General features: G+C 33.5%; 1 protein-coding gene and 1 long non-coding RNA gene across 3 annotated transcripts; one reads left to right on the plus strand and one right to left on the minus strand.

The window, feature by feature from the left end:
- The first annotated feature begins 25,734 nt into the window (after positions 1-25,734).
- On the plus strand, positions 25,735-34,153 carry LOC112291152 (PH, RCC1 and FYVE domains-containing protein 1). Of its 2 annotated transcripts, XM_024538219.3 has the most exons (11): positions 25,735-26,024; positions 26,419-26,765; positions 27,616-27,702; positions 27,955-28,044; positions 28,285-28,371; positions 28,579-28,770; positions 28,924-31,125; positions 31,645-31,791; positions 32,333-32,886; positions 33,086-33,339; positions 33,541-34,153. In XM_024538219.3, the coding sequence occupies exons 2-10, from the start codon at positions 26,691-26,693 to the stop codon at positions 33,210-33,212; spliced, it is 3,561 nt and encodes a 1,186-aa protein (XP_024393987.1). In that variant the 5' UTR covers positions 25,735-26,024; positions 26,419-26,690; the 3' UTR covers positions 33,213-33,339; positions 33,541-34,153. The 2 variants fall into 2 exon arrangements, with proteins under 2 accessions (XP_024393987.1, XP_024393986.1); XM_024538218.3 differs by having other exon boundaries at positions 25,735-26,765.
- A 4,489-nt stretch (positions 34,154-38,642) lies between these two features.
- Positions 38,643-42,093, minus strand: LOC112291156 (uncharacterized). Its single transcript, XR_002972360.3, has 2 exons — positions 39,974-42,093; positions 38,643-39,701 (listed from the first exon to the last, which is right to left on the minus strand). It is a non-coding gene; the product is annotated as an uncharacterized LOC112291156 (long non-coding RNA).
- Positions 42,094-58,122: the final 16,029 nt, after the last annotated feature.

Raw genomic sequence — 58,122 nt, forward strand, 5'->3', positions numbered from 1 at the left:
CACTGATTTTGAGAGCTTTAGAACTATTTTTCTTGATCTTTTTTGATACATCTCTTTTTAAAACATGGCTTCAAGTGAGGGTGAAGGCTTGAGAGTAATTAAAAAATTTAGAGGTAAGAAATTCTACCATTAGAAGAACAAAATGGAGCTTTTGTTGGCTTCTTTGGATCTATGATATATTATAGATGAGAATGAAGAGCCTCAAATCATGCATGCTGATACAAAAAAAAAAAATAACTATAAATATTGTGAAAAGAAGGCCTTTGGATTGATTGCATGTAATATACATGAAACTAATTTCTCCCACATTATCTCTTACAAATGTTCAGCAGAAGCATAGAAGACTCTTTACAACATCTATAGCAGGAAGATCTTATTCAAAATCATTTATACAAGAGGAAGTTCTTCACATGTAAGATCGAAGAAGGTAAAGACCTCATGGCACACATCAACAAGATGAAGGCACTTGCAAATCGGCTTACAATTATTGACAAGTCGTTAGAAGAAGCGAATGTTGTCATGACTTTATTCATGAATTTACAAGAATCCTACAACTATTTTATTGTGGCTTTAGAATCCATCAAGATGAAAGAACTCACAATAAACTATGTGATAGGAAGACTTAGCCATGAAGTAATCAAGAAGGAAGAAAAAGAGTCTCGAAGTGAAGATTCAATACTCTATTCAAGATAAGACAAGAATAATTATTCAAACCAAAAAAATAATATAAAAACTTTATTTGTGGCAAAATAAGATATTTTGCTTAAAATTGCTAAAAAAATAAAAAGATGGAAAAGAAAAATACAAATAGTATATAAGATGAATTTGAACGACAAGATTATGCATTCACAACAAGAAACTGGGCCTTTATGGCTACCATATCAAGATGGATTGTATATTCAGATTGTTCTAAGCATATGATACCTTATAAGTATTTATTTGACACTTATGAGTCTATTTCAGCATCAAATGTGATTTTGGTAGATAGTAGCACATGTGAAGCCATTGAAATTGATTTTATTATGGTAGAGGTTGTTGTGAATGGACAAACCAATAGGATCACATTCAAAAAAATCTTCCATGTATCCAAGATGAAACAAAACCTACTTTTGGTGACTAAAATTATAATGGAAGGTTTTATGGTTTAATTCAACAAGAATGGATGTTTTGTAAAAATATTGTATAGAAACATGGTTGCCAAAGGCTCTAAAGAAGGGAATTTTTACTACTTCAAGTGGAAGAAGGTCAATGGAGTGGAAGTAGCTGCATTTGCTGAATTTACATCAAACTAAGACAAGTTGAATATATAGTATCATTGCTTTAGCTATTTGAATGTGAAGAGTATGGCAAAGCTTAAATCTATGGTAAGTAGCTTAGATCTTAGCAAAAGAAGCCAAAATACAATACAACTTACATATGAAAGATGTATACAAGGCAAATAATAAAAACCCATATTTCTAAGTAGTATAGCAATACATGCTACAAAGTTATTGGAGATTATCCATTTTGATGTATGTGGACCTATGAAGAAAATAAGTATTGGAAGAACAAGATATTTCTTCATTTTTATTGATGATTTTTTAAGAAAAATTTGGATTTATATTCTTAAAGCAAAGAATGATTGTTTTTTGAAGTTTAAGGAGTTTAGAGCACTTGTTGAAAAGCAAAGTGAGTGCAAGATCAAGGTATTGCATACGAACAATAGAGATGAGTACATGTCTAAGTAATTTGATATTTATTTTAAGAATGAAGGAATTGCTAGATAAACAACAATTCCATATATTCTACAATAAAATAATATTGATGAAAGGATAAATCAAACCATTGTGGAGATAGCAAAAAGCATGTTTCTTGCTCAAAATCTTCATTATGAATTTTGGGTGGAAGCTATAGTAAATGCAGTATATACAAGGAATAAGTGTCTAATAAGTGCTCTTATATCAATGATACCACAAGAAGCTTGGAATGAGAGACAATCTTGCATTTCACATATGATGACCTTTGGATGTATTGCATATGTAAAAACATTAGATTGTATGAGGTCCAAACTTGATGCAAAAGGTACAAAGTGTAATTTCTTAGGATATTGTGAAGGTACCAAGGTATATAGGCTAATGTGTTTGGAGACCAAAAAGATCATCAAAAGTCATGATGTTGAATTTTTAGAGCATAAAAGTACTTGTGAATACTTGGAAATGTTTCCAAGTGAGAGTAATGATGTTTTTGTGGATACATCTTTAATTCTAGCAACAAAAGAATAAGATGAAGAAAATGAAGATGATAAAGGTGTGAAAGAAGATGAAGAGGCAAAGACGATGAAAAATAAGGCCTTATAAATTCTAAGGACCAACAATGAAGATATTGAAGATTATGATGATGATGATGAAGAGTATCAACCTTTAAGCAAGAAAAGATAAGTTTTAAGAGAAAAAAAGCTTGAAAGAGAGCTTGAAGTACAACAAGCTAAATCTTCTTCAAATGAAAGAAGATATCTTTTGAGAGAAAAAATACCTTGTTGCAAATAGTAGAAGAACCACATCTTTCTTTAAGTAAGTGAAGAACATACAAATGTTACTCTCTTTCCTGATCTATTGTCTTTGTGTGATGTTATAAAGTTCCAAGATGTAATAAAGTTGGAAAAGGCTATGGAAGAAGAGTACCAATTTCTTATAAACTTTGGTACATGGAAATTGGTACTTCTTCTAGTAAATGGATCTAATGTTAGTTGTAAGTAGGTGTTTAGAACTAAAAGAGAAGCAATGGATAAGGTAATGAGGCACAAGGTAAGATTAATTGCCAAAAAGTATTCATAAGTTGCTAGAATTGACTTCAATGAGACTTATGCATTTATTACCAAATTCACTATCATTAGACCATTGTAGCAATTGGAGCAACAATGGACTTAGAAATGTACCAAATGGATATGAAGATGGCCTTTTTGAATAGAGAATTACAAGAAGACATCTACATGGACCAACTTCAAGGATTTGTACAACAAGGGAAAGAACACCTTGTATGTAAGTTGAAGAAATCCTTATATAGATTGAAACAGCCATCAAGAGCATGGTATCAATGTATTGACACATTTTTTTGTCAATAAAGAATTTGTAAGGAGTGAAGCTGATCATTTACTATATGTGAAGTAATCTAAAGAATTCTTGTTGATTGTAATCCTCTATGTTGATGATTTGATTATCTTGCCTAATAATATGGAAAAGATGGATTGAATAAAGATCATATTAGAAAAGGAGTATGAAATGAATGATTTGGGAGAGCTCTACTATTGCTTAGGAGTGGAATTTATAAGAGATTGTCGCAACAAAACCATTATAATGAGCCAAATCAATTATATTGAAGAAGTATTGAAATGATTCAACATGGAGGAGTGCATGCCCATTGGAACATCTTTGGAAGCCAACTTAAAGTTGATGAAGTTCACAGATGAAGAGTATGCATAAGTTAAAGGTGAGATGTAAAATATTCTATAAAAATTAGTAGTAGACTCATTTATGTATGCAATGGTAATCCCAAAAGTGGATCTTGCATTTAGTATCATTGTTATGAGCCAACATATATCTAACGCAAGACCTTTGCATTGGACAATAATAAAAAAGATATTAAAGTACTTGAAAGTTATAAAGAACTTTAAATTATGCCTTGGAGGTAATAATATTGATTTGCAAGGATATTGTGATATAGATCAGATTAGAGATGAAAATGATAGAAGATCCACAATGCGATATGTATTCTTTATTGGAGTGGGAGCCATTTCATGGAATTGCAAGAGACAACCTACCATTATAAGATCAACCATAGAGGTTGAGTATATGGCAGTAAGTGATTGCGCAATGGAAGCATGTTGATTAACACAACTTTTAGAAGAAATTAGATTACTACAACTGGAAATAGCTCCAATAATGTGTGATAATTCAAGATGTCTTGCATTTACTAAGAATCCAAAGCACCATTCAAGAATGAAGTATATTGATATTCAACATCATTTTATACAAGAAAAAATTGAATATGGAATAATAGGTATGAAATATTGTGCTATAAAAGACATGCTTGCTAATGTGCTAACAAAAGTATTAGTAAAGGATAGATACCACAAGTTGATAGAGGCATTAGGCTTAAAAGGCTTTTGACAATTAACAAAGTGGGAGTATTGAAGATCAATAAGATCTTGCATAGTTGCAACCATATAGAATTAAACCATAATAAGTTGCTAATGGTCAAAAGATAATAAAGGCTTAAAAGATGTTACTATGGTGGCAGTTAGGATTTTTAAGTGGTAGTTAGGATAAGAAAAATCTAGGATTTAGTTAGATATAAGAAAGAAGGATGAAAATGATTAAGTTCATCTACAATCGATATAAATTCTAGCTATAAATGAAGAGTGTTGGAAGTGAGAATCATCTTATCCCATACCTCATTTTGTGTGCAACCTTGCTAATACTAAGTATTATGGCTTCTAACTTTTTTTCTTCAATAAATTCATCTCTCTAATTCTATAGTTTGTCAATATATGAAATAGATTTGAGCTATCCATCTTCACCTTGGATATTAGAGTTAATGGCTCTCAAGCTCTAATATTTCATGTTGCTAAGAAGATATGATAAAAATATCCTTTGATAACTTATCTCTTCTTATCATTGCCGAAGTTTCTAATTGCATAGTAAAGTCAAAGATAAAATCAAGATCAATTAAAAAGATAGTCCTTCCAATAGAAAATAGATAATAAATTATTATATAGTATATAGAAAATACTTCCTTCATTCTTAAAGGAAAAGAGTATCTAATATTTAAGTTGTTTTAAGTTTGAAATAGCTTTTGCTTAAGCTTTAGACTAATTTTGAACCTACAAAAGTCTTATAGATATTAAAAGGATGAAATTCCTATGCCAGCTTAGACAAACACATTTTGAATTATATAGATAGATGATGGAAGAATTACTAAGTTGTTAGGCACTTCTTTTGGATTAAATATTTCTTCTTTAGAAATAGATGAGTTTTTTAAAGCTAAATTTAATAAGAAGCTTTAATTTTGGAACTCAATAAAGGTAAATATCATAAGAAGGTCAATGATTGCTAAATGATTTTATTATCTTCTAACTTCTTTTTTACTGATTTTTGGGGAAGTACTAAAGTAAGCATAGTAAAGGTTAGAATTAAAATACAAAGTTACATGTGATTTGTAACTTTGCAAAGAATTTGCACTAAGGTGTCATGGTTTTAGTACTGCCAACCTAAAGAAAAAAGAAGAATTGAGATGATCAATTCTATGGATACTCTTACAACTCTTATCACTAAGTGGATACTTAAAGCTTGTGAGTTTAGAACTGCTAACTTGCATAAACTGTTAAAATATCAACTTAAAGAATTCTAATTCTATTCACAATAAATGTGATTTTTAAGTGTGAAACATTTCATTGTATTCCATTTTCAAGCTCAATAAGGATCTAAAGTCTAGTTGCATACTGGAATATTTTAGAAGAGTTTAGTCAAAGATCTATAGCCAATATTTTTTAGAATAGTTGAAGAAGTGTATAGTGAATCTCTATGGTGGTTGTCATCTTTTTCATTCATTTTAGAAAGATTCTCAAAGTTTTGAGCTTCTTACCTATTCAAAATAGGTATAAGATTCTTCTGAGATATAAGGTACACAAGTCACTTTATTTTTGTAAAGAAAGCAATGGATTGATATAACATGCAAATAGAAGAGTCTTTTAATTGGATATAACAATTGGTGGCTTAATAAACCATTAGGGTTTTTTGGTGTCCAACTTAGTCTATCTTGCTAAAAAGGAAGAAAGAATGGATTGGTATTTTTTAATCCACTACTCATGCTCTTCTATTTGTAATATAGCAAGTCTAACAAGGCAAATATTTTGCCAACAAAGTTGAAGTATATGCTTCAATACTTATTTTAGCTATTCCATCCTATATGATACATTCTATCTCATATTACTTTTAGTAACTATCTTAGAGTTGAATGACTATAGTTAATAGATTCCATCATTAAATATAAATAATATATAATTTAACATGGTTTAAAATCTATCCATATTAGGTTATATTATGGACAGATGGATTTATTAAAGAGAGATCTAAATAAATTTCAGTGGATAACATTGATGGACTAAGTTATATGCATGGCTTATATCGCTAAGTTAAATAGGGAAATATTATGCAATAAGTATGAGGTATCCAATCCAATAGTGAAAAAAATGATAGATGTACTTTTAAATAATTATTGTCTTTGTTGGAAAATGGTTTGGATAAAAATATAAACTAATAAGAAGTCTAATCTATTATGATTGGTGTGGCATTGAAAAATTGCCATCAATGCCTAGTAGAGCCACATCAATTATGTTGTCCTTTACAATTTGATATATCCATGGTGTTCTAATGAATTGATAGTTGATAAGTTTTAGGAATGTTCTTTGACATAGAGAGGATGGCAATAGAAGATCCATATAATAAACTTACTCACTTATGGACTATATACAAGGGGCCCATGGCAACTACTATCATAGAAATAAAGATTATTTTTGGACTATATTTCTAAGAAATTTGACATGTTAAATCTATTTTGGTTGGAAATAAGAAATATAGTTTTTTCATCGATTTAACAAGAAATAAATGATGTAATCTTTAATGACATTTTGTGGCACTCTAATAAATTACTCCAATGCATTTGGCTTAGACTTATTTTTTTCTATATTGATAAGTGAACTTGAAATCAAATCTTGATAAAGACATGCTATGATGAACTTAATGACAATTCAAAATATATATTGACATGAAGTATTCAAGGTTCTTGTGATTTATATACATGATAATTGGACTCAATAAACCTTCTAAATAATGATGTCATTCTTGAAATAAATCTATAATTACAAGAAGCACATTATTATGGATCTCATAATTAATCTTGGCTGCTAGAAATTCCTTAAAATAAAAAGCTACTAGGTAGAGCTTGTCATCTATTCTTATTTGTGACAAAATGACACCTATAGCAAAATTTGATGTATCTATTTCTATGAAGAATACCTTAAAAATATTGACATGATACAAAATTAGTGCAAAAATAAATGATGTCTTTAAGGCTTTAAAAGATACTTCAACTTCTTTATTCCACTCAAGTTTATTTATACATGTCAAATATATAAGAAGAGTTGTAACTTAAAAAAAGTTCTTGATGAAGATCTTGTAGTAATTAGTAAATTTTAAAAAGCATTGTACATTTCTTATTATTCTTAAAATTTTCTAATCTATAATAATTTGAATCTTCTTTGGATCTATTATTAGATATTTGTTAGAAATGATGAATCCTAAAAAATAAATTTGAGTAATATAAAATACACACTTTTCTATCTTGACTTATAATCTTCCATCTTTAAGTTTTTGTAATACATGACGAATATAAAGTTCATATTTTTTCATGTTTTTAGAATGAATTAGAATATTGTTTAAATAATAGAGAACAAAATCATTAAGCAACTCACAAAAAATATCATTAATAAGATATTGAAAAGTAGCTGATGTATTTGTGAATGTAAAAGGTATTACATTATATTAAAAATATCTATAAATAATTTAAAAAATAATCTTCTATTCATATCTTTTTTTGATGCAGACATAGTTATATGCTTGTCTTAGATCTATTTTTATATAGATCTTTACTTGATTGAATTCATTAAAAAATCTTAAAATTAAAAGTAGAAAATATCTATTCTTGATGGTGATCTTGTTAAGTCTTCCATAGTCTATGTACATCTGTAGAGATCCATTCTTTTTCTTCACAAATAAAATAGGAACTCTTACAAGAGATTTTGAATAGCATATGAAGTTTTTAGCTACGTTTTCATCAATATACTCTTTTAGTGCAACCAACTCATTTTATAATAAGTTGTAGATTGGTCCAAATGGTGGTTGAACTCTTTCATACAAATCAATTGAATAATCATAAGGTCAATGCTTTTGAAGAATATCTTCACTTTTTTTTACAAAAATGTCTTGGAAATCTTGATATTAGCTAGAAATAACACTTGATGTCTTTCTACCATCAAAAATGGATGTGGTATATATAGCAAAAGATGATGTTTTTTTTTTATTATATATAAAATTTCTTGCATATATCAATGAGAATTTGGATATATTAGACTTATATATTTCTACTTAATAAAGGGACTTTGGATTAAATTACCAAAAAAATTAAGGTTACAAAAAAATTAATCTATTTGAAGGTTATATTTTTATAACCATGATATTTCTAAAATAATTGGATTGGAAAGAGATCTTATCATATTAAATATTACTATATTATTATGATCTTTAATTGCTATATCTAAAAGAATAGTCTCATAGGTAAAATTTTTAAAAGATAATAAATGAATATCTATGACTTTTACATATACAGATTTAATTTTCTTAACTAAAAATATTTCTTATTTTTTGACAAAATCTTCATCTATAAAATAAGCTGAGACTCTTGAATCTAATAATATAAAGACTGTATGATTTTTAGGTCTTAAATATATATATATATATATATATATATATATATATATATATATATATTTTAAAACAAGGTGAAGGATCTAAAGAGAAAAATGGACCTTTATTAGATATTACACATGATTCTAGCCGCATATTCCCTATTATAGGTGAAAAAACTTATTTTTCAATATATTACCTTTTTTGGCGATTTTACTCTTCATTTTATAATTTCATTACTTCTTTAGACAATATTGAGTAGTGTATTTAACTTCTCTATAATATAGACATAAATCTTCTTGACAATGCTAAGTTTTTTTCTTTTCCATGAGGAATTTAAAATATACCATATCAATTTGCATTGGTTTTGACCTTGATGAATAAGTTTTTGAAAACATGGAAGCAACCATCATTACTTGATTTTTTTTTTCTAGGCAAGTCTTTGTTCTTCATGTCTTTGAAATTGATTGTTCTATGTAATGGCTTTAGTAATAAATTATTCAAAAGATTCTACTTTTAATATTTTTAATAACAAATCTTTGATATTATCTTTTAATCTATATCAAAATTAATTGATAAAGGCTTTATCATTCTAATCCATGTTGCAAGTAAGGTTTTGGAATTCAATAGCAAATGTAGTGACTAACTGTCATCCTTATTGTAAAGATAAGAGTTTGTTCTCTTCTACTCTTTCTTGATCAATTTTTCTAAATGTGGCCATAAACACTTCTAGAAATGAATTCAAATCATAAAAGAACCGTGAATCCTTTTCCATCAAAGGTGCAACGCAAGAAAGAGCACTTCTAAATAAAAGTATGCCTATGAATCCAACTTGCATAAATCCATAAACATATTAGAAGGAATATAATCTTAGATAGAACTTATCTTATTGCAAAAATCCTTAAAATTTTGATCTTATTTCATCAAACTTCTTGGGTATACTAATTCTTATCTTTATCATACTTATAGAAGCAAAACTTCTTGGATTTGATCATGAGGTTAAATTACATGCTTCTTTTAATTACACAACTTCTTGATATAGATTATAAATTTCTTCTATTATTATAGGATTAGCATTTCTATGGTTGGCATTAGTGATGCATGAAATTTCTATCCTAAGAGTGTTAAGAAGTTTGTGAAGATCTAAAATAGTTACAAATCTATTTTTACTTTTGTAAAGTATATCATCTATGATATTTTTTTTTCTATTTTAAAAAACATAACAAATTCACAAATCAAATTAGAGGAGAGTAATTTGTAACCATTAATATCAAATAAAAATTTCTATAAAGAGAGATAATCTGCTTTCTTTAAAAAAAATATTAGTATTAGAAAATTAAACAATTTGTTTTAAGGTGGATAATCCACAACTTTCAAAATACAACAATATAAGTGAGATAATCCACTTACTTCTTAAATAAGAACAATGAGTTAAGACTCTTATTAAACTATCAAAGACATGAATCTTAAAGAAAGAAAAACTTAACACACTCTTGTATCATTCAAAAAGACTAAAAAATCACTTAATGATGATAATATATTGAACTAAAATAGCTATTGCCAAAGACAAAAAGACTAAAAAGTCTTGAAAAAAGATTAAGGACTAAAAAGACATTGATAAGTTTGAAAAAGACTTTACTCTTGCTTCTATATATATTCTCTAATTAGAAGCTACATAGTGATATTCTATATGACCTCCAACACATAATGACTTAGCTACATATATGACTTAACTTGCCAAGCAAGTTATCTATATGTATGCTATATAGTTAACTTATTCCATAAGCTACTAGCATGTGTGTCACGTAGCTAATTTGTTGACTAAATTTCTAGCCTATTAATTAACTACAAACACATGTAAAATCAAAGTAGCATCTGTAAAACTTCTAAGAAGCTTTTTTAGAAGATAATATAAAATGAATCTACTATTATTTATTTTTATTTAATCTTATAGATAAATATTGGAATAAATATGTATGTCTTTGATATCAAGAGATGAAACTAAAAAAGAAATTGGTAAAAAAGAAGATTTTTCTTAAAGAAGGACTTTTTCTTGTACTAAAAATAGATGATGAAGAGGAGGCCTAAGAAGAATAAGAGCAACAAATAGAGACTTTATAAGAGGCTCTAAATCCTCAAAGTGAAGAGAAAGGGATTAAAAGAGAGGGTAGAAACTTAAGATTAAAAAAACAAACTACTCCCAAATCCTCTAGAGATTCAATAGAAAGATCAACACTAAAAAAACAAAATATTGTTTTTCTTGATGAAGTTGAAAAAATGGTGAAGAGGCTTATGGAAAAAAAAAATAAAGAATTTAAAAAAATATGGAAGTAAATCAAATTCTTATAGGTTCTTTGATAAAGAAGAATGAAAAAAAAAAAACTTTATTTGAATGCCAAAAGAATAAATCAAGCTCTTATAGAGCCAAAATAGAATAATATAAGAAGTAGAGGGATATATAGTACAAGAGAACCACAAGGAGATTTTTTAAGAAGGTTGAGCATTAGTACATTGAAAGTGATATGGATAAGATTAGAACCTTGTTGGTATTATTTGAAGGAAGTACTTTAGATTGATTTCTTGGAAAAAGTAAAGTCAATCATAAATATGCCAAGAAACCACTTGAATTGAAGTACATCATTGGACTCATAGGAAGATTTGAAAGTAAATACAAAACTTCATAGAAAAGTTGCAACTTGTTAAATTAAGATAAAAAAAGAAGAAAAACTTCTTTGCTTAAGTGTATTGAAAAATTTCAAAATCAACTTGCTTATATTCAATTAGATTATGAGAAATGTCTCTTTTTTTTTCTTTATAATAGATTAAGTATAGCAAGAAGAAAAAAATATTGGAAGAGAGAAAAAAATCCAACCAACATCAATGATGCCTTTGCCTTGGCTTTTCAATTGAAATTTAAAGAACAAGGAATTGGTCATAGTAAGTAAAGCACTATGAGTAAAACTTGAGAGGAAAAAAATATCTTTCAAGCAAATCTAAGCCTTTTTATAGCAAAAAAAAGTTTCTATTTCTAATAAGAAGATTTAAAGAAAATATCCCTAAATCTTCTAAATCCAAGAATAAAGAAAGTTAAAGAAGTAATATTAAGAAGGCAAAGACAATCTTATCAAATTTGACTTATTTTAAGTGTTGATAAAAAGAATACTATGCTAATGATTGTAAAAATGAAGAAGTGCCTAAAAAGATAAGTGAAAGTTCTAACACTTCTTTATTAGCTTAGACTCATAAAGTGAAACAACTTCAAGTCATGAGTCTTAGTAAGAAGGTCAAAATTACTACTTCTATGAAGTTTTGTATTCCTCTTATACTTAAAAAGTAGTGATTTTGACTTTGAATGTAAAAATAATTTTTGTTTTAATAAAAATAAATTATTAAAGATAACTCCACATTTTACAAAACTTATTAAAAATCTTATGGTTGAGTTTAGAGATGTATTAATAAAAAAACTTCTAAAAGAATTTTTACCTAATAGATTAGTGGATCATATGATAGAGTTAGTTCTAGGTATATAAATTCTAAATATGGCACCTTATAGATTGAACTAAATATAGTTAAATAAATTTAAAAGACAATTCAATGAATTACATGAAAAAAAGTATATTACATAAAGCAAATTTCCATTTGGTACTTTAGTTCTTTTTGTAAGGAAGAAAGATGGCAAAATAAAGATGTGTATTATCTATAGGACTTTAAATAAGATCACTATTAAAAAAAACTACCTATTTCAAAGAATTGATGCTTTATTAAATAAGATGAGTGGTAGTGAATATTTTAGTAGGATTGATCTTAAGAGTAATTACTATCAAATAAGAATTGTCCAAAAAGTCATAAAAAAGATTGCTTATAGAATCAGCTATAGTTCTTATAAATTTGTAGTAATGCTTTTTGGATTGTGTAATATTCTTATTACCTTTACTACCTTCATGATCTTTATCTTTCATAAAAACATTAATGAGTTTGTAGTGGTTTATATTGATGACATTTTGATCTTTTCTAAGAATGAAAAATAACATAAGTTATATTTGAAAGTAATCTTAAATAAATTAAGAGATAATAAATTTTATACTAAAATAAAAAAAAAATCTAAAAGACGTAGGATTCTTAGGATATATTATTAATAGAAAGGGACTATTGCCAAATCCAATGAAGTTAAAAGCAATCAAAAGGTGAGAGATACCAAAAACTTAAAAAAGAGTAAGGTTCTTCTTGAGACTAGTAAACTATTATAGGAAGTTTATAAGAAACTTCTTAAAGATTGTTAGCTTCCTAACAAATCTTTTGAAGAAAGTTAATAAAATCATTAAGTGGGATTGAGAATATGAAAAAACTTTTTAAGAGATAAATGATGCTTTAATATCAAGTAGCATCTTATTCTATTCTATGTTTGATATAGAATTTGAAGTCTATACAAATATAAGTAACTTTGCAATTGAGGGAGTCTTAATGCAAGAAAGAAGATTCATAGCTTTTAAAAGTAAAAATTTGAGTGGAAGCCAATTGAGGAGGCTAACACATGAGAAAGAATTATTTGCAGTAGTACATTATTTTAAAATATGGAGAAATTACTTAGGAAGTAGAAAATCCAAAATGTATATTGATTACATTTCTCTTAAGTACTTTACTTCAAAAGTCTAAGCCTCTCCTAAAGAATTGAGGAGGTATGATATCATAGTTTCAATGAATATTGAACTTATTCACAAATTAAGTGAAGACAACTTGGTATTAGATGCATTAAGTAGGAAGAAAAAACTCATAGAAAAAAAATTATATGATATAATGATATTAAAGATAATAGTCTATTATAATAAATTTCTATTTATAAAATATATTAAAATAGATTATAAACAAGATGAAGATCCATTTAAATTAAAAAAAAAAATTGCTTAAACCGAGAGTATGAAGGAATATAGAAGACTTATGGACATTATTGTGATATAACACCACTAATAGGTAAAAATGATGAAGAAATTATTATATAATAAAAGATATTACTTTAAATATTATAAAAAATTATTTTAGAAAATAGACAATAGTCCATAGATTGCAAAATTAAAGGTGTAAATGCTATCTTTTTACAAAGTAGACTTCTACTTATTTTGTAAGGCCATAAATAAAGCAAAACAAGGTAGATTAGAAAAATAAAGAATATGAATATATGTAAGAAGAAATTAGGAGTTGATTTTAGTAAAAATTAACTCAAAAGGGAAAACTTTGTTATTCAAAGTAAATTGGTTATAAACTTGGATTAAAATCAGATCCAAAGGCACAAAACCAAGCACCTATGGCAACTCCAAGGTTTTTTTGTAGATTAAAGAGCAAAATTTGAGAGTAAACTTAATAAGGTTTATTTGGACATTAATTTTGAGTCATTTGATTGTATGATGACTTTATTAGAGCTTTGTAAAGTCATGATTATTTTGGGTGATTCTGAAATTTGTGAAATAAAAAAGATATTACATTTTGGAGAATTTCATGAGTTTGGTAGTAGATCTATAGTTCAAATTTTGAGGACTTTTGAGAATAATTGTTTGAAGTATATGCTTTAATTTTGAGCTTGATTAATTGGTTAAATTGAAGGTTATTGAATTTTAAGTAGGTTAAGGTCTCAAAAATTGGACTTTGAAGGATAATTAGGGTTTTTAAGATTTTTAGCAATGTACTAGTTGGATTGAAGTGAAATTTGTATTTAAAGGTAATAGACTTGATTTGTTATATATCTGTGAAATTAAAAAACAATTGAATAGTTTAAAAATGAGATATTGGCATTGGAAGTTCAACATTTAGATTGGAGTAGGAAGTTAGCCAATACTCAAATAGGTTTTAGGATTTTTCTTCCATTTGATAAGTGCGATTATATTCAAATTTGTTGTACTATTTTTTAATTAAGATATTGAGAGGTATATAAATTTTTAAGAAAGAAAAATAATTTAATCAATAGATATTAGGATTTTAATCTACCTTAGGATTTGGATTAGGATTTTAGGATTTATTTAGGATTTGTCTAAGGTTTGGTTTAGAATTTAGGATTTTTCTAGGATTTAGTTGAAGATTTAGGATTTAATTAGGATTTAGTTTAGAGTCTAAAATTTGATTAGGATTTGATTTAGGATTTAAGATTTAGAATTTGTTTAGGGTTTGGTTTAGAATTTAGGATTTCTCTAAGATTTGGATTAAGATTTAGGATTTATCTAAGATTTAAATTAGGATTTAAGATATATTTAGGATTTGATTTAGGATTTAAAATTTATTTAAGGTTTAGGATTTGGCTAAGAATTTGATTGAAGTCCATTAGGATTTCAATTAAGATTAAATTAAGACTTGATTGAGATTTATATAAGATATATTTGTGATTATTTTAATATTTCTTTTAAGTTTCTTAAGGATTATTTTAAGGTTTATTGTGGATTTCTTTTGAATTCCTTTAAGATTTTTTATTGTTTCTTTTGTAATTTCTTTAAAGTTTCTTTTGAATTTATTTAAAGCTTATTTAATATTTTTAATGATTTAATTAGAGTTATTTAATATTCTATTAGAATTAAGATTTTGTTATTGTAATTTCCACTCTACCTTCCACAACTAGGTATTTGGTGCATTTTTGAACAAGACTTCATATAATATAACAACATTTCTTCTTTAAGAAATAGATTTATTTGATTTAAGTAAAGTAGACTCTATGTACCATAAGACAAGTGAAGAAAAAAATAATATGCAAAATATATGATTCTCCATGTGGAGGACATAAAAGTATGAAGACTACACTTCAAGATATGTAAAAAACTTATTATTGGTCTTTTATAAAAGAAGATTTAAATCAATATGTAAGAAGTTGTTTAATGTATCAAAAAAATAAAAACTCTATATAATCAAAAGCAGGACTTTTGAAACCATTATCAATTCTATTTCTACTATATAAAGATGTCTCAATGGATTTCATAACTAGATTATTAATAAGATTGCTAGGTTTACATCAATGACTATGTTTTTAAAGAATTTCAAAAAGAAAATGGAAATTACCCTAGAAATGACAATTGGTCTTTTCTTTGATTGTTGGATTTTTTTGTATGGAGTGCCAACCTTAATTTTGAGTGATAGAAATATAAAGTTCAAAATTCAATTTTGGGAACATGTTATGAAAAAACTAGGTTCTAAAATAATATTAATAACTTCTTGGCTTCTACAAAGGGATGGCCAAATTGAAAGACTTAATAGAATTCTTTCAATGTACTTAAGACACTATGTGTGAAGTGACTATAAATATTGAATCAAATGATTGTCAATAGCAAAGTTTAGCTGTAATACTACTCAAAGTATGTCTTTTAGAAATACACCTTTTTAAACGGTTCATGGTTTTAATGCATTTAAGTCAATTGAATTGATATGAGTAAGGCAAAGTGATGAAATAACTTTTGTTTTCTATTTAATAGGAAGCAAAAAGTAGATGGCTAAAAAAAAATCATAATAAAAATTACCAGAATTAGGCTTGTAGTCTAAAAAAGATATAAGAAACAAATAGATAAGCATAGGAGAGATGTGCATTATATAAGAAAAGATAGAGTATAGTTGAATATAAGTAGCTTCCCTTATCTAATACTCCTCACCTTCAAGTAGATTCAAAAAAGGATAGGTCTTTATAAAGTTGAAAGAGCATTATAAAAAAATGTGTATATTTCAAACATACTAAAGAAATTAAAGTAGCATTTAGTATTTTATGTAAGTATTTTTAAGAAATTTGTAGAAGATGTGAAAGACTTTCACAAAGATAAGACAAGGATTTCACCTCAAGAAGGAATGTGGGATTAAACTATGGATTAAGTAAAAGCAATACTTGATAAAAAATAATATACAAATGTGAGATAAAATTAATATTTATATATATTTAAATATTATCCTCTACATGAATTTCAATGGATAAATGAAAGAAATTAAAAATATGTACTAGAATTAATCATAACTTTCAAAAAGAAAGTGGATGATTATAGAAAATCAAAGACTATAAAGAAATAAACCAAAAATCACTAAAAGTGATTCTTTGATAGAAATTATAGGAAAAAAAATGAAATGATTAAGTATTATTGTATTATGTGAATTCTTGCTTAAGAATGCACAGGCACTTGGATGTGGAAGGTAAAGTTGTATTTTACAAATATCTAGGAAGCCTAATAGGCGTCATAGATATATACATTTACCTCAATAGTTACTTATATGATTAGGTAGAAGTAGATAAATACATATTAATTTCATAAAATCTTCTAGAGTAGCTTCATAGATGCAATTTTGACTTTAGATGTGTTTATAGATTAGAAAATTGGCTAATAAGTTAACCACATATTGGTAGCTTGTGAAATAAATTAACTCCATGTAGTGGCTTGTAGAACAAACTAACTATGTGGTGTATACATAAATAACTTGCCTTGTAAGTTAAGACATGTGGTTAGCAAAGTCAACATGTTTTGGAGGTCTTATAAGACATTGCCACATTGATTCTAGTTATAAGTATATAAGGAGGCAAAAGTGAAGCCTTGTTTACTCTTATCAATGTCTTTTTAATCTTTAGTCTTGTTCCAAGACTTTCTAGTCTTCTTATTTTTGGCAATAGCCATTCTAGTTAAATATTACATCACCTCTTAAGTGACTTTCTAGTTTTCTCCAGTGACACAAGAATGTATTAAAAATTTTCTTTTTTTGAGATTCATGTTCTAGACAATTTGACAAGAGTGCTAACATATTATTTTTGTCTTGTTTTAGAAGTGAGTGGATTATTCTACTTCTATTGTTGTATTTTGAAGGTTATGGACTATCTACCTTTAAATAAAAAAATCTTATTTTCTAATACTAATCATTTCTTTAAAGAGAGTAGATTACCTATCTTTGTGGAAATTTTTATTAGAGGTTGTGGATCACCTTCCTCTAATTTAACTTTTTAAATTTGTTTGAATTGTCTATGGAAGAGAAGATTATGGATGCTACCCTTAGTAGAAGTGAAAATAAATTTTCAACTATTGCAAATCTTTATGAACTTGTCAACATCCCAAGAATAAAAATCTCATGTATTTCCAATGTGAATGATAGAAATACTATATCTATGCCTATGGAAGAAGTTCAGAGTCTATGGCAAGAAATTATGCAATTAAAGAAAGCAAGTAGATTGACCTCATAACCAAATCCAAGGAGTTTTGCTTCTACAAGTATGATGAGAGCTAGGATTAGTATACCTGAGAAGTTCGGTAGAACAAAATCAAAATTTTGAGGATTTTTGCAATAAGTCAAGCTCTATCTAAGGTTGCATTCTTTCCAATATCTCAATGGATTTACTCAAGTCAGATTCATAGACGCGCTTCTATCAAAAAGTGCTCTCTTAATTTGTACCTTTGATGGAGAAAGATTCATGACTCCTTTATGATTTGAATTTATTCTTAAAAGTGTTTACGGCCATATTCAGAGAAAAAGATTGAGAAAGAGTAGTAGAGATCAAGCTCTTATCTTTATAATAAAGATCATGATCAGTGACCATATATGCTATTGAATTCCAAAACCTCGCTTGGGAGGTGGACTAAAATGACAAAGCACTTATCAATCAATTTTGATATGGATTGAATGATAGTGTCAAAGATTTGTTATAAATAATGCTAAAAGTAAAATCTTTAGAACAATTAATTACTCAAGTCATTACATGCTATAATTGATTATTTGAAAGGCATCAAGAACAAAGACTTGGTTGGAGAAGAACAAGTCAAATAATGGTGGGAGCTCCAAAGTTTTTTAAAACATATTCATCAAGGCCAAAACCAATGCAAATTGATACAATATGTTTTAAATCTCTTATAAAGTAGGAAAAAATTTCACATCGTCAAGAAGATTTATATTTATATTATGAAAAAGCTAAGCATATTGCTTAATATTATCTGAAGAAGCAATGTAGTTATAAAATGAGAAGCACAATTACTAAAAAAGATAATGTGTCAAAAAATAAGTTTCTCCAGCTATAATAGGAACCATGTAGTTGGAATCATGTGCAACACCTAGTAAAGATCCTATTCTCTCCTCAAACCCTTCACCTTGTTTTATAATAGATGTGTGTTTAGGACCTAAAAATCACAAAGTCTTTGTCTTATTAGATTCAAGAGCCTTAGCCTGTTTTATAGACAAAGATTTTGTCAAAAATCAAAAAATACCTTTAGTGAAGAAAACTAAATCCCTACATGTAGAAGTCATAGATGGTAATTTGTTATCTTTTGGAAATATTATCTATGAGACTACTCCTATAGATGTAGCAACTAAAGATTATAATAGCGTAGTAGTATTTAATGTAATAAGATCTCCCTCCAATTTGATTATTTTAGGATTATAGTAGTTAAAAATATATAACCCTCAAATAGATTGGATTTTTTGTAATTTTAGTTTTTTGGGTAGTAAAATCCAAGATCGAATTAGTGAAGTAGAAGTATATAAGTCTAATATATCCAAACTTTTACTGATAGATGGGAGAACTTTCACGAATGTTGCAAAAGAAGGATCATCTTTTGCTATATATGCTACACTCATTTTTAATGATAGAAAAATATCAAGTGGTATTTTTAGCTAATATCAAGAATTCGAAGATATTTTTGAAAAAAAAAATGCATATATTCTTCCAAAGCATCAATCTTATAATTATTCAATTGATTTGTAAGAAGGAGCTCAACCACTATTCAAACCAATCTATAGTTTGTCGTAGAATGTGTTGGCTACATTAAAGGAATACATTGATGAGAACTTAGCAAAGAACTTCATATGCCATTCTAAATCTCCACTCGGGGCTCCTATCTTATTTGTGAAGAAAAAAGACAGATCTCTATGGATGTGTATGGATTATTAAGGACTCAATAAGATCACCATCAAAAATAAGTATCCTTTGCTTTTGATTTCAAGACTTCTTGATCAACTCAATCAAACAAAGATTTACATCAAAATAGATCTACGAGAAGCATACAACTTAATTTGTATCAAAGAAGGAGATGAATAGAAGATTGCTTTTCAAACTTGGTTTGGACATTTTGAATATAATGTCATGCCTTTTAGACTCACAAATGCACCGGCTACTTTTCAACATCTTATGAATGATGTTTTTTGTGAGTTTTTAGATGATTTTGTTGTTTGTTATTAAGACGACATTCTAATCTATTCTAAGAAGATAGAAAAATATAAACTTTATATCTGTCACATATTACAAAAACTTAGAGATACATGATTGTATGCCAAGTTGAAAAAGTAAATATTCTACACTAATCAAGTTGACTTTTTATGATACATCATTTTTCACAAAGGCCTTATGATAGATTCTAAGAAGGTCCAAACTATTATAGATTGGAAGATTCTAAGAATAGTATGAGATGTGTAATATTTTTTGGACTTTGTTAATCACTATTAAATCTTTGTCAAGAACTTTTCTCAAGTTGCAGCTCTACTTACATGTTTGACTTGTAAAGACAAACATAAGTGGAATAAAGAAGCACAAGAATCATTTGATGCTTTAAAAAAAGAATTTACTTTTGCAACAATCTTGTATTGCATCGACTTTTTTAAGATATTTTTTATAGAAACAAATGTGTTAGACTTTGCAATGGGTGTTGTGTTGTCACAAATGGGAACAAATGATAAATTCCACTCAGTAGCTTTTCATTCTAGGAAATTTTCAGCAGTCAAAATTAATTATGAGATCCATGACAAAGAACTCTTTGTAATTGTGGATTCATTTCAAGAATGGCATCATCATCTAGAACGTGCTTCAAGTCCAATTACTATATATACTAATCATAAGAACCTCAAGTACTTCATATCAGCACGTATTTTGAAACATTGTCAAGTTCGTTGGAGCATGTCTTTATTTAGATTTAATTTCAAGTTCACTTATTGACTCAAAAAATAACAAGATCTATCAGACACCCTTTCTACACATTCTTATCTTACATCAAAAAAAAGAGATGCATCTTTTGATTGACAAAGAACAATTCTCTTGAAGCTTGAGAATTTTTATCTTTGAGAAATAAAATCAACATTATCTATTGATTCAACCTTTATGAAGCAAATCCAATTAAGTATGTCATCTGATCTTCTTATTCATGATATTAAGAATCTTTCTTCTAAGTCTCATGATATTACAAAGTTTGAGTTCAAGAACAATCTTCTTTATTTCAAAGGATGCTTATATACTCTAAAAGGAAAAACACATTTATGTATTCTTCAAGTACATCATGACTTTCTAGCAGCAAGATATTTTTGATATAAGAAGACTTTAGAGCTCATATTTAAAAAAATTTAGTAGCTACAAATATGGAAGGTGATAAAAGACTTTGTATAATTATGTAATACTTGTTCAAGATCCAAAATTCCTCGCCATTGACCTTATGGGCTTATTCAACTGTTACCAATTCGAGAACAATCATGGTCTTCTATTTCTATAGATTTTATTATGAATCTTTCAATCTCGGATTCATATGATTCTATTGTAATCGTGGATCGCTTCATCAAAATGGCACATTTTGTACCATATATAAAATCTATTTCAAGTAAAAAAACAAGTAAGTTTTTTCTTAACAATATCTATCGCTATCATAGATTGTCAAAGGATATTATATCAGATAGAGGGACTCAATTTGTATCAAGATTTTAGAGAATTGTATTCAAGATTCTAAAGATAGATATAAAGCTTTCTTTGACTTTTCATCTTTAAATTAATGGACAAATAAGACAAATGTATCAAGTTGTGAAGGAGTATTTGAGGTGTACCATCAACTATTATAAAGATGATTGGACAACTCTTTTGCCATTGGCAGAGTTTATATACAATAATTTGGTACATTTTTCTACTCAACAAATACCTTGCTTTGTCAATTATAGTTATCATCCATTACTTAATACTCTTGACTTTTCAAAAGTTGATAATCCAATGGCATAAGATTTAGCAAATCATTTGTCAGAGCTACATGGAACAATGAAGATTCAATTAAAAGAAGCTCAAGAATGGCAAAAGACTAATGCGGATGCATATAGGAAGAAGCAACTACAATTCAATGTAGGTGACAAGCTATGCTTACTTTATCAAAATATCAAGACTACTCACCTTTGTGATAAGTTAGACTATCGTAGGCTAGGACCTTTTTCTATTTGTAAATAAATCAATCCTATTGCTTATCGATTACATCTACCGGAGTCTATGAAGATTTATCCTGTATTTCATATGTCCCTTCTCAAGCCATATAAGATAGTGAATATCTTGAGAAGAAGACAAATGCCACCTCTTCCTATAGAAGTGGATAATAATCAAGAATTTGATGTAGAAGAAGTCTTAGATTTAAAGGGGTATGGAAATAGATTGAAATATCTTGTTCATTGGCGTGGATATGATCTTAGCCAATACACATTGCACCCAACAAAGAATCTTGCAAATGCAACAAAGAAGGTTGAGGCCTTTCATTGACGACATCCATCAAAATCAAAATAAAAAATTGTAAAAATCCATAAAAGATGATGACCACTCCTTGTGGACTCGTCTCTAAGAAAGGAAGTAATGTCATGGATATATACATTTACTTCAATAGTTACTTATATGATTAGATAGAAGTAGGTAAATATAGATTAATTTCATAAAGTCTTCTAGAAAAGCTTCCTAGAAGCTTTATAGACGTGGTTTTGACTTTAGATGTGTTTATAGGTTAGAAACTTGGCCAACAAATTAACTCTGCATAATAGCTTATAGAACAACCTAACTATGGGGCACATTCATAGATAACTTGCCTTACAAGTTAAGACATGTGGTTAGCAAAGTCAACATATTTTGGAGGTCCTATAGGACATCGCCACATAGCTTCTAATTATAAGTATATAAAGAGGTAAGAGTGAAGCCTTCTTCACTTTTGTCAACCCCTTTTTAGTCCTTAGTCTTGTTTCAAGACTTTTTAGTCTTTTTATTTTTAGCAATAGCTATTCTAGTTAAATATTACATCACATCTTGAGTGACTTTGTAGTTTTCTCCTATGACACAAGATTGTATTGAGAATTTCCTTTCTTCAAGATTCATGTCCTTGACAATAGGTTTCAACCATCTAAATACAAAGTAATTTGAATTTCAATTCAAAAGTGCTTAAAGCCAATAAAAGTGCTCAAAAACACTCTTTTTAGCAACCCCAACTATATACAAATTCCAATTGCCTTATAACTTTCATAATTAGGTAATTTTGATTTATCCTTGCAAGCCCTCATTCTAGTTAGTGAGTTTTAGCAAGCTGTAACTCCTAATCTGACCATACACTTGGTACAAAATTTTGCTTACAAATGCCATTGTAAGTCTTCTATATGATTAAAAAAATTTAGTCCAATCGAACTTACAAATTGTAAAAAAAAACCCAAAAACTGCACTAATATCACTTGATTGCCAACTTGAAAGTTGATGCAAATGTTCTAATAGTGATTTCTCCTTATTCAATTATTAACTTCAATTAAAAATTAGTGTATAGCTTGATCTTGAAGTTTCCTACCTCCATGCCAAATTTCATCTTGATCCAATAAGTACATCTTTAGATATCATAGAAATCCTACCCAATTCCAAACTGCCAACTTCTTATACCCTCTTGTACCAAAATTCAAATATCTCTCAATTACACCATTAGATTAAAATAAAAATTTATATACACTTAGCACACCTAATTAACAAAGCATTATCAAATTTTGAACTATGGATGTGATACCAATTGCACAAACTAGCTAGGAGTGCTAACCCTAATTGTATTGCATTAATCCCGAATTATTGATACAAACCTTGATTTTGAATAATAATTGCAAAGTCATTTCAAATCCTATAAAAACAAGCCTCATCTTCCAAGGGTTTGCTACAAAAAGATAGCAACATGACACTAAAGTCATGGTGCATCTCCATACAAAGTTGCTACAGGGCACAAAGCAGCTGTGCAACCTTGGGCCGTAGTACGTCCCGACATACAGTTACGACACGGCACAGAGCCGTAGTGCAACCTTGGGTTGCTGCGCGACTGGATTCCAGTCTAGTTCTATGTTGTTTCAAAATATAGTTAGGACTTGTTGATGCAATTTTGGGGTTGTTTTTGAGATTGCTTTTAATTCAAATAATGTTGTTTTTATGGTTGTTTTCATAAGTGAAGCAAAGTTACAAACTCTAGCAAACTAATTTCTCTAGCGTCAATGGGCTAGGTTTGCTAGCAGAAATTGACTCATATTGCATTACGTTAGACTCATCTTCTGACGTCAATTCCTGCCTCCCTGTCTGTTCTGGATGGGTATCTTGCAGTGGTTCTTCTCTTTGTTTAAGTTTATTCATTTCCGATGTTTCCACTTCAGTCCGAGTCTTTGAAATTTAAGCGAATATTCTATTACATCGAGTGCTTCCTGTGCACTCTGGAGCATTCTCATTTATGTGTGTGTATATACCCGTCGCACCGAAACCATCATCACAACTATTCCAAGATTCAAAAATTTACTGTCCCAACCCCAAACTCAGCGACAGCGCGGAAACCGGTCATTATGCCCCCTTATCAGTACGGGAAGTGCCCGGTCATTCATGCCCGCAAACAATAGAATGCCATCGCACTAAATGGAGAAACTGATGAGGCCGTCAAGATCACCCTGTTTGATCACTGTCTTCAGGACCCGCCAACCACAATTCGTTTATGATCCACATTCATCTTCACCCGGATTTGATTTTTGTCGAAATTCTAGAAGCGTTCCAACCACGGTACAAGAATCTACGGTGTAAAAATCTCTCCAACTAGTTGTGGATTGACCAGTTCCTTTTCGGTTAAGTTTCAGATCAAGTCAAACGAGTTTGGTTCTTTGATTTGTTGGGGCATGATTAATTACAGTCGACTATCTGTACTGTCATTCTAATTGCAAGGACCTTTTCGGTTACATTGTGTCGAAGCTTGGGCTGAACTCCCTGACTTAAGTTCCAGGATCACTAAAAAATTCAATACTGCGTCCACACAACACACACATACAGTATCACGAGGAGTTTTGACTCCTGAAGCCAATGCAGCTTCAATTGGAATATCGTTGAACTGACTCCCGCTACTCTCGGCGTTCATCGGATGGTAGATGCTCTGAAGCGTTCCCTTCAGCTCTCACAAGGCAGACTGCGATAACTCATTGAAGCTATGGTTAGCGGCAAAATGAAAAGCTGTTTCGCGCTGTGATTGTCAGAAATTCGATAAAACTTTCAGCCTTGTAAATCCTCACAAATGACACAGTTCTCGATTTGAGGCAAGGAAGCTGTAGGAACTTCCAATGCGTGACGGACATGGCTTCGAATTGTATGCACGAAGGACTTCATCCCGAAATTGTCAAGACCGCTTGAGGCCGTCGCATCCAGCAACTTAGCCTCGCTGCTCTAGCACAGAGCTGATCGTATAATTGTCAGTTAGAATGTGAAGTCTCAGGATGCGAATGAGCTTAGCCAAACCCCTTTGATGGCTTGTTTAACTCAGCACCATTGTTTGTTGCACCTGATGTAAAACAATTTGAGGACTCTGTGTCAACATGAAAGTTTCTGCGTTGCGTAGGCAATCACTTACAACTAGAACCATGGGAACTGGTTAGGCACCCTGCGTTGCGCACACGGGAGGATATTCTACGTGTATATCTCCGAGAGACAGAAGACAACCAATTTGCGCGGATTTTCGCGTTGCATGACATCTTCAACGATAGTCAGAAATCTACGGATGATTGCGCGGAATTGCGCACGTCCTCGTATTTTGGCAAGGGATGCGTCTTACTTACCGAAAGAAGGCCGAAAGGGCAGGCTTACTCTTCAGAAGATGCCAACAAACCCCCCGCTCGAGAAGAATCTGGGGTATCTGTGAGATTTCGACGAAGGCTCAAGGTTTATTTACAGTAGAGCAGGGCGAGTGGAAATCGTGGGCGAGGGCGGAGTTGGTGGCCCGCCAGAATGCTTAAGTGGGGTTGGGCGTGCAAAAGGACGTGCTTCACATCGCGCCAACTGAGTTCGCAGCAATGATCTAACGATTGTTTCAGTGGCCATAGCCTACTACAGGCACGTGGAGGCCACCACGGCCATAGGACTGGAGAGTAGTGAACGCGGAGATGCATTGGGTAGGCAGTTTGGAGCATTTGTCTTCGGAGACTTTTTTGGTTTCTATTGCGTCATCGAAGGATTGAGGGGGGAAGGGAAGAGCGAGGGGAGGGGGAGGGGAGGGGAGGGGAGCGGAGGGGGCAGAGGAGGTGGAGAAGAGTATCCCCATGCATGATTGGGTGTTCGTCGCTGTCATTGTGTTTCCATCGACAGGATTATCATGCCGCAATTGATGAAGTTGTGGAAGCGGGCAGAAGCACGCCCTGGAGGAGAAGATTTTGACATATTGGTGTCGGAATGAAGATTTTCCTCGTCGCCATGGTCGTTGGGTGTTAACGATGAAACACCAGCAGCTGGAGGAAGGGCTTTGGTTATTGAATTGAAGGGATCGTTGAATAGTGGAGGTGCTACAGGTGTGGCAAATGAGAGGTTAGCGTTAGGGTTTTGCGGGTTCGTGGTTGAGTGCAGGTTGGATTGTGAAAGAGGTGGTTGTATAAGGGAAAATGATTGGTGCGATCAAGTCTCAGGGATGGTTTCTCGTGGTTCGGTTCTTCTTGAGAGAATGGTCTCCGGGAGTGTCATTGTAGAGGACCAGCAGGGAATGAGGAGCTACCGCGTGTTTTAGAAGCGAATGTTCTTTTTATTTCTTATATTATTTTGGCAAGCCGTTTTAAGGAGTAGGCTATGCTGCCCCATATTTGTTATTGAAGTTTCTTGATGAAGTGAACCTTTGTTGCTCATGAGAGATTTCTACTCACGAGTTTGTTTCGGAGGATTCATTTTAGGAGGTTCTTGACTTCCCTGTAGGTGCGGAATGCTTACCATATTGCTCGAAAGCGTTTGGGGTATGAAGTCTGGCAATTCATATAGGAAACGTCTTGGTTACACATCGGCTGGAGGATTTACAATGATTGCATCCGGTTCAAATTTATGATTCTTTTCTGTAGCAGCGGAAAGGAAGGGCTGAGGATGATGGCGAAAAATAAGGACTACGTATGGGTATAAGATTCAATCGTACATGGCATAGACTTTGAACTACAAATTTACGAGGACTAGATGCCGTGATTTTGCTTGAGGTGATGCACTCAGGGAAGGGAGGGCAGCGAATGGCAGATCATTCACGACACGGAAATCTCGAGCGTGACGTTGAACAGGTAGACTCTTTGAACATGCCTTTATTAATTCTTATCAGGTTCTTTTTGGCAGTTCTGTGTTTCTCATTCTTCGCATTATTTTCGTGCTAACAAACGGGAGGGCCTTGTTTGCGATCTTTTACCTGTCTTTTTGTACGGTTGATGTTTTGTAATATAGGTTATCTAGGCGCCTAGAAGTTTGTGTCAGGAGTGCTGCTATTGCAGGAACTTGCCGCTTTCTACTGCTAAGTCTTGTACTATTTTTAGGGAAATTTTGATGCGCGATATACATTAGGCATTTAAATTGGACTACACGAAATATTTGTCATTGATGTCTGGTAGTAATTGGATATCTCACGTTTTATTGACATGCATGAGCTAGTTTTGTAATCCTGACTAGCTTAAGGACAGTCGTTGCTCCTCCACAGCCCACAATGCGCAAAAATATTGAACGAAGGTCTGAAATCCAATGAATTCAAGAATATAACTGATCATTGATAATGACAGCAGAATCTGACTAGCTGATAGAACTTAATGTGGTCATATAAGTTGCTATCCGCCAAACGAAGTTGTCTGTTGTCTCGAAAACTTATCTATTCTAGATTTGGATTAGGTCGAACATCGTTCATTATCGCAGTCACTATGTTGTGAAGTTTATGTCTCTAACACTGATGTTCAGTCTGTCATCTTGATCATGGTGTGTCCGTGTTCGCATAGGTACCTACCATAGTTAGACGATATTGCGGATCATTACCGCTTCACGTCTCCTCTTAGGACTTCTCCTAACTCACAAATAATATATCTATGAAAGAGCTTGCCTGTTGAAACTTGTGTACAACGCTGTCTCATGTGCTGTAAATTTTGCACGAAGGCTATTATTGCATTGAAGAAAGGAGCCCAGCTTCTGAAGTACGGCCGACGCGGAAAACCCAAATTCTGCCCATTCAAACTTTCTAACGTAAGCGTTGGACTAACTTGCCTTCCACCCTAAACCTGGTGCCCAGCTTGGTGGTTTCTTGCCTATCGCAGTGTGGCCATCTTCTAGAAGTAGGCGTATTGTTTTGCTGCTCCTGTTTCTGTTTCAAGTGTCCGTTGTCATCATTCTTCTCCCTCACCAAATTTGAGTTGTTTGCGTGTGCTTCACCATCGTAGTCCCAGCCATTGGCACATTTCAGCACTGGAATATCTTACTCACGATGACATTACGCAGGATGAGAATGCACTGATATGGTACTCCGGGGGAGAGGAGAAGAAACTTTGGTTGAGTACTGTATCTAAAATATTATCCGGGCAGCGTACAGTAAGTGCCTTACCGGACCAATGTTACGCAGAATGTAGGTGCTGCTGAGCTGTGCATTGTGCGTTCTATTGTAATCAGAATGGTTCCTTGCGATCTGCTCATGAGCGGCTTCCGTTATCAAAGACTAGAGTAATGAGAAGCCATGCGTCGTTGATGAAGTTAACGCAGAGCGATTGTATACCAAGCTTCCCGTTTCTCTACGAGCTAAGAACTGACAGCTGTAGGTGATTATCGCAACAGCCAGTTTTTTTGCGTTATCCAAGGCCAGGAAAGGTGTGCCAGTCGTTTTCACTGATATACTCGAACGAGGAACGGTCGCTGGATTTGGTGAGTATTCTACCGCAGTTGATACATTGGGCATTCTGCAATTGGTCTGCAATTAGTCTGCAATAGGTCTGCAATTGGTCTGCATATAATGAACTGCCCGGAAAACCAGAGCAGTCCATGCCATCCACGCTGTTTGGAATGAGAAAGAAGTGATGAAAGAGAGGACGGGAAATTAAGTCCGTGCAACCGGCATGTGTTTGTTTCCAGATATGCAAGGATAAAGATGAGGCGGACGTGTGGTTCGTGGGTCTGAAGGCCTCTGTTGCTGGCGCTCAGTTGCGTAAGTCCAAGCTCAACAACATCAATCATGTAGGATCTACGAATGCTACCAATCATTCACTCAAGAGGAGCAGTTTATCTTTGACATCACGCTTTGGAAGTTTTGACAATTTACGCCGGGTACGTCTCGGAAACAAATGATTACCCTCAATTTCTTCATACAGTTCAGCTTGTGATATCGTGGTCATCATCAATGACATAAGGTTGCGTACTCTAGTTTTCCTATGTGTGTGCTTCTCATTTCCTTCGAAATCCATGCATTCGCTTTGCCAGGAAAGCGGAGACTTTTTCAAAACTTCGAGTTTCATAGGCAGCCCTTTGCGATCAGAGAAAGGATATCTTGGTGGATCACTATCTACAGTAGAAACAAAGAACAACTATGACGCGGGTTCTGTAGGAGGGTCGATGCATTCCGGGAGTTCATCGATGGGTTCCGACAGCGTGAGTGCACAGCTGAGGCTTGTCGGCGCGGGGCAATCTGACAATTACAGAATCAGCATGTCAAGTGCTGTGAGCTCGTCGAGCCAGAGCTCTCAGCATGGCGAGGACGGGTCACACCACGCTGAGGCGTTGGGTGATGTGTACATGTGGGGGGAGGGTGTAGGCGATGGCATTTTGGGGGGCGGTTCAGTGAGAATCGGCGCTGGTGGCGCTATGAACTTGGATGCTCCTCTGCCGAAGGCTTTGGAGTCTGCCATTGTTCTTGACGTGCAGTACGTTGCCTGCGGGGGAAAGCATGCGGCACTGGTGACGAAGCAGGGAGAGGTGTTCACGTGGGGGGAGGAGTCGGGCGGGCGGCTTGGGCATGGGGTGGATTGCGACGTGTCACATCCTCAGCTGGTGGAAGCTCTGGCATCGTCGACGACGGAAGTTGTGGCATGCGGGGAGTATCATGGTTGCGCGGTGACGCTGTCCGGGGATCTGTACACTTGGGGGGACGGGACGCACAGCCTGGGACTGCTGGGGCACGGCAACGACATCAGCCACTGGATACCGAAGCGAGTGAACGGGCCGTTGGAGGAGGTGCGAGTGGCGTCGATAGCATGTGGACCTTGGCACACCGCGGTGGTGACGACGGCGGGGCAGCTGTTCACGTTCGGGGATGGGACGTTCGGGGTGCTGGGACACAACGACAGGCAGAGCGCATACTCTCCGCGGGAGGTGGAGTCGCTGAAGGGATTGAGGACGGTGAGGGCGGCATGCGGAGTGTGGCACACCGCAGCGGTGGTGGAGGTGATGGTGGGAAGCTCGAGCGCGAGCAGCTGCTCATCCGGAAAGCTGTTCACGTGGGGGGACGGGGATAAGGGGCGATTGGGGCACGGCGACAAGGAACAGCGGCTGGTACCGACGTGCGTAGCGGCACTGGTGGATCACAACTTCCGGAAGGTGGCGTGCGGGCACAGCCTGACGGTGGCACTGACGACGAAGGGGGAGGTGTTCACGATGGGGAGTTCGATGTTCGGGCAGTTGGGGGATCCACAAGCGGATGGGAAGCTGCCAGGGATGGTGGAGGGGAGGCTGGTGGATGCGTATGTGGAAGACATAGCGTGCGGAGCACATCACGTGGCTTGTGTGACCCTGAAGTCGGAGGTGTACACATGGGGGAAGGGTGCGAACGGGCGACTGGGGCACGGGGACCAGGAAGACAGGAACACGCCGACGCTGGTGGAAGCGCTGAAGGAGAAGCAGGTGAAGAGCATCGCGTGCGGTGCAACGTTTACAGCTGCTGTATGCCTGCACAAGTGGTTGTCGGGAGCGGACCAGAATGCGTGCTCTGGGTGCCGGCAACCGTTTAGTTTCACTCGCAAGCGGCATAACTGCTACAACTGCGGGCTGGTTTTTTGCCACGCGTGCAGCTCGAAGAAGGCTCTGAAGGCGTCGTTGGCTCCGAATCCAGGGAAGCCGTATCGGGTATGCGATCCGTGCTGCGTGAAGCTTCGAAAGGCGAGCGAGGGCGGAGTAGGAGCCGGAGCGTCGTTGTCGAAGCGGGGTGCTCCGAGCCGGAATCGGGGGATGGAGGTGAAAGAAGGATCTGGCAAGGGGGAGTTCCGGGTACCTAGGCCTCAGGCGCCAAACGCAGGGAGGCCGCCGATCACATTGGAATTTGGAAAGGCGGGGGAGGGGAAGTTGGGGATGAAGCGGGGCAAGAAGCCGGAGAATTCATCAAGTCGAGTATCACCAGTCCCGAACGGGACGAGTGGCGGGTCGACGTGGGGTGCGGTGAGCGTTCCAGCGGGGTTTTCGAAACCTCCATTCCAACCAAGTCTGAACGGTCCGCTGGCGATATCGAGCTCGGTAGTGTCAGGTCGGGCGGTGTCAAGAGCAGTGTCACCCCTGTCGAGACGGACAAGCCCTCCTCGATCGACGACGCCGACTCCAACGGGGTCTGGGCTGGCGATACCCAAGACGGTGGTGGAGGATTTGAAGAAGACGAACGATACTTTGAGTTGCGAAAACATTCAACTGAGGTCGCATGTATGTTCTTGTACTGAGAAAGTTACCGGAAGTTCGTTTGGAATTTTGGAGTTGGATTACTTAAATTTTGGCAATATTTCTACTGAGAACCACTAGGTGGATACTCAAGTGGCACGCAGTCCCGCATATACCCCAGGAAAAAGTAAAAGTAACTAGTTTTGATTCTAAATGAGGTTTTTCCTTTTTTTTTAATTTTAATTTTAATTTTTATATTTGCCATTGATGAATGATGAAGAATAACAGTATTAAAACACTTATACAAAATTAATTTGACAAAGGTTTGTATTGATAAAATTGAAGGATGGGATAATATGTGAGCCTTAAAATACAGATGGATAAAAGTATATCAAATTTTGATATGAAATTGAAAGGGGTATCATTGAGGTGTCCATGAAGTAAAAGGAGGTTGTTCAGCTAACTGTTCCCTTTCTATTTTGCAAATGCAGTGTTAATTGAGAATCGGGTGGTGGCGTTGGATGTGATGATCGTGTATGTTAATTATATTTCCTCTTGTTTCAGATTGAGAGTTTATCCCGGGAGCTTCAGAGGCTTGATGGAGAGTTTCAGCGATCCGCACAGCAACTCCAGAATGCTGTTGTGATGGCTACGGAGGAGTCAGCCAAGTCTAGGGCTGCTAAAGAAGTAATCAAGTCTCTTACCACTCAGGTTTAATCCTCAACTTAAATTAGTTGATCAGTTGTAGATTTTTTTCTCTGAACTATTTATGCCACTCAGGTCAGACTATTGAAGTTGATAATCGAATTTGATTTGAACTGTACAAATTTTAAATTTTGACGGACGTTTTGGTTAATTATGAAGGGCATGGGTGTAGTATTCCACCCTAATTCTTTAGGTGATGGAGTAGGTAATTATATATTGGTGCATGTACCTGTTAATGGTGAAGACTCTCCGAGTTTCTGCTTTTTTCTTTACTTCAAATTTTCATGTTTATTTCATAGAGATCACGGGTAGAAGTGGTTCTGCAATTATTGAAGATAATGGAATCTGTAGCGAACCGTGTAGCATACGACACGTATATATCTCTAGACGGTTCTTGTAGCTGTCCTTTACGGCATTTTTCCTGATTTATATGGTGAAACATCGTCTCGTGGTCATTCTGTGAGTTTGTTCACTCCGTTGACATTCCATTGCTCAATTGAATTTCTTCGTGTATCGTCCTCTTAACGGTAGTGTTTGCACCTTGCAGCTGAAAGAGATGGCAGAGAGGTTGCCTCAAGGTGGTTTCAAACACGCTCGATCAGTGTCCTTATCTCTTGCCCGTCTCGGCGTAACAAATGACGCTGTAGATAATGCTGCCCTTGACTCACTGGGAACGCCATGCAATGAACGCCTGGGTTCGGTCTTTCAGCAATGCAGACCAAACATGTCAACCCTCAACATCCAAGATACTGAGGCAAATGGAATCGCCAATTCTCAGACACTCTCAGTACGGGCTTCTCAAAGACAGGACAACCTTCCATCTACCTCAGGTCCTTCCCCTCATACGGAGGCTGACATTAGTAGTACATTGGGCAGGATAGAAGGAAGTGAGCGAGTGGCAACTAGGCCAGCGGAAGATATGAATGGAGATGATATAGCACAGGGAATCGAGGAAGGGAACAGGACTTCAGCTTGTCCTGTGTTGGTTGGGAATGGAAGAGAGCCCGAGACAGAGTGGGTAGAGCAAGATGAACCTGGGGTGTACATCACATTGACAGCCCTCCCAGAAGGCGGTAAGGATTTGAGACGCGTGCGGTTCAGGTAGGGTTCCCTTGCGAAGAAATCTATGTGCACCTTGTTTGTTGTTTTAAGTAAATATTGTCCAGCAAGGTTTGGTGTTAAATTCAGAATCTGATTAGTTTGTATTTTGTCGTAGTTTAGTGCTCTGGGGTAGTCGGTGAAAATTTTGTGGATATGAATCTGTGTTAAGAATTATTTCGCCTTCGCGTTTATGGTGCAGTCGAAAACGGTTCAGTGAAAGGGAAGCTGAGCAGTGGTGGGCAGAGAATCGGGTGAGAGTACATGAACAATACCAAGTACGAGGCGGAATCGACAGAAGGAGCAACCTTAGTGAAACTCCTGGTTAAGCTGCCATGCGTGTTGGAAGCCGGCAAGAGGATTTCGGGAGGTCGATTCCTTTTTCTTCTAGGCCGGGTTCATACTGACACATCGGGGGTTTGGAGCATTTTAGTGTACAGGAAACATGGAGAAGAGGTATCTTTCAATGCTTTGTGAAAACTGTAATGGACTGTATTGTTACACTTAAAAAGTGGGAACACATTGTTACCTTCCTGTGAGGTGTAAGTCGTGGTTACCGGGCCAACTAGTTGCTTTGCCTTGCGATGGCAATACTTTGCAGCTGGTCTTGTATTTTTGTTGTTGAATTACTGAAGGGCAGTAAAACCTGCTTTGCAGTTTGCAGCGGCAACTTACTTGGAGCTTGTTCCGATTGCCTCTTCTTACCTGAAGCGCAATGTGGAGTATACCGTGGAAAGGGATGCCAATAGCACCTTGTGTAAGAAGAACGCTAGTTTTAAAAAAAGGCCACGATACAAATCTCTGGTTGAATTGTGACATTAAGCTGTGGGTTTTCTTGTTAATTCCATCGAAGCTTGGATGACACAGTAAAGGAACTTTCACTGCATCAGCATTTAATTCCGCTTCCTCAACGGGTCTTCCTTTCATCAGTGATTATGCACTGGTATTGAACAGGCTACTCCTATTAATTCTCAATTGTATCAGGGTGCATTGTATGCCCACACAGATGACATACATGGAGGATGCTCCCTGTTCCTGTCAACTGTGTTTTCAGGCATGATATAATAGCAAGATGTGGGAACAGCTTGTCTTATGTATCACGCCTCTCTCCATGTGTAGGTTGAACTCTTCTCTGTAGCTTAGTCTATTGATTAGATTTGGAATTTTATAGAGCAGCTTGTCAGGACTTGTATTATAGCTCTTCTACCATTACCTGGTGCTTGGTCTGTACCATATGTAATATAAATTTGTACCAATCATTTTGTAATCATCTCTCGGATATGTATTCAAGCAAATACAAGGGTTTACGTGGAGAATTTGGCTGCATATAAGTAATAGTTAGTCTGGGGAGTTTGTGATAAGAGCTTGCTACTAGACGATATTTGAGGTGGGTAATCTCGTAATTGTAACTAAGCCTGTTTCTCAAAATAGGAAGTTCATTTACAAGTGCATGAATATTGTTGGTTAACGAAGTTTTGAATTTGACCTGTGGCAATGTTTCTAGACTATAGCTGGTTGGGGTTTCTTTTTCTGTAAATTCATAGCTTTAAGGATTATTGGCACCCAGTAAGGAGATTTTAGTAAATGGTTAGGTTGATGTCAAGCAAGGACGTTTAGTTAATTTAATTTAAGTTAGAAAATTAACTGATGAAGTTGTGTGGAAAGTAGTATGACCTCACAAGCATGTTTAGGTTGAACTTTAAATTGCTCAAAATTATGTTACTTTTGAAACTATGTCAAGAAATCTCAAGGAAGAGTTGAAGTAAAAATTATTCAGTGGCACCTTCATGGTCATCATAAAAAGAAATCAGAAATAGAATAAGATGATGGATCCTGATTCTCACATAGAGAAGCTTCATTGGAACTCTCTAACTTATGAAGGATTGAAAGCATAAATATTATTCACAATATTACTATCAAAAGTAGAGAAGAAATATCAAACAACTGAAGGGAGTTCCATGCAAACCATGTCTCCTCTAATTCATGCATGTTAAAGTGGCCTTGCCCTTTCAGAGTTGCAAGTCAGCAGGTCCAGTTTTCAAACCGAAGCTCCATCCATCATGTACATGAGCCTACCCTCATTCGAAGACAACACATCTAATTTCAAAGGCAATAAGTAAGTTGTTTTGTTGATAGTATGGTTGGAGCCATATCTTAAGTTTCTAGATGAATTTTTAGCCCAAAATTTTAAAAAATATGTGCTATTCGGTTAAAAAGCTATATATCAAAATTTTAAGGTATTTGAGTACTTAATTTGTGAGATATGAATAAAATTACACATAGGTGTATATAAACATGGATTTGACACTACTATTAGGATTTTGGTGATATTTCAAGATCCATAACGAATTTATAGTTGAAATTTGTTGTGGTAGTTGTTAAAAACACATCATTACTTCATGTAAAATTTTGGTTTTTTTGGACGGTCCAATCATGAAATATGAGTTGTTGAAGTTTGGGAAAAATTCACCTTAAGGATATACAAGGATTTATAATATTTTTATCACATTTTTGGTGATCTTTGGTACTTAAGGCTTGTGTATTGATATAATTGCCTCTATAGGAATAATTTTATATATAAACTTAGTATTTTTTTTAATCTTGAGGCTTGATTAAGCAATTATTGACAGCCAAAAGCTCAATGTTTACTTAAGGCAAATTCTCTTTACCTCAATAACGTGTTGGTAGCTTGTAAAGTAAGCTAATTATATGGAATATATATAGAAAATTTACCTTATAAATTAAGATATATGTCTTGTAAAGTCAACACATATTAGAGGTCCTATAGAACATTGCCAGATAGCTCCTAGTTAGATAGTATATATGGAAGTAAGAATGAAGCCTTCTTCACTCTTGTCAATGCCTTTTTAGTCTTTAGGCTTGTTTCAAGATTTTTTTAGTCTTCTCGTCTTTGGCAATAGCCATTCTAATTCAATATATTACCATTTTTGAGTGAATTTTTAATCTTTTTGAGTAACATAAGAATGTATTGAATTTTCTTTCTTTGAGATACATGTCCTTGATAAGTCAATTGTTTAATTAATATGTAACACATATAATAATCTTTGTAACCTAGTAAGATGACAATCACTAATTTCTTTCATGTTAATTACCAAATATTAGAATAAATAATATTGCAAAGAATCAATTAAAAACTTATAATTATATATACAAAGTATTTTAGGTAGCTTTGGATTCAAATTAAAATTTCAATAGTGGAAAGATCAACATACCATCATTGTATCAATGTATATAGAAGATAATCTATAGACTTGATAATTTCAATCTTATCACTTCAAACACCATCTTCTTTGAGGGTTACCTAAGAGCCCATGTCAAATTTCTTAGGTATAGGGTATCTCTAGATATCTTTGTCATTGTAGGCAATATCTAACTATATGTTATTTCTTGGAATCATATTTTTACTTTCTATGCAATTTAAACATGAAAATCTTCACTTTGATAAACAATTAAATACAAAACCTTGTAAGCAAATGAAAGAAAGTATTACAATATTCTCTTGGTAGCAATCTCCTATAAATGAAAAACATCATACAAAACACAAGAACATTTTTGCATCAAAACCAAATACCTTGGTTGAATTAAAGACCGAATTAGAATAGATTGATGATTTAGATAGTCCTACTTATCTAGGGATGAAAATTGATGAGAAGCAAGGTCTTGGTAGTAAGACTAGGTGAATAAATTCTCTTATTTGTACATTACATTTGACAAATCTTTTTTTCTTGCAAACAATTCATGATTTATCTAATCAAATGTAGAATAGCTTGACAAATATTAGGCATGTTGAGTTGTAATACTAACTTATGCCCATTGACAAAGTTCTTTCTAAAAGAAGCATCTAAAATTATCGTCTTGAAATAAAATCTACAATAGAATTTGAATGTCTTAAATTTGGTTTGTTTAAGTGACTCAAATGTGTAAAAGCTCATTTTTTATTAAATTAAAATTGATATAGAATCTTATCCAATGTGATTAATTACAATAGAAATGCCTACATTAGCATAAGAATCATGCACATAAATTAGTATATTATATTATTTGATTATATTTGGAATAAATAACTAGATGCTAATATATTAGACTTGATCACACTAATAATCTCATCTAAATAGTGGAGAAGCTTATGGGAGTTGGAAGCCAAACTTTTAGATCAAAACCTTGCTTATTTGAAAGATTGGAGACAATGGACAAAGTTTCAAAAAATAGCCACTCTTGTCATAATTGAGCATTACATTCCATTTGCCTTACTTAGTACCTAAAAATTTAGATGCCCATCCTTCCTTAATCACCGTTCTTCTAAACAATCTTTGAGGTTACTAGCAAGCTTTGTAAACTAAGATTTATGTGAGTCTTTGTAATAGATGCCAACACCTCTTCCACTCTTCATAGTATCAGAACTTCTTCTTCAAAATCGCTTGCAAAATTCTGTTGTAATGCTAGAAAATCCTAATTTCTATTATAGGCCATACTAAAAACAAGAATATAGCCAAAAGAGGAAAGGTGGCACAGTTTGTGGAGGGATATGTGCCACACATTTAGTGGCTAGGATCACATGCAATGCACATATGAGTAGTTCACAAATCCTTCAAACTTGAGGTCTTTAGTTAAACAAAATATTTTCTAATGTTGAAATGTTATTGATCTTTGTAGGGCATATACATGAAAAGAAGAATTGGAGATCAATCTTGGAAATTGTTGCAAAGGCTTATATATATCTGTTGTAGGTTTGGAAGCTAATTGTAATTAAGTTAGATTTTTTTTTATTGTAAATTGATCATTAAATGTTGTGGCTTTATTCTTACATTGAATATAAGTACAATAAACACATGTTTGGAAGCTTGCAAGCAACAAAGGTCAAAATTAGTAATAGCATTTGCCTATTTAAATTTATGTTTATTATTAGATATTTTGATATGCCATTGATTATTAACCTTAAATATTTGGCTATATAATTCAAATTCTTAACTAATTAAGTGCATAACTTTGTTTCAAAGTTGTAATATGCCTATTGCCTCAAGTTTGTTTTAAGAGTCATACAATTGCATATAATCACATTATAAGGTCAACATATTAGCATTTGATTGACTCCTCACAAATGAATATAATTATACACATGTGATAGAACATTAGAATTGGTTTCATTTGAAAATAGAATACATATTCATTCTTTCTAGTCAAATACTGTAGAAAAAGCTTCTAATTGATAGTATATAATAAATCAATTTATTCCAATTTTAACAAGTTGGTCATGATTTGTAAGAAGTGAATGAAATATTTGAGTGATATTGATATTAGCTTAAATTTGACAATACAAAGTATAAGACAATATTTAAGTTTGACAACAAAGTGGACATATTCCACTGTTGTATTGTTTATATTACCATATATAAGTTTTGGTTTTTCAATGGTCTACATCAAACGAACCGTTCTGACCTATTTTGACACAACCTTCCATTTGAAACTTCTTTCTCGTCAAATTCTTCATCCTTGTCTAGTACTACAACATGGGATTTTTATCTTCTTCCCAATGCATCCACTATCTTATACTGCTCAAAAAGAAAGATAAAAAAATAATAATCAGTTCTATGCTTTGTCAAGTTATAGAGCTGTAAATACAACTTATAGAATACAACTTATAGAGGGAGGAATTGTATCTCATTGAGAATGGAGTAATCTAAGAAATATGTCCATCAAGTTGATAATCCACAAGAGAAAACAGGACAGAAATGGGAGACTTGTTTGATGATGGCAGCTTTACTGTACAGATTGGACGGACATTTCTCACACGTTACTTCGATTTTTAGACTATTATTCATATTATTCATATGAAGTAACTATTGTAAGTTCAACTACAAGCTTCTTCATTCGAGGATGTCATGTTAGAAACAGTTTACAATTTGTTGATCAGGCCAAAAGCATCATTGTCTCTGGACGGCTACCACAAGAGCTACTTCGTATGACTCGTACATATGATGAAATTGAGGCTATGATGCATTTTACCAACATCATTTTTGTACTCTAATCTGCATTGAAGAGTGACTACTACGTCGCTCATTTCCCTTCTCATACAAATATTTCTCCTTTGTTTACTCTTAAAGCAGATATCAGTTGTTGAACAATGAATAATAACAAGATAGTCCACCCAATACAACATTTCATTGCGTTCAAAACATCGGCACTTCCTTTACAACTGAATTCCCTCTTCAGCTGGTTGTAGAGTAGTCATTTGTTTCACCTTCATGTCTCCTTTCAAGTCTGTTTAGTTGGTTGAAGGATTATCATAAATACATGTAAAATCTACCAGGACCTTTGTTCGGAAAGCTGCGCTACCGTGATGAGGACAACGCAAACGCTTCCGCAGACATTTATCCTCTCCTTTATGAGGCGGGTTCGTCTGCTTACATGGAACTTCGAATGCTGGATAAAACTGTTTGCAAATGCACATTGAGTGGAAGGTTGTCTTCCGTATATACCTTCGGCGTAGGTAATTTGTTGAGCAACATATTTAATAGGTACAACTCATGGCAAAGCTGCACTTCGATTGTCGATTGCGTCATTGGTCGCACAGTGTGCAGGCAGAACACCCACATCTTCGTTTAAACGAACCTTTTTATAGCAAACAGGTGAAACCGGGTAGGATAAAACAACTATCCACGAGAAGCTCGAACATCGCACCAGGAGGCACATGCGCGTCCTCATAACATCTCTGAAGTGGTTATGTCAAGGACCATAATCCACCTCCTGGCTATCTCCACAGCGATACCGGGTGCGGAGCAATTGGTTTACAATAATCACTGCCTCGACAAGCGACAACCCACCGACACACTCAGCAAGCTGCACGTAACCCCACCTTAAAATCAAAGCCAAATGTTCCTCCACCTACTTCACGGACCCTTCGCAACAGTGGTTCGACCGATTTTGTAGCTATATCTAATCATGCGAGAATAGAGATCAGAACCACAGCCATGGTTTAATATTCGTCCACATATCATCTTTCAGAGTGGTAACGGATTAAAATGTTCATCACTTCTCTTGACCACACTCGATACCTAACATACATGCTCACCTCCAAGTGAGCACGGCAGCCCCAGAACCGTGACCCAGATTTCCACCAAAATCTAAGGTCCGGTCACTAATTCAACGATCCTTCGCAACAGTAGTTCAACGGATCTTGTAGCAATATCAAACCACGCGGAAATAGAGATCAGAACCACAGCCATGGTTTAATATTCGTCCACATGTCATCCTTCAGAGTGGTAACGGATTAAAATGTTCATCACTTCTCTTGACCAAACAGGATAACCTCACAGCATTACACAAAGCGGAGTCACCCAAACAAGTGATATAGCATCAGGAACAGGACTTTTCCTCATACCGCAGTTGGAAGGGGAATCCAATATTCTCATCCTATGCTTTCGAAACTCTATCATCTGTCCATAACCCCGCCACGTTCACCGACGTCCACCCACAAATGCGAGCTGATTGAACCAACCAGCTCCCGCATCAGACCCTCACATCCTTCTGTTCACCGGACATGTCCAACACCCCCTCCCCCCCCCGCACAGCGGACCTAGTACTCTGCTCAGATCCATTCTTGTTATTCACGGATGACCAAAGCCATCTCCATAGTCTAACATGTATAATTTCGGTTAGTCGTCACAGCAGCACACCGACAAAAGAACAACTCATTCGATATTCATGACAGTGGATAATCGTCAGAGAACTTTCACTCTCATCCACGGCATTCGCCATGTAAGAAGGTGTCCTAAGATTTGCGTTTGTATCTCATCACTCGATCCACCGGCGCCGGGGGCTACCACTCAACCACTCCCAACCGTACTACACCCACCACGTTGGCAATCATGTGCCGTCACATTCAGAGCTCCCACCCCTCCCTCGACTCAGCTCAACTTCACAAAAGCTCCCCCGCCACACCACATACTACCACCCCTCTACCCCAAGAGCTCAGTCTCTGACCAGTTTATCACTCACATATCTCAGTAGCAGAACTGGCTTATACTGGTAATAAAAAATCCTCATAGCTCGCACCCGCACCACACCATCTCCGCACAACGCATTCCCACGTCTACTTGCCTCGCATCCTCCGACAACACCGCACGCACACAAACATGGAAAACCCTAAAACGCCCGCTCATCGCACACTCCCATGACCTGCAAGGATCGGTCCCAACTAAGCTGGACGCGAAGGGACCCTCCAACGCCCTCGCACACAAGAAACTGAAAGCACAAACACACACTCCGCCGCCGCATGATCTCCGAGATGGATCCACACAAGACAACCCGCCCAGTCCTGCCGTCAGCTCTCACCCGCCGGGCGCACTCTGAGCATTAGGTCGGAAAGGACACCATATATAGGGTTCGATTCACATCCTCAGGTATCCTTTCCCCTGCAAATAATATGGGCCACTGATGTGCTCAACGTCCCCAACGGATGGAACACTCAACGCCCATGCTTACCAAGTAGCTTTCGTAATCTGCACCGCATTACCCCTTAACGGTGGTGTGTCGAACCTGACGTACGATGTTGTTCCGGCTGTTCGGAGGACTTTGTCGAAGCGGCACAACAACTCCGTGCGCATCCTGCATGCGCCTCGCAGGTCCTCATTCGTCCTTCTGACATTCACAAGTCCCCCTTGGATAAAGGGACACTCGAACAACTTGGAATTTTATGTTTTTATCGTTTTAAGTATTGTAAATCTTTACCAACACAGTAATATCAATGATATTGTGCCTTACTATCAATTTTAAAATGAACATGTATAGCTAGACATGCTTTATTATAATTGTGGCATTTTCTAGGTTGAAACAATATAAGTAATCTTGTAGCAATTTTCCAAATGACAATTCTTGAAATATTTATGGTAGTTTTTGGTTCTCTATGATTGATAAATTTTTTACAAATTGAACTTGGAACTTGTTTTTGCTTTATTTATTCTATCATATTATTAATAATTAGCTATTGATTTCAATAGATGTCACCATAAAAAAAACTATAATAAGTTTTCATACATTTCTTAGGTTTTTATATTGTCAAGGACATGAATCTCAAAGAAAAAAAATCTTCAGTACCTTCTTGTATCATTGAAGAGAACTTGAAAGTCACTTTAAAAGTATTACAATATTAAATTAGAATGGATAGTGCCAAAAAAAGAAACTAGAAAGTCTTTAAACAAGACTAAAGTTGAGAGTGTCATTGATAAGAGTAAAGAAGGCTTCATTCTTGCCTCCATATATCTTCTTAACTAAGAGCTATGTGGTGATGTCTTATATGACCTCCTAAATGTGTTGACTTTGCAAGATACGTTTCTTAACTAGGAAGGCAAATTTTTCTATATACGCATTACATAATTAGCATGTTTTACAAGCTACCAAAACATAGTTAACTTGTTGACCAAGTTTCTAACCTACCAATCAACTACAAACACATATTAAGTCCAGCAATATCTATAAAGCTTCTAGGAAGCTTCTCTAAAAGGTCTTATGAAATTAACTTAGTTTTATCTACTTTTACTTATTCCTACCTAATCATATAATTATTTACTAAAATACCTATGTATGTCTGTGACATTATCCTCCTTTATATGGACAAGTTCGTTAAAGAGTGGTCTTTATATGTTGCAGAAATCCAAGATGCAACTAATTGTATTTGCCACATACTCTGCTCTTTGTTATCTTCAAAGATGGTTAAAAGGCCTTCTCAGCCATTGATAGTATCCCATACCATGGCAAGAAGACCACCCTATTATTTGGTCATTTTTAAAGCCTTTATAATTTCTTTCAAATAAAATATTTAGAATATAATGAGGAGTTTTTCCTACCTCTAATAAAATTACCAAACATCAGGAGTCTAACATTTTAACATTGTGATATTAAACATGTTGTATCTTGCCATCTATTCCAAGAAAGATATGTTGTTCTAAAGGATCTTTATCTTGATTTTGTTGTCTTGAAGGTTGTCACAATCGCAATATTTCATTTGGTAAGTCCACAAATCAAAGCTCTTGAATTAAATCTATTGGTTGTTGATTCTCTATCTCTTTAACTACATACAAGGTACAAAGAAGGATAGAAAATAGAGTGTTATCTTCCTTTATTCTTGTTTCTTTCATTGGAAAGATTTGCTATTTTTCATCTTGGTTTTGATAGATGTCATTGAAGAAAGGCTTCAACTTTCTTTGTTGTATTTGAATGATTCTTTGATGGCTCTCATGTTCATTCACTAATATCATATCTGTGCTAATAAATAAGATATTCCAACCTATTTCGGCACCACCTTGAGTCTAAGACTTCTTCCACGTCAAATTCTTGATTATTGTCCACTTCTATAAGATAAGGTGTCGTTTGTCTTCTTCTTGAGATATTCATTGTGTTATACAGCTTAAGAAAGGACACATGAATTATAGTGTAGATCTTCATATGCTCCAATAAATGAAATTGATAAGCAAAAAAATTGATTTATTTACAAATAGGAAAAGGTCTCAGCATATGATAATCCAACTTATCATAAGGACAAGTAGTCTTGATATTGTGATGAAGTAATCATACCTTGTCACTTACGTTAAATTATATTTGCTCCTTGTGATAGGCATCTACTTGGTCTTTTGTTGTTCTTGAGTTTCTTTTAATTGTATCTTCATTGTTGCATGTAGTTGTGAAAAATGATTTGTTAAATCCTCCATTAGATGATTATCAACTTTTAAAAAATAAAAAGTGTCAAGCTATGGATGATAACTATAATTAGGAAAGAAAGGTGTTTATTGAATGGAAGAATGTACCAAATTATTGTATGCAAACTTTATCAATGGCAAAAGAATTGTCCAATCATCTTAATGATAGTTGATGGTATATCTCAAATACTGTTCCAAAATTTAATTCACCTATTCCATTTGCCTATCAGTTTGAAGATGAAAAGCCAAAAAAAGCTTTATATCCACCTTTAGAATTTTGAATAGGATTTTCTAAAATCTTGATACAAATTGAGTCCTTCTACCCAATATAATATCCTTTGGTAATCTATGATAGCAATGAATATTGTCAATGAAAAGATTAGTTGTTTCTTGACTTGAAATAGATTTTGTACATGATACAAAATCTGCCATTTTAGTGAAGCAATCTATAATTACAAATATAGAATCATAAGAACTCAAACTTAAAAGATTTGTAATAAAATCCATAGAAATAGAAGACCATGGTTGTTCAAATACAGGCAATGGTTGGAAAAGTCTATAGGATTGATGACGAGGAGTTTTTAATCTTGAACAAACGTGACATGATTGGACAAAGTCTTTTATCACCTTCCATATTTATGGCCACCAAAAATCTCTGGATTTAAGCTTTGAAGACTTGTTGTACCCAAAATATTATGTTGCTAGAAAGTCATGACATGCTTGAAGAACATATAAATGTGCTTGTCCTTCCGAAATATATAAATGTCCTTCAAAATAGAGAAGGTTATTCTTGAACTCAAACTTTGAAACATCATGAGACTTAAAAGAAAGATTCTTGATATCATAAATAAGAGGATCAGAGGACATACTTCATTAAATTTGTTTGACAAAGGTCGAATCAATAGTCAATGTTGATTTCATTACTTGAAGATGAAAATGCTCTAGCTTCAAGAGAATTGTTCTTTATTCACCAAAAGATATGTTTATTTCTTTTGATACAAGATAAGAGCATCTAAAAAGACCATCTAATAAACCTTTTTTTTTTGTAAGTTGATATGTGAACTTGAAATCAAAACTTGATAATGACATCTTCCAATGGACTTGGCAACAATTCAAAACACTTGCCAATATGAAATACTTGAGGATCTTATAATCTATATGTATTATGACTGGACTTCAAGTGCCTTTTGGATAATGACACCATTCTTGAAATGAATCCATAATTATAAGTTCTTTATCTTGGATTTCATAGTTAATCTCAACTACTGAATTGTTTTTAGAATCGAAAGCTACTGGATGGAGTTTGTCATCTATTCCCATTTGTGACAATACTTCATTCAATGCAAAGTTTGATGCATCTATTCCCATAAAAAATGCCTTAGAAAAGTTGATGTGATACAAAGTTGGTGCAAAAGTAAATTCCTTCTTCAAAACAACAAATAATGCTTTGACTTCTTTATTCCACTTAAGTTTTTTTTAGAAGTCAACGTGTAAGTGGAGCTACAATTTGAAAAAAGTTCTTGATAAAGATTTGGTAATAATTAACAAAGCCCAAAAAACATTGCACATCTCTTACTGTTCTTGGAATCTTCCAATTCATGATAGTTTGGACCTTCTTTGGATCCATCATAAGGCCTTCATTAGAAATGATGTATCCCAAAAAGTCAACTTGAGTAATGTGGAATACACACTTTTTCATCTTTGCATATAATCCTACATCTTTTAGTTTTTGTAACACACAATGAACATGAACTTCATCATCTTTTGTGTTCTTAGAATAGATTAAAATATCTTTGAAATAATAAACAACAAAATTATCAAGAAACTCACAAAAGACATCATTCATTAGATGTTGAAAAGCAGTTGGTACATTTGTGAATAAAAAAAGGCATGATATTATATTCAAAATGTATACACTTACTTTAGAAAGCAATCTTCTATTCATCTCTTTGTTTGATGCAGACCAGAATATATGCTCCTCGTAGATCTATTTTTGTATAGATCTTTGCTTGATTTACTTAATCAAAAAGTCTTAAAATCAAAGAAAGAAGATACCTATTTTTGATGGTGATTATATTAAGTCCTCAATAATCTATACACATCTATAGAGATCTGTCTTTTTTCTTTACAAATAAGATAGGAGCACTGATTGGAAATTTAGAATAGCATATAAAATTTTTAGCCAAATTCTCATCAATGTACTTTTTGATTGCAGCCAATTAATTTTGTGATAGGCTATAGATTGATTCAAATCGTGGTTGAGTTCCTTCTTGAATATCAATGGTACAATCATAAGAACAATGTCTTAGAAGAATATTTACATTCTTATTTTCAAAAATATCCTAGAAATCTTAATATTAGCTAAGAATACTACTTGATATCTTCTCACCATCAACAATAGATGTGGCATATATAGCAAAAGATGACCCTTCATTTGCGGCATGCATAAAAGCTTTTGTACCTATCAACAAGGGTTTGGATATACTAGACTTATAGATTTCTACTTGCCTAATAAGACCTTGGGCTAAATTATGGAAAAATTGAGATTGCAAGAAATCTAATCCATATAAAGATTATATGTTTCTAACCACAATAATCCTAAAATGATTAGATTAAAAGGAGTCTTAATTACATTAAATATTATTAAACTATTGTGACTATTAGTTGCTACTTCTACAAGAATAGTTTTATGTGTAACATCTCCAAAGGATAATGAACGTCTATCTATTATTTTTATATGTGTAAGTTTGATTTTCTTAATTAAATATATATATCTTATTTTTTGACAAATTCTTCATTTATAAAACAAGTTGAGGCTCTTGAATCCAATAACGCTAAGACTTTGTGATTTTTTGGTCATAAATAGACTTCTATTGTAAAACAAGGTGAGGGATCAGAGCAAAGAATATGACCTTTGATAGATGGTATATATGATTCTAGCTACATTATCTCTATTGTAGTTGCAGCAACTCGTTTTTCAATACATTGTCCTCTTAGGCAATTGTACTTCTCATTTTATAATTACGTTGTTTTTTTGGACAATGTTGAGCAATATGTTTAGCTTCTCTACAATATCAACATAAGCCCTCTTGATATTGTCAATTCTTTTCCTGCTTTGAGAGAGATTTAAAATGTATCATATCAATTTATATTAGTTCTAGCTATGAAAAATAAGTTTTTGAAAACTTAGCAGCTGCCGTCATTATTTGATTTGTTCCTCTGCAACCATATATTTGTTCACCATGTCTTTCAAATAATTGATTGTCATATGTAATGGCTTGAATAATAAATTGTTCTAAAGATTTTGTCTTTGGCATCGTCAGTAACAAGTCATTGACATTATCCTTCAATCCATTTCGAAACTGATTGATAAGGGCTTTGTCATTCCAATCCATATCGCATGTAAGGTTTAAGAATTTAACAAAATATATGGTGATTGATGTCAAGGAAAAAGACTCGATGACGGAAAATATACACAAAAAGGCTATCTCGATATAATAAGTCAAAATATAAACAAGTAGGTATACTAAAAGGAAACTCGAATGGCTATTGCCACAAGACAAGAAACTAAAGACTCTTGAACCTGGACTAGAAGCAAGAAAGGAGTTGACAAGAGTGAAGAAGCCTTCACTCTTGTCTCTATATATACTATCTAACTAGGGGCTACGTGGCGACGTTCTATAGGACCTCCAATATGTGTTGACTTTGTAGGACACATGCCTTGACTTACAAGGCAAGTTTTTCTAAGTGTGGGCCACATAGTTAGCTTGATCTTCAAGCTAACAACATGTGTGGCACATGGCCAACTTGTTGACCACGTTTCTAATCCAAAAAGTCAATTAAAGACACCAATGAAGTCAAAGCAATGTCTAGGAAGTTTCTAGGAAGCTTCTATATTAAATATTATAGAATTAACTTACTTTTATCTACTTTTACTTACTTCTACCTATTTCTATATGTAATTATTAGCTTACATGATTATGGCCGTGACATTACCCCCCCTTCTAGAGACGAGTTCCACGAGGAGCGGTCATCATATGTTGAGGAAATCTATGATGCGATGAATTGTATTCGCCACATATTTTGATCTCTGTTCTCTTCGAAGATGATTGATAGGGCCTCTCAACCATCGGTAGTGTCCCATACCAGGGCGGGAAGACCACCCAGTTATTTGATCATTGTTGAGGCCTTCGTAACTTCCTTCGAATAGAATATTCGGAACACCATCAGGAGTTGTTCCTACCTCTAGCAAAATCACCAAACATCGGGAGTCCCTTCCCAAATCGTGATACCAAACGCGTTGTATCTCACCATCTGTTCGAAGAAGAACATGTCGTTCTTGAAGATCTTCATCTCGATTGCGTCGTCTTGAAGGTTGTGACAATCGTAATGTCTCGTCCGGCAAGTCAACAAACGAAGGTTCTTGAGTTGAATCCGCTGGTTGTTGGCTCTTCATCTAATTAGCGTCACAATTACAAAGAAGTTACAAACAAGGATAGAAAATTGAATGTTATCTTGCCTCAATCTTGTCTCTTTTATAAGAGAGATTTTCATCTTGGTTTTGATGGATGTCGTTGATGAAAAACTTTGACTTTAGCTGATGCATTTCTTAGATTCCTGGATGGCTCTCATGTGCGTTCACTAATATCATATCCGCGCCAATGAATAAGATATTCCAGCTTATTTTGGCGCCGCCTTGAGTCTAATATCTCTTCCACCTCAAATTCTTCATTATTATCTACTTCTATAGGAGGCGGTGGCATTTATCTTCTTCCTTGTATATCCACTGTCTTATATGGTTCAAGAAGAGACACGTGGAATACAGGATGGATCTTCATTGACTCCGGTAGATGTAACCGATATGCAACTGGGTTGATCTGTTCAGAAACAAAAAAGGGGCCAAGCCTACAATAGTCCAACTTGTCATAAGGTCGAGTAGTCTTGATATTGCGACGAAGTAGCCATACCTTATCACCCACGTTGATTTGTGGTTGCTCCTTATGATATAGATCTGCGTTTATCTTTTGTCGTTCTTGAGCTTCCTTCAATTGCATCTTCATTATTGCATGTAACTCTGATAACCGATTTGCCATATCTTCTGCTGCAGGATTATCAACTTTTGAAAAATCAAAAGTATCAAGTCGTGGATGATAGCCATAATTGGCAAAGAAAGGTGTTTATTGCGTGGAAGAATGTACCGTATTATTATAAGCAAACTCTGCCAATGGCAGAAGGGTTGTCCAATCATCTTGTTGGTAGTTGATAGTACACCTTAAATATTGCTCCAAGACTTGGTTTACGCGCTCTGTTTGTCCATCAGTTTGAGGATGGAAAGCCGAAGATAGCTTTATGTCCACTTTTAAAATCTTGAAAAGGGTCCTCCAGAATCTTGTTACAAATTGAGTTCCCCTATCCGATATGATATCTTTAGGTAATCCATGATAGCGATAAATATTATCAATGAAAAGCTTAGTTGTTTCTTCACTTGTGATAGATTTTGTACATGGCACAAAATGTGCCATCTTGGTGAAACGATCTACTATCACAAATATAGAATCATAAGATCTTGAGCTTAGAAGATCTGTGATGAAATCCATAGAAATAGAAGACCATGGTTGTTCTGGTATAGGTAATGGCTGAAGAAGTCCGTAAGGTCGATGACGAGGAATTTTTGATCTTGAACAAATATCACAAGATTGTACAAAGTCTTTGACTGACTTCCACATTTGTGGCCACCAAAAATCTCTTGATATGAGTTCCAAAGTCTTATTATGTCCAAAGTGCCCTGCTGCTGGAAAGTCATGACTTGCTTGAAGAACACGTAAACGTGCTTCTCCTTCTGGAACATAATCCTTCTTGACGACGATGAATCTTTTCTTGCTCAGATAGGGGTTTAAAACGTATCGCATCAATTTGCATGTCTTCTACTTCCGAATGTACGTTTGGCAAAGATGTTGATGTTGCCATTGAGTAATAACGTTGAGGTTCCCGTGAATGATTCTCGGATCGAAATTCGAAAAGTCGATTATCACATTTTATCGCAAAATCGATTGCTTGACTCAAAGTTTGAGGATCAGGTAAGTTGAGCATGAATTTCTTTACTTCGTATTGCAATCCATAAAGAAATTGACTGATGAGTGCAGCATCATCTCACTTGATGTCAATTGCAAGTTGTCGAAATTGTGAAGCATACACTATTATTGAGTGATTTCTTTGTCGCAGAATTTGGATCTTATTTGTTGCAACACGAGTTGCATCGTGTTCACCATACATAGATCGAAACTCTGCCAAAAAAGCTTCCAAATTGTCCAATATTGGATTTCGTTGTTCAAGAAAAGATGAAAACCACGATAATGCAGAACCAGAAAGTAGAGTGCCAATAAACCTGACTTGTGATCCTGGAGTTGGATAGCTTTGCGGTTGAAGTTCAATTGCCAATTGTACTTGATTGATGAACCCTCGAAACTTTGATCTTGTACCATCAAATTTCTCGGATAAGGCAATTCTTGGATCTCTAGTGCTTACAGGGTGTTGTACAATTGGGGAAGGAACGTGATTTGTTGTAGATGTTGAAGCAGCTCTAATCATCTCTATATCCCCACTTTCTGCTATTCTTGTTCTTTCCTGTGTTGGTGAATTGAGTTGATGCATCGCAAGCATTAACTCCCTCATTTGCTCTTGCATTTGTGCCATTGCACTCTTCATTTCAACAAGCTCTGCCATAATGACACTAAGAAGAAAAATTTGTTTGATATTGCTCAAGACAAAAGAAAAGAAAGACTTGATAACAAAGAAGATACTAAGAACAATATTAGTTTAGAAGTGGGTAATCCGTAAACTTCTAATACGCTTATGTCTTGTCAAGAGAAAGGGGTAATCCACTCTTATTCAAGAAAAACAAAGCTCTGATATTGTAAGTGTACTCTTGTCAATCTATCAAGGACAAAGACTCGATGAGGGAAAATATACACAAAAAGGCTATCTCGTTATAATAAGTCAAAATATAAACAAGTATGTATATTAAATGGAAACAGGAATGGCTATTGCCACAAGACAAGAAACTAAAGACTCTTGAACTTGGACTAGGAGCAAGAAAGGAGTTGACAAGAGTGAAGAAGCCTTCACTCTTGTCTCTATATATACTATCTAACTAGGGGCTACGTGGCGACGTTCTATAGGACCTCCAATATGTGTTGACTTTGTAGGACACATGCCTTGACTTACAAGGCAAGTTTTTCTACGTGTGGGCCACATAGTTAGCTTGATCTTCAAGCTAACAACATGTGTGGCACATGGCCAACTTGTTGACCACGTTTTTAATCCAAAAAGTCAATTAAAGACACCTATGAAGTCAAAGCAGCATCTAGGAAGTTTCTAGGAAGCTTTTATATTAAATATTATAGATTTAACTTACTTTTATCTACTTTTACTTACTTCTACCTATTTCTATATGTAATTATTAGCTTACATGATTATGGCCGTGACAATTGACCATAATCTTTGCAATAAAAATAAGAGCTTGGTCTCTGCTACTCTTTCTCAATCACTTTCTCTAAGTGTAGCTCTAAACACTTGTAGGAATGAATTCAAATCATAAAGGAATCGCAATTTTTTTCCATTAAAGATACAAACTTTGAGAGAGCACTTCTTGATAGAAGTGTACCTATGAATTTTGACTTGGGTAAATCCATTGGAATATTGAAAAAGGATCAACCTTAGATAGAGCTTGAATCGTTGCAAAAATCCTCAAAATTTTGATCTTGTTCTATCAAACTTGTCAAACATACTAATCTTTGTCCATGTCATACTTATAGAAGCAAAATTCCTTAGATTTGGTTGTGAGATTGATCTACTTGCTTCCTTCAACTGCACAACTTCTTGCCGCAGACTCTGAACTTCTTTCATATGCATAGGCATGGTACCTCTATGATTCATGTTCAAAATATGTGAGATTTCCACTCTTAGAATATTGACAAGCTCATGAAGATCTGGAATAGTAACAAATCTATATTCATTTGTACTAAGAAGAACATCCATAATATTTTCTTCCATAGACAACTCAAAAAAATTCAAAAAGTTAAATTAGAAGAGGATAATCTGCAACCTCTAATAAAAATTTCAACAAAGATGGATAATCTACTCTCTTTAGGAAAAAGATCAGTGTTAGAAAATAAGATTTTTTGTTTAAAGGTGCGTAGTCTACAACCTTCAAAACACAACAATAGAAGTGGAATAATCCATTCACTTCTAAAATAATACAAAAATAGTATGTTAGTACTTTTGTCAAACTATTAAAGATATTATTATTAAAAAAAGAAAAACTTCAATATACTCTTGTATTACTAAAGAGAACTAGAAAGTCACTCAAAAGGTTATATAATATTAAACTAGAATAGCTAGTACCAAAAACAAGAAGATTAAAAAGTCTTCAAACAAGAATAAGGACTAGAAAGGCATTGACAAGAGTGAAGAAGTCTTTACTCTTGCTTCCATATATATTCTTAACTAGAAGCTATGTAGCAATATCCTATAGAATCTCTAAAATGTATTGACTTTGCAAGACAAGTTTTTTAACTTGCAAGGCAAGTTTTTTATATGTGCATGACATATTTAGCATATTTTGTAAGTTACCAACACATGGTTAACTTATTAACCAAGTTTCTAACCTATCAATCAACTACAAACACATGTATAATCAAGGTGCATCTATGAAGCTTTTAAGAAGCTTTCCTAAAAGGTCTTATAAAATTAACCTACTTTTATCTACTTTTATCTATTCTTACCTAATCATATAACTATCTACTAGAATACATATGTATGTCCATGACACATATGGCTCCTATATAATTTTACTTATATGGTATATCAATGCCACTTTATAAGATATTCTATTTTATTTTTGTGTTGTTTATAGTCCAAAACTTCTTTAACTTCAAACTATTGATTGTTATTGAATTTTAGAACTAAAGTAATAATTTTCTTCTAATTATATTTTTTTTCTTTAATAGCTTAAGAAGTGAGACAAAAAAAATAAGAAAAATATTTAATAATTCAAGTAGATATAATCAATATGCAATTAAATTAATTTATTATCTTATGAGAAATAATTAAAGTCTATAATAATTTAATTTATCTATTTAATTTAATTAGAAAACTTAAAATATTTGATTTTATTTGATTTGATTTTATAAAATAATAATTTTAAATATTTAATCGATATCTTATATCTAAAATAAATAATTTATATTAGTTTCTTTTTTATATTTAATTTTTAAGTCTTTGATTTTAATTCCTTAATCTTTGATGATTTCATTTTTTATTGCATATTTTAGGCCATCAATTTTAGACATCAATATTTATATTATAATTATTATTTTTAATAATAAAAATATTATTTTTATTATTTAAAAAAATTATAATATTTATTCATTTATATAGTATAAAAGATTCAATGTACTTTGTCTTAATATATAATATGTATATTATATATGTTATTTTATAATTGATTACATATATCTTCTATTTTTTAAATTTAATTCCTTAAAAGTAAATAAATAAATAAATAAATAAATTTTACTTGAATTGATATATAAAAAATGTTGAAATAAATATTATCTATTTATGAATTTTGTAGATGCATAAGATGTCTTTATACCTAGAAATCAACTTTGAAAAATTGTACTTCAAAAGCCTTATCAAAGTCTTAAGCATGGTAAAAAATACCATCCATTAGAAGCTTTGCTATTTAGAAATAGTATAAAGTAAGAAGAGGTAATAAAATAGATGATATCATATTTTTTATTGAATGAATAAATGTTTTAGTTCATATCTTCATTAAAATCATCATGAAATCTTCTAATTTGAATCTAATTATTCACCATGGTTGCAAAACATTATTCTATTTTTAAATTCTTTGCTATTGTTGTTGCTCATTATTTAGAGGTCCAAAAATTCAATATTACTACTATAGTGATTTATTTGAATAAACTTTATATTCAAAAATTACAAAGGTTCAAATAACTTCTTCTAATATCATTATTTTTTTATTTTTTTGAAAAAATGTGTGGCATTAAGGAGAGTGTTTGTCAATAAAAGAAAAACTTCAACTTATTTTTAAACAACTCAATTTTATTTTCTTCTAAAACTAACTCATATATATATATATATATATATATATATATATATATATATATATATATATATATATATATATTTCAACCACAATATATTATTTTTTATAGTTTTTGATAATTAAATTGATGGTATAATAATCTATTTATTTGTATTATATTTAATTTGTTAAATTTATATAATTTAAAATAAATTTCAAAGTTATAATCACAATTTTTGATTATTTTTTGAGTTTTTAAATCTAACAATATTGTTTAAATTTTTAATTTTTATCCATAAACATTGGTACATTTTAGCAATTTTATTTGCTTTAATATGCTTAATTACAACTTTGTCTCAATTCCAACTAAAATTAAAACTCCATTTTTTTTAAAAGGTGATTTATTAACTAACAAATCATACATTTAATGTATCAGATGTTTGATGTATGCAATAGTTCTCATTTGTCTAAATACTACATCTTCTTTTAACATAACAATATAATAACAAAAGCATTCAAAATATTTCTACTAGAGTAGATTAAAATAAATTCTTTGATATATTAAATATGCAATACTACTTAGTATCTAAATCTGAAAAAATACAATAAAACATTCATGTTCACCTTTAAGGCTTTTTGTTTTAATTTTGCAAGCAATCTAGATGATTTCAAGAGTTACAAAGGATACATTTTCTTCTTAGTTGATAGAGCCATATCATGGATCAATAAATAACAAGTGTATATTGCAAACTCTACCATTCTTGTTGAACTTTTAGCTATGGCTAAGACATCAAAAAAAAGATATTTATTTATCTTATTTTTTATACATCATTTTAACATCCCAATTCTACCAATAATTATTTTATGAAAAAATAAATGAATAATATTTCTTGCCAATAATATTAGTTATTATAAAAAATAAAATATATTAATATAAAATACATTTTTTATTTTTTAGCTTTGGAAGAAATAAGAAATCAATTTTATTTATGTTTTGACATAAAACCAAATTATCAATATTTTTTTAAGGCTATTTTTTAAGATTGTTTTATTTAATTTTATTTTTTATTAAAAATTATTACTTTTAATGCAAATTCAATAGTAGATGAAATATAATATTTGGCTATAAAAAATCTATATAGATAAAAATAAGTATTACATTATTACATTCATTTTATTTAGTACAAGAAAAAATAAATAACAACCAACAATTGCTACTACTATATATATATATATATATATATATATATATATATCTATATATATTTATTTATACAATTGATTTGATAACATGAATAAGTAAAAATAGATAAAAGTAGATAAATTTAATAATATCTTATAAAAAAGATTCATATATGTACTTTTGATTTTATACATATCTATAGATGATTGATAGATTAGAAACTTAATCAATAAATTGGTGTCAAGGACAAAGACTCGATGAGGGAAAATATACACAAAAAGGCTATCTCGATATAATAAGTCAAAATATAAACAAGTAGGTATACTAAAAGGAAACTCGAATGGCTATTGCCACAAGACAAGAAACTAAAGACTCTTGAACCTGGACTAGAAGCAAGAAAGGAGTTGACAAGAGTGAAGAAGCCTTCACTCTTGTCTCTATATATACTATCTAACTAGGGGCTACGTGGCGACGTTCTATAGGACCTCCAATATGTGTTGACTTTGTAGGACACATGCCTTGACTTACAAGGCAAGTTTTTCTAAGTGTGGGCCACATAGTTAGCTTGATCTTCAAGCTAACAACATGTGTGGCACATGGCCAACTTGTTGACCACGTTTCTAATCCAAAAAGTCAATTAAAGACACCAATGAAGTCAAAGCAATGTCTAGGAAGTTTCTAGGAAGCTTCTATATTAAATATTATAGAATTAACTTACTTTTATCTACTTTTACTTACTTCTACCTATTTCTATATGTAATTATTAGCTTACATGATTATGGCCGTGACATTATCCCCCCTTCTAGAGACGAGTTCCACGAGGAGCGGTCATCATATGTTGAGGAAATCTATGATGCGATGAATTGTATTCGCCACATATTTTGATCTCTGTTCTCTTCGAAGATGATTGATAGGGCCTCTCAACCATCGGTAGTGTCCCATACCAGGGCGGGAAGACCACCCAAATATTTGATCATTGTTGAGGCCTTCGTAACTTCCTTCGAATAGAATATTCGGAACACCATCAGGAGTTGTTCCTATCTCTAGCAAAATCACCAAACATCGGGAGTCCCTTCCCAAATCGTGATACCAAACGCGTTGTATCTCACCATCTGTTCGAAGAAGAACATGTCATTCTTGAAGATCTTCATCTCGATTGCGTCGTCTTGAAGGTTGTGACAATCGTAATGTCTCGTCCGGCAAGTCAACAAACGAAGGTTCTAGAGTTGAATCCGCTGGTTGTTGGCTCTCCATCTAATTAGCGTCACAATTACAAAGAAGTTACAAACAAGGATAGAAAATTGAATGTTATCTTGCCTCAATCTTGTCTCTTTTATAAGAGAGATTTTCATCTTGGTTTTGATGGATGTCGTTGATGAAAAACTTTGACTTTAGCTGATGCATTTCCTAGATTCCTGGATGGCTCCCATGTGCGTTCACTAATATCATATCCGCGCCAATGAATAAGATATTCCAGCTTATTTTGGCGCCGCCTTGAGTCTAATATCTCTTCCACCTCAAATTCTTCATTATTATCTACTTCTATAGGAGGCGGTGGCATTTATCTTCTTCCTTGTATATCCACTGTCTTATATGGTTCAAGAAGAGACACGTGGAATACAGGATGGATCTTCATTGACTCCGGTAGATGTAACCGATATGCAACTGGGTTGATCTGTTCAGAAACAAAAAAGGGGCCAAGCCTACAATAGTCCAACTTGTCATAAGGTCGAGTAGTCTTGATATTGCGACGAAGTAGCCATACCTTATCACCCACGTTGATTTGTGGTTGCTCCTTATGATATAGATCTGCGTTTATCTTTTGTCGTTCTTGAGCTTCCTTCAATTGCATCTTCATTATTGCATGTAACTCTGATAACCGATTTGCCATATCTTCTGCTGCAGGATTATCAACTTTTGAAAAATCAAAAGTATCAAGTCGTGGATGATAGCCATAATTGGCAAAGAAAGGTGTTTGTTGCATGGAAGAATGTATCGTATTATTATAAGCAAACTCTGCCAATGGCAGAAGGGTTGTCCAATCATCTTGTTGGTAGTTGATAGTACACCTTAAATATTGCTCCAAGACTTGGTTTACGCGCTCTGTTTGTCCATCAGTTTGAGGATGGAAAGCCGAAGATAGCTTTATGTCCACTTTTAAAATCTTGAAAAGGGTCCTCCAGAATCTTGTTACAAATTGAGTTCCCCTATCCGATATGATATCTTTAGGTAATCCATGATAGCGATAAATATTATCAATGAAAAGCTTGGTTGTTTCTTCACTTGTGATAGATTTTGTACATGGCACAAAATGTGCCATCTTGGTGAAACGATCTACTATCACAAATATAGAATCATAAGATCTTGAGCTTAGAAGATCTGTGATGAAATCCATAGAAATAGAAGACCATGGTTGTTCTGGTATAGGTAATGGCTGAAGAAGTCCGTAAGGTCGATGACGAGGAATTTTTGATCTTGAACAAATATCACAAGATTGTACAAAGTCTTTGACTGACTTCCACATTTGTGGCCACCAAAAATCTCTTGATATGAGTTCCAAAGTCTTATTATGTCCAAAGTGCCCTGCTGCTGGAAAGTCATGACTTGCTTGAAGAACACGTAAACGTGCTTCTCCTTCTGGAACATATAGGCGTCCTTCAAAATATAATAGATTATTCTTGAACTCGAACTTAGAAGGATCATGAGACTTGAAAGAATTATTCTCGATATCATAAACAAGAGGGTCTGAGGACATATTGGACTGGATTTGCTTGAGAAAAGTTGAATCAACAGTCAATGTTGATTTCATTGCTCGGAGATGAAATTGCTCCGGTTTCAAGAGGACCGTTCTTTGTTGCTCAAAAGCTACATCTCCTTCTTTTGGTGCAAAATAAGAACGTCTAGATAGGGCATCGGACAAACCTTGTTGTTTTCCTGGTCGATAAGAGATAATGAACTCGAATCTTGACAAAGACATACTCCAACGAGCTTGACGACGATTCAACACGCGTGCTGACATGAAATACTCGAGGTTCTTGTGATCTGTATACACAATGACTGGACTAGAAGCGCCTTCTAGATAATGATGCCATTCTTGAAAGGAATCCACGATCGCAAGAAGTTCTTTATCGTGGATCTCATAATTGATCTCGGCTGTTGAGAATTTTCTTGAATGAAAAGCTATCGGATGAAGTTTGTGATCTGATCCCATTTGTGATAAAACTGCACCCAAG

The sequence above is a fragment of the Physcomitrium patens genome, chromosome 14 (assembly GCF_059467195.1).
Source record: "Physcomitrium patens ecotype Gransden chromosome 14, ASM5946719v1, whole genome shotgun sequence".
Taxonomy (NCBI): domain Eukaryota; kingdom Viridiplantae; phylum Streptophyta; class Bryopsida; order Funariales; family Funariaceae; genus Physcomitrium; species Physcomitrium patens.

Bases quoted from the DNA above. Each gene is read 5' to 3' on its own strand.
- LOC112291152 (XM_024538218.3), top strand. From the start codon at position 26,691: ATGCACTCAGGGAAGGGAGGGCAGCGAATGGCAGATCATTCACGACAC. The intron at 31,126-31,644 runs GTATGTTCTTGT...CTCTTGTTTCAG, and splicing joins ACATTCAACTGAGGTCGCAT to ATTGAGAGTTTATCCCGGGA. The intron at 31,792-32,332 runs GTTTAATCCTCA...TGCACCTTGCAG, and splicing joins TCAAGTCTCTTACCACTCAG to CTGAAAGAGATGGCAGAGAG.